The sequence below is a fragment of the Hydra vulgaris genome, chromosome 13, assembly GCF_038396675.1.
Source record: "Hydra vulgaris chromosome 13, alternate assembly HydraT2T_AEP".
Classification (NCBI taxonomy): domain Eukaryota; kingdom Metazoa; phylum Cnidaria; class Hydrozoa; order Anthoathecata; family Hydridae; genus Hydra; species Hydra vulgaris.
The window spans coordinates 36,656,343-36,728,431 of NC_088932.1; the positions used below are offsets into that span (position 1 = coordinate 36,656,343).

Here is a 72,089-nt window from a genome sequence, read left to right on the forward strand (position 1 = left end):
ATGCTGTTTGAAAAAACCAGAGTGATGATTCGATGGAAGAGTAAAATTGCTTTTTTCCTTATTAATAACGCTTGTTTGTCTGTACATTTCAACGGAATCGACCCTTCATTCTTCTTTTCAAATTGTGTTTTTTAGAGCCACCTACTTCAACCTAAATAAGAGACGCCCTTTAAGAATTTATGAATACCATTAAGAAACATAAATCATCAAATATACTATTGTACTTTTTAAATATTATAAACTTTTAAATTAGATGCAAATAAGTTATTACTTTGGAAAGACCCAGAAGCCCGAGTATTCACAAGTATTTTCATTAGCATTTGTACCAGGATGTAAATTCTCACTTAATTGATTTTTGCTTATAAATACAGAAATCTTTAAAGGTTGATTCGAAACCATCTCAATTAGGTTTTGTTGCTTGTTAAAGTGCAAATATCCTGTTTTAAGATAAATTAGACTAATATACACTCAAATATAGATAATAAATATATTGTCTTTAACTAGATTATGTGATAACAATAAAACTCCTAAAAGATAAAACATGCAAAAACAAAATTTACCAGAAATATTTGTGTCATTTTTTAAATTTTTTGAAGTTAAAGATAAATAACTAGAATTTCAATACAAGTATTTTCATTAACAGTTGTACCAGCATTAATATTTTTTCTCATTGTCTTTTTCGCTGAATATGTGAAAAAATTAGTAGTTGACTTTTAGTAGAATTAGTAAGATTATTTTAGTAGATTATAAGTAAGTAGAAGACTTATGGTAGTATCTTTTCAATTTATGTTTTGTTGCTTATTATAACCCACATATTCTGGTTTAAAAATATTATATATATATATATATATATATATATATATATATATATATATATATATATATATATATATATATATATATATATATATATATATATATATATATATATATATATATATATATATATATATATATATATATATATATATATATATATATATATATATATATATATATATATATATATATATATATATATATATATATATATATATATATACACACACACAAATAAAACAAAAAAAGTTCAACATGTGCCAATGCATATCACTAGCCATAGTCTGCTTGATAATAGACCCTTACCTTTTTCAGCAAAGAAAATATTATTTCTGCAATCAAATAGACTATGCAAGAAATTTTCTTGCTGGCTTCGGCTCATGCCATATTTTTTATACTGCTGACTCATTTTTGTATCTTCTAAAACAAAAAAAATTAATTTAACATTTACATAATAATTTTAAAATATAAACAATTGATTTACAGATAAGTAAAGTTACTTACGGACAGTATTTTGCAACAAAGTATTACTAGATTTTGCTGTCAATATTGGTAGAGAAAGTTTATTTGATGAAGCATAGGTAGTATATTGGTGCAGCCTCGTAGCTCGAATACAAATTTAAACATTCAGAAAAAAAATTTCCAGCTAAGACTGATTGATATTTTTTCATATATTCTTTCTACTATGTTGAACTTGTTCTTTTCATTTTTGTTAAATAATTATTATTAATAGGATATCCTATAGCATTTAGTACACACACATTTATATATGAACGACACTGGTATTTATCAAACATATAACAATAATAACAATACTAATAGCAATAACAATAACATTATTAACACAAAAAATGTATTATATATATATATATATATATATATATATATATATATATATATATATATATATATATATATATATATTCATCACAGAAATACACACACATATACAGATACAAATACACACACATATACATATGCCGAAATACACACACATATGTGTGTATATGTGTATATATTAAGTATACATAATACATACACATATACATTTATTTATAAGTGTATGTATGTTTATGTATATGTATATGTATATATATATATATATATATATATATATATATATATATATATATATATATATATATATATATATATATATATATATATACTTATACATACATAATATATAGACTAATACATACACACATATATACATATGAATACATAAATAAACACATACATATTTTATATATGTATGTATTATACATACATATATAAAATATATATTGTATATATTATATAGATACACAAGTGTGTATATATATAGATACACATGTGTATATATGTGTATATATATGCATATATATATATATATATATATATATATATATATATATATATATATATACACACACAAACACACACAAATATTTCCTGAATGTTCTTGTTACACACTTTAAAACCTTCCGAATAATAAAAATGTTTATATTTAATATATTTAATAAATCGCGTGCTTTTAGTATATTTAATATATTTATATATTTAAAAATATATTTAAATATATTTAAAAAATCGCGTGCTTTTAGTAATGGTTTCGCATTTGTTGCGAAAACTTCTTATAATTTAATACTCCATTTTTGTAACGGAAAAACCATCACTAAAAACTTAATATCCAAACTAGTTTTTAGGTAAAATATAGTAGTTACTTTCACGGAATGAAAAGCCTATTCTTGACACGTGTTATTCTTAAGGCCGTTCTCCATTCAGAATTTTTTTGCGCTTAGGCGGAAATTTACGCGCTATAGTTTGCTTTTGGCTGAAAACTATAGGCGGAATTTAATCTCCATTTACCGCGCTGAATTTTGTGTTGTTTTGTTTTTTTATAAAAAAAGAATGGTTTTAAATAAAAGAAATCTACTAAAAAAAGAAAATAACTTTGTTGCTTTTATTAAAAAAGTGTATTTTATTGAGAAATCGCAGGAAACATAATATGTGGATGCGTAGAATTTTTATGGAACGTTCACGAAAAGGTCTTTTTAATGTATTAGTAAAAGATTTAAAACTATTTGACAGTGTATACTTCTTTCAGAGTTTTCGCATGAGTTCACAAACTTTTGAAATATTACTATCATGGGTTGCTCCGTTTATATCTAAATCTTCTCTAAGACGGGCAGTTGCAACATACATAGTCTTTCTTCAGCAACTGCTGAAGAAAGACTATGTATAGCACTAAGATATCTTGTTACTGGCGATGCTCAGATAACAATCGCAATAAGTTTCAGAATGAGCCCTACAACTATAGGAAGAATTATCATAGAAACATGTAAAGTAATTTGGAATGTTATTTGTAAAAAAGGATATTTGTTAGCACCATCTTCACAAAAAGAATGGCTTGAAATATCTTCTGAGTTCTACGAAAGATGGAATTTTCCTCATTGTCTCGGGCAATAGATGGTAAACATGTAATTATTCAGTTGCCAGCCCGAAGTGGCTTTATGTATTTTAACTACAAAAAAACATTTAGCATTGTACTTTTAGCAACGTGTAATGCAAAATATGAATTCACTTTGGTTGATATATTGGTGGCTCCGGGCGTCAAAGTGACGGTGGTATTTAAAATAATAGCAAAGTTGGATCCGCTATTGAAAATAATCTGTTAAATTTTCCTGATCCATCATGTATAAGTGGTTATTCGAAATCCATAACATTTCTCTACACTTTTTTAGCCGACGAGGCGTTTGCATTAAAGCCGCATATGGTGAGGCCTTATCCAAGAAGAACTAATCTCGATAAAACAAAAATTGTGTTTAACTATCGCTTATCAAGAGGAAGAAGAGTAATTGAGAACACTTTTGGGGTATTGGCTAGCAGATTCCGAATATTTAGAAGACCGATAGTATTAAAAATTGAAAATGTGAAAATTGTTGTAAAAGCAACTGTGGCTCTGCACAACTTTCTAATAAAAATACAAATAAAAACAGATAATTTCTCATATTGCCCAAGTCATTATGTTGATCAAGAAACTTCACACGAGAATATTCCTGGTCAATGGAGATTGACCAGGAATAAATAATTATCAAGGACTTAAATCAATTCAATGGAGCCCATAATTTTATCAAAAAAGCAAAATCTATAAGAAATAATTATAAAGATTACTTTAATTCGGAGGAGGGCTTAGTTTTATGGCAAGATAGAATAGTTAACAGTACATCTAATCCTTTTGATGAAGAATAATATAAAATAGTAAATAATAATATTCGGACACAGTATACAAGGAATAAAAAAGAAAATAATTTAAAGTTTGACGTTTTTTATCATAAATATAAATAAATTTATATAATTTTTATATAAAAAGTTTTGTTTAAAAAGTTATTATTCTTCAAACTCTAAAGTAAATAAAACCTCTTCAATTCTTATTTTTGCCAAACGATTTTTCTTTTTTGGAAGCTCTTTTAACCTGCTAAACAAACTTCTACAATATAAATCATCAGAATCTTTTTGTATTGCGACTTGAGCAAGTTTTTGTGTTGAACTGCAAATCGGTGGAACTGCAACCGACTTGTTCAGCTAAACTTTTTGTGTATATAGTTGGTTCAACTTGAAACTCTATATTGACGTTTTCTTCAACTATTGAATCTAAGTTCGAATCTGTGTCTTGAGGACAGACTGTATCTGTCAAGAATTGTAGTTGTTTGAAATATTTGCATGTTGGCAGTATAGATGCTGCTGCCCCTGACCGTGTTGCTTTCTCTCGTCTGTCATTGCATCGTTTAAAATTTTCTTATAAACCTTTCCATAGCTTTTTTTCAGGGATTCAACTACAAAGTTAATTAAAACAGAGTAAGTTTTAATAACAAAAAATCAAGTATAACAAAAAAAATTAAAAAAAGCACTACTTAGAGTGCCATGATATATTAAAATAAGTATAATCAGTAACTATTAATTGATTAGAATTATAAATTAGATCTATAAGCATAAATCAGCCCAAAACACAAACTTTTCTCTATAGTTTCCCTTTGAATGCAAGAAATTTATTAACCTGTATAAGCACCATCAAGACTTTCATTAATCATTTCCCAAGCATTTTTTCTTTTATCATAATCTCTATGCGAAGATAATGCAGTATTCCATAAACACTGTTTATTAAAGTTTTAGTGTGTTAAAAAATACTCCTGTTTAAAACAGGAGTATTTTCTAACACACTCAATAAACTCTTCATTATCGATTTCGTCTATATCGTTGAAGTTAATTTTTCTTTTTAGAGTTGTATTTACATTTTTTTTAGTTAATTCTTTAGAACATATAAGTGAGGTTTCAATTGTTGGTTGCGACAAAAACAGTTGCTGTGAATTGTTTTGTTTTTGAAGCAAAGATAAAATATATGTTTGTTGTTCAGATGACATATTAATTCTAGCCAAATCACCATTGTTATTAATTTCCATTTTGCTTATCATAAAATAGCAAAATTGTTAATCCAAGTATACTTGTTTATTTTTCAAAGTTTGTTTAAAACAAAATATTATTTCTTGTATCATGTGATAGCTTTCTTGTTTTTTATTGGATAATACTATAGGAGCAAATAACTTCCCGATCAAAAGCTCAACGTTATTGAGCTTTTATTTCCTCCAACTTTTATTATAATTTTCCGCCAACTTTTTTTAATATTACAGTGTGCGCATGCGTGAAGTCACTTTCCGCGCGGAAAATTTAAAAAAAAGCTAAATGTAGAATAGCCTTTAGTGTTTTCGGGAGTTTTAAACGCGCAACAGAAACCACGCGTAGCTTTTTAACTAGTTTAACAACATTAGTTATTTTTTTAACTAGTTTAACAACATTATTTATATCGCCAATCAAACCTGTCGGATTATAATGAAGTAATTTAAATAAAATAATAAAGTAAAAATAAAAGAATTTATACACAAAATATTACATTATTCACATATTCTAATAATTCTGCTATTTAATTGTAAAGAAAAAATATAATAAATATCCCTACCAGATCTAGTCGCTAACTAATGCCGAGTTGAATGTTTGCGTCAACAAAGAGACAAAAACAACTTGGCAGAACTAAAATTGAATAAAACATTTATCATAAAATAAAGTTTTTTAATACTTAATAAACATTTACCATACAATAAAGTTTTTTAACTTCAAACATTTTTATGCAAACTAAAGCCGTTAAAAAAAAATAAAAAAAAGATAGTTCTAATTATCTTTTGTACATTAGTTATCTGATCTTATCCGATACACTGCTTATCTAAGTTTATCTAATATATTAGATAAATTTTATAATAATGATTATATTAGTTTCGATCTGTATTATATAACTAATGTATTAAAATACTAGTTATCTAATACACATCGAAACTAATATAATCATTATTATAAAATTTATCTAATATATTAGATAAATTTTATAATAATGATTGTATTAGTTTCGATGTGTATTAGATAACTAATGTTATCTAATACACATACATATCTAATACACATACACAACAATAGTTATCTGATGTACATCGAAACTAAAATATTTGTTGTAAACCAAATCAACATTAAAAATCAAACTGATTCACTTGACATACTTGTTATACTATTGCAAGTTATGCAAAGTAAGCAAAACAATTGGCAATAGCTAGAATAAGTATATGCATAAGTAATATATATTTAAATATATAAACAAAAAATATATGCATTTTAAAATGCATTATGATCCAGAGACGTAAAGACAGTATAGGCCTAGACTAAGACCAAGACATTTTGATTTAGGTGGAGGTGTAGATAATTCACGGGGTTAGGGGAGGGTGGCATATCTTATTTGATTTTAATTAAAAAACAACTATAATAAACCATCGTTTTATTCGCACGTGAATCAAGTACACCTCCGCCTTGATTTAATACCAAGACTAAGAACAAGACAGTTAAATGAGTCACGAGACCTCTCGGGACCAAGATTTTAGCCTCGAGACTAACATCTTTGTAATAATATCATATTATGATGCGTTATAAAATGCATACATTTATCATATTCTAGCTATTGCAAATATGTCTAGTTTGAATCATATTAAATGTGATGCATTATAAAAAACATTTAAGTTATAGTCTTATTAAATACAGAATAATAGAGGAATACAGAAAACATTGTTTACTCAAGTTAGAAATGATTGTAACTCTACGAATTACGACGGCGTCTTTAAAAGCGCATTCGTAAAACCCACGGTGCAACTTGAGCTATGAAAAAAAAAACCATAGTTCACCCATGGAAATTCAATGGAATTTCAATTTTCATGGAATTTCATAAAATTTACCCATGGAAATTTGATGAAATCTATTTTCCATGGGAAAACCATGGTTTACTTATAGAATTCCATGGGTTTTTCATGGAATACCGATAGAACATTTCCGTAAGGGTTGTTTCTCTAACATTAAGTCCATAATGCATATTAGATGCTTGACGAAGATTTATTGGATATTCATCTTTTGTGCCTTGTTAAAAATATATTTATGCTGTTCATCAAAAAATAAGTTATTATAAGAAGTTTTTATGTTAAACTTTATTCTCCGCTATAAACTTGATTTTGAAGCTTTATACTCTTGTGCAGGTTCTCGTTGCGATAAGCTCCCAGATTCGAGAGCCATCGCTGCGGCTTTAGTTGTATAAGTATCAGGCTTTAATTGATTTGTACCTTCTTGACTTTTGGAAAAAATATTACACATATTGCTATCTCCAATATTAAAAAATTCGTTGTGTCTAGCGCAACGGTACCGTTGCTTTAATTTTTTAAGTCACGGTATTAAAGTTTGATTGGTTTGTTTTAAGTCACGGCTGTAAATATTATTTAATGATTTTGAAAGTTTTATTTATACAAATTTAAACAGAATTGCAGCTTCACATTGCACGTTTAGCATTGTGGTATCTTATTGGTTCATATACCACGGTGATCCGAGTTCAAGGTTCTTATCCGGGTTCAAGTCCTTTGCTAAGAAAAATTTTTTTTAAATGTTTTTTAACTATTTTTTTATTGAAAGTTATTATTATTGTTGTATATTGAAAGTTACATTGATTTTTATTATTTACATACATCGACTGATATAGGGATAGGCGCAGTGAGTGTACACACATCGACTCATATAGGGATAGGCGCAGTGAGTGTACATACATCCACTGATTTAGGAATAGGCGCAGTGAGTGTACATACATTGACTGATTAAGGGGTAGGCGCAGTGGAGCGCACATACATTGATTAAGGGTTTTGGTTTGGGCATGCATTCTCCAAATAAAATAAAAGATAAATCAACCAATCAGAAATCACTACCGTGACTTTAAGAAAAAAATTAAAGCGACGGTACCGTTGCGCTAGACATAGCGTAAAAAATTATGCATTTTTTAATCAACCCAAAATCTAGATTAAGATCAAGAATAATGAATATAAAACAATGAAAATCATAATGAGATTAAACTTAAATAGAGTTATAGCAAAAACCTAAAAAAAAAATTTAAACTGAATTTAAAATATATCAAAGAATTTGTAAAGCACTAAACTTTTTTTTTTAGTCATTTTTTCAGTCAATTTCTTCAATATTTAAAAAATTATTGGGAGTCAAATGCCCCTGCTTCCCACCCGGTTGCTATGGGCCTGCACACACGCACACTGTTGTATGCATACTTTTTATTTTGTAATCAATTTTTTCTTTTATAAGTTTTTGTTTGGTGATATATTTATTGTATATCTTCGTCCATTTTAGTGTTTATAAAATAATTTTTTAATTATTGTAAGTACTGTTTGGGTGCATTGTCTGTCTTATTTATTTTTAAATATTCCTCTATTAATCTTTATATTTGTCTTGACAACCGTCAAAATATGCTTTGTTCAAAAAATAATTCTCCTTTATTCTAATGTATTTCATATTCTAATGTACTTCATTTCTTCCCTCAGGCGTTCACTGTTCGTGTGTGACCATTTGGCGAATTTATATGCCAATATTTTTAAATAACACAGCTATATATTTTTTACAAAAGATATTTCTTGTATTAAAATTGTATCAGGGGTATGTTAGCCTCAAATACAAGATTTTATTGATCCGCAAAATGTTCGAAGGTACTTTTTTAATCATAAAGCGTAGAACATAACCAAAACGTTCAACATAAGCTTTTTAATCTCATAAAATTAAAATTTATCAATAAATAATCCGTTTCTATTATGCTAATTATGTAAAAAATGCGTGTAAATAAAAAATAACGAGTTTTTTCACTTTCTGATAGAACATGAAAAAAAGAGGAAAGACGTTATCGTTTCGAAGTAAGTTTAGTTTTAATTTTTTTTATTAATGTAAACAATTTTTTTGTTTTGTAACCTCCTCAAACATATCGCAATATTTTGGAAACAATATAGTAAAAAAATCTTATTAAAAATTGTTGTGGAAACACAGAATCAAAAAAGTATTTGACGAAGTTAAGCTTGAACAAAGTTTAACAATTGCATTCAACAAACTGGACATTCACCGTGTCCTAATTCTGCTAATAAAGTTTATTGTAGGTTTAACATACCTTATTTTATATATATATTATGAACAGAAAACTATGTATATTTTAAAATACGCTTTATCATTTTGTATTTTTTATAATTTAGCTTACATAGTTAAAAAATGCGTCTTAAAACTTAAAATTTCAAAATAATAACTTTTAAATTTCTTTTTTTCAATGATTATGCTGACCTTTTAAAGCATAATGAGCGGTTATGCTTATAACGCATAATGAGTATTATGCTGACCTGTTAAAGTATAATGAGTTTTATGGTGACCTATTAAAACATAATGAGCATTGTGCTAACCTTATAAAGCATAATGAGAGTTATGATGACGTTTTAAAGCATAATGCGATCTTTTAAAGCATAATGAACATTATGAAGACCTTTTAAAGCATAATGTGACCTTTTAAAGCATAATGAGCATTATAGTGACCTTATAATGCATAGTGAGTAGCGTTTAAAATTTAACCAAATGGGTAAAATTAAAAAAAAAGCATGATATACAAAGAATATTCTATTAATATTAGGAGTATTCAAGAATTATTCATGTAAATCTGAACTATTTGAAAAATACCACATCTCTCCATTTAATCTTGTAAAGCAGTAACAATTGAGAATTTAATCTGCAGTTTTGCAATATGGTTATGGTTGTCAAAAATCATTGAGTGTTTTGAAGTATTTTAGGATGAAAAAGAGCTCAATATATATGTCAGTGAATGCGAGAGGTATTAAGTGCGCAAAAAAAACATAAAGCACCCCAGCAAACATTCTATAGCAGAATTTTAGTAGACCTATATACACATTTTGAGCGGACCATTGTATTTTTTTACCGGTTACTTAGTGGACCATTAGTGTCAGCCAATAAATGTGGCTAGCCATTATTAACATGTTGGAAAGTTATCGGCTTGCCAATTATAGAGACTGCTACAAATGGTTAATGAATCGCTAAAAAATATGTCCACTGCAAATCCACTAAAACAATATTTGCTGGTAGAGGTTTTCACAAGCTATTTAAAAGCTACATAAACAACAAAAAAATTTATTGACATAGTAGAAAAACTAAACTTCAAATATTTTTAAGGATTATGAGATTCTTATATAAAATTTAAAAATAAGGGAATCAGCTGAAATTTTTCTAAAATTACTAAAAGTTATTTAAACAACCTTAAAGAGTTTATTCAAATTAATGTATCCTGCACCAAAAAAGTTACTAGATGTATAAAATGTAGTGTTTCCCAAGGGTCCAATTGGAACCACTTTCTTTCTCATTTATGTTAATAGTCTCATTTATGTTAATGGCAGCAATGTTTGCTGATAAAAACAAACCTTTTTCTATTCAGTAATAATATCTTAAAATTTTTTCATGGCATAAACTTTGGAACATCCTAGATCAAGATGTCATTAATGCAACTTCTGTAAATGATTTTAAAAATAAACTAAAACGTTTTAATGAAAAACGGCTGTTATAGTCTAACATCTACTATCGTTAGACTCATTTTTCTTGGTAAAACAAGAAAACAGCATTTGATTTATATTATACTATATTAAACATAGAGCTAATTAAAAGTTCAAACTGGTTTAAGTCAAATAAACTGTTAACAAACATAGAAAAAACTAACTGAACTCCATTTCATCCAAAATCCCAAAAATTTAGATTATCGCGGAGCTTTTCTGTGGAACCAAATAGCTTTAAAAAAGTCAAATTTTTCTCAAAGTTTGAGTTTTTCTTCTTTCAAATATAAATAACTGAAAAAAGTTACTTTATTAATTGTTGATATATTTGAGTTCTTTAGAGCTTGTTATTGTTCTAAGTTGTTGCTAACTCTGGGTATGTAGCTAACAAGTTGTTGCTAACTAGTTCTCCAAGGTAACCCATTGTGAAAATGGATGACAGCAAAGAGAACATCGACTTCACTGTCAAATATGCTTTTTTTAATATTAATCCCGACGTGCCGAAAAAAGTTGTGTTCATATCTTGAATAAACCTTAGAAAGTGTGTTAAGAACAGGCACGCCGGAAAGGGATAGCCTAATATACCAACTGCTACTCCTTTCCTTTTGGTTAGGATGGCAGGGGTAGCATAAATGCGCTCTTTCTATGAAGCAGGTATGGTAAGTTTGAGTGCTTTAAATTTATTTCATTATCCGACATTTTATTAATAATATTTTATAATTAATATCTACCAACTGGAACTGGTAATAGGTGGGCATAGATTCATTTTTTTGAAATTTTTCACAAAGAAAACAGTTTAAAACAGATTTAAACGTAACTTTGAAAAATATTTTATTGAAGAGGAAAAAAAGGCCCAGAATCAAAAAGCAGCCGTGGCATAGCTCAGAAACAACTCAGATAAATAAACCGAGGTTAAAGGACTATTTGTAAATCGCAATTTGAAGTCACATTTATGACTAATATGTTACCAAAAATCAATTCGAAATTAAAATAAGGTATATCTTATATCAAAATTTTTTCTTCTTGCTATCGGCATACGTTACAATTTTTTAAATTATATTTTAACTCTTCCGACCAAACATTCTATGGTGGAATTTCAGTTTACCTAAAGGCATTTCGAGCGGTTCACTGTAGTTTTACTCAACGTTTACTTGGATTATATATATTCCATATGTTTTTTAGTGTGTGTTTTGAAAGAAAGAAGTGGTTTTTTAAACTTGTAATTTTAATTTCAAAAAAAAAGAAGGAAAAAGCAAACACGTTGTAAAGACAGTTTGTAAAGACAAATATTCAATTATAAAACAAATATAGTTTTTTGAGTTTTTTTATTTTTGATGATTATTTTTAGGAAGTGATTATTTTTGATGATAATTTGCGTACAAATTTATATCTTACACATTACATATTAGTACATTGATTTTAATAAACACAATTTTAGCCGTTCCAGAGGATTTTTTTTGTCAATATATTTATATATGATTAACATAGTTGTATAGAGCTTAAAAAGACCTGAAAAATGGGAGTCTTTCAACTTTAGAAGTTGATTGGATCTAAAGTTATTTTTTGTGCTGGAAAAACTGATGATTTTTTGACAAACCACCTTGACCTTAAGTATGGAATATTTGGTGTGAAATGGCACCAAAATGAAATGATGAAGAAATGAAGTGAAATGGCACTGCAATAACATAAAAAAAACATCAAAAATCAAGCGCAAAAATCAAAACAAACGCAATGGAACAAAAACACTATATACATAATATGTAAACAAATTTCCTAAGCACCATTTCTTCAAGAAAACATAAATAAATACTTACTTTGAATAGAGGAAAGGCTATACTTGCTTTTTTCGGAGGAAACCATTTTTTAAAAAGCTTTTTTTTTTTAATAAACCGACCTTAAAGTTTTTGAACGCTGAGAACTTAGAAATTATGTATAAATGTTAAAAATGGTTTCCCATTAGGGTACGTCATACTAAAAAATGAAAACTTGAAAATTAAATTTGGGGAGTGATTTTATTATGGGTTGGGGTAAGTTAAGCAATATTCAACCAGAAAAAAAATTTAATTTTTTTTTTTTTTTTGTAAAAATTAACTTGAAAAATGTAAAAAAGCGTATAAAAATGCGACTTACAAGCGTTAAAAAATACAACAAAAAATTAACAAAACCTTACTAATTTCTTCTAAATTTTTGATTATCCAATTTTTAATAAGTCCATTTGTTGTTGTAATCTATGAATTATAGAACACAGTTACTTAGTAGTTGTTATTTGCTTTGCGTTAGTAGTGAATTTCATAGTGTATATTTCAATATCAAAAAGTTGCAATATTTGTTGCATTTTATTTGTGGTTTTTCATTATAATTGTTTTCGTTTTACAGTAAAAAATAAATAAAATAGAATATTGTGTTATGGAGAGTTCAAAATTGAAACAAACTAGACATTATTCTACAACTAATTTAACTAAGTATCTTGGAGTTGGAAAAGATTGGTTGGAAACAGAAGTTCCTACACTGAGAGATGTACTAAGGAAAGGTCTACATATTCAGAAAAGTTTGCTTCTTTCTGATGATCTTGATAGGTGAGTTTTTTGAAACGATATTACAATATAATATAAACGATATAATAGAATTTTAAAGGGCACAGGATGTCTAATAACATCCATAGAACATCCATTAGACATCTTGACACCCGTGGGCGTGTTGGACATTCAAAGGACATCCAAGTATTAGACAGTTCATGCATTTCAAATGACAATGTTAAAACAGTTTAAATTTTATGTTTTTTTAGGAGATGTCATCTACCTATAAAAGAAATCTCAGTGGTATTGGCAGACTTGGTATTGAAACAATGGTCTCAATCCAATGCTTTGTTTAAGACCCCTGTTGTCATATCTCAAAAACGCTGTCAGATAAAATTTTAACTGCCTGGCATAAATTTAGAGACGTTTCCAATAAAAAAGAAACAAAAGAAAAAACTGTCAAATTGTGGGAAAGTAAGCTAGACAAATTGTTAGATATAACAAAATGTAGGTGTAACATTTTACTTTGTACAGATGAAATTTCTCCTTGTAAGGAGGTTAAAAATTGTTCTGCAGGAGTTTATATTTTATGCATTTGCTCAAAAGCTATCAAGTTGCCACAACTTGATTTACTATGGCTCAAATCTCAAAGAGATAAGGTTGGTGAAAAATCAGGCTACCAAATATTTCAACTAGACAAGGAAGAAACAGAAAGACAGGTTAAAGCAGTGAAACGTAAAATAATAGATATTGCATCCATAGAAAAAAGAAAAAATTTGATTAAAAACCTCACATTAATACACAGATTCAAATTGAAAACATCGAAGACAAAGCTTATGAATCAGTGGGGCATGACTTAGATCAAGAAACTTTACCTGAAAAAATAAAAGATGTAAATGTAGAATCCTTAGAAGATAACTCCAATAACATCAAACAAAAAACTTTCCCATTTATTACCATTAAACAAAACTATATGAATATCCTTAATACAGCACTAGCATCTCTTCGATTTGACATATCTCCTGCTGATACATCTGCAATTGTATATGCTTTTCTTCAAGATTTGATCAAATCAAATTACTTGACTCTAAAAATGGCTAGTTTAGCATGTGATCCTAAGAAGATTTGGAGAACCAGACAAGAGGTTATGGCTAAAACTAGAGTTTTGTCAGAAAAAATAATTATTGAAGCTCCTATCAAAGGCATATTTGTAGATGGAAAAAAAGATCTTACTCAAATTTTGATTGAAGATTCAATTACTAAAGCATTTTGTCGAAGAACAGAAAAGCAAGAGAACATAAGTGTTACTTCTGAACCAGATGGAAGCTATTTGACCCATTACACACCTTCAAAGGGTTCAAATAAACCAGCTAAAGAAGCTGCAATCGGTCTTTATAACTGGATGGTTCCTAGAGGAATTGATCAAGCTATAATTGTGATTGGATCAGATTCCACAAATTCAATGACTGGATCTAGTAACAACGGCGGATTTTTAACTCACCTGGAGAAACTTATTGGAAGAAAATGTTTTTGGTCAATTTGCATGTTACATACCAATGAGCTACCTTTAAGACAACTTATTGCAAATCTTGATGGACCTACAAACTCTAAAGATGGATTCAAAGGGCCTATACGCAAACTATTATCAAAAGTAAATCAACTAAAACGACTAGAAAAGTTTGAACCGATTAGCAGATTAAACCTTTAACTAAAATTCCGGATGATATTTTAAAGACTATGTCAGCCGATGCTTCACTAAGCTACAAGTTAGTTTCTTGTCTTGAATCAGTTATCTTGAATCATTCACTTGTCAACAGAAAATGTGGCAACCTTTGCCATAACAGGTGGCTCACAACCGGTCAAGCAATTCTTTGGCTTTACATTGGTGACCATGGCTTGAAAGGTGATATTTTAAAAAATCTAAAAGTTCTTTCTCAGTTTGTGGCTCAAGTATACTTTCATATGTGGTTTAGAATCAAGGTAAAGCACTCTATTGTTGATGGGCCCCATCATCTAATCAAACTTCTTTATTTATTAAGAGGTCAAACAGTCGAAGTTATGGATGCCGTTAGTAAGTCTGTTCAAAATGTTGCAAGTCATGCTCATTCTGAGTCTCTCCTTATTTCTCTTCTTGCAAGCTCATCAAATGAAAATAGAGCTTTTGCAGTCAAGATGATTATGAAAGTTAGGGGAGATTCAGAGAAAGGTGATGTAAGTGTAAGAAACCGAAAAAAACCTACACTTAACTTTGATGCTATGACTCTCCTTGAACTCATTGACTGGAATAATGAACAAATCTTGGAGCCAAGTTTTACATGTAATATGACGAAAAAAGATTTACAAAAAGTATTTGATTCTCCTATAGAAGTACCTTACTATCCTCTCCAAACCCAGTCTTGTGAAAGAGTTGTTAATCAAGTGACTGAAGCAGCAGCTGCTGTTTGTGGTTTTCAGAGACGTGATAGTTTTATTAGACCAAGAATAGAGCACAGAGATGTTGTTCCAAATCTGAAATCCAAGAAAGATTTAATCAAACTGCTTAGTTGATGTTCAAGCTTGATTTTAGTGAAAATTTTATTTTCCATAAAAATATGTGTTTTTTTTTTAACACTTTATGTAATGAAAATATATTTGGACAAATCCGTGTGCGTCCACAGAACATTTTGGTGTTTCACATATAACAGTTTCAGGAAATTTATCTGCAGGTTTTAAATTTCAAGAAGCACTTTTTTAGAGTTCAACATCTTCACTCATGAGGGCAAATGAAATAAAAAGCATGAGCAAATTATTTCGGTGTTTTTATTTCCAGACTTTTTTGGTGCCATTTTTTGCAAAACAATCTACATATATATACCTACCTCATAATAAAATCACTCCCCAAAATGTTTTTTTTTATATTTAAAATTTTTTAAAAGTATGACGTACCCTTTTCCCCATTCCATTAGATTCCTTATCCTATTTCTAATCTATATGGAAATTTTTAAATATATTTGATGTGTTTTGGTACTTAGGAAATCTTACCTTCAAATACTTGTCCCGCGGCAAGTTTTTTTTCTCAATAGTGGTCTTAAGACATGATAATATATAAACGAAGCCATTTTAAACATAGTACTTTCTATATATGATTGGAAAGAAGTTGAGTCAAACTAATTGATGCAAAAAACATCAATGTTTTAGCTTTATTATAAAAAAAGATATAAGAGTGCAAAGTTCATGATTTTTGAAGGTATTGGTTGCCTTAAACCTTTCGCACACCTTCCTCATTCCAGATTTTGTTGCTCCATTTCCCAACTTTTTGGCAATTTCCATGTATGAAAAACCTTCTCCACGTAATGTAACAGCTTTGCATCGCTTTGCAGGTGACCAATATCCTTTCGCCACACTAAATCTTCAAGAGCACGGTCGACTTTTCACCAGCAACTGTTTAAACTCAACTATATGACTACAAAACAATAATCTTGTATTTATAGCCTAAAAGATTTATGGATAAAAGTGTTAATTAATAACGTAATTAACTATTAGTCATTACAATAAATAGACTAATTTTCACAAAAGCACAAAAATAATGAGACATTCATCTTTTACTAGAGAAACCCATTAGCAGAGCAATAACTCATTTTTGACACCAATTAACAATAATATTCCGTAATTATATTTAAAATAGATATAAACAAACAAAAATTGCGATTTCCAATAAGCCAAATAATAGATGACGTGGTTTAAATATAAAAATAAATAATTAAATCCACCAAATGCATGATGTGTCAACTTTTCTAAGAAAAATGGTAAAAGTTACAGGGGTGTCCATTCCTATTGCCACTAGTGTATATATATATATATATATATATATATATATATATGTATTGTAGCTACTTTAGGTGCTCCCAGAAGTCCTTTCGGTCTTATCACAGAGCACTGCGGAAAAGCATTTAATAAGAGGTTTACGCCTCCTTCCGTACCAATGTCGCTTATTTGGCTGGAACTGGCATCGAACATCGGATCTCTGGGTTCTGAGCTAGAACACTGCGCCACGGCTGCTCTCTCTCTCTCTCTCTCTCTCTCTCTCTCTCTCTCTCTCTCTCTCTCTCTCTCTCTCTCTCTCTCTCTCTCTCTCTCTCTCTCTATATATATATATATATACATATATATATATATATACATATATATATATATATATATATATATATATATATATATATATATATATATACATAATATATATATATATATATATATATATATATATATATATATATATATAGATCTATATATATATATATATATATATATATATATATATATATATATATATATATATATATATATATATATATATATATACAGCGCCGTAACTAGCTTTTCTAGTGCCCTGTGCAAAATTTTATTTTTCGGCCCCCTAAGCCTAACTTTTTTTTGGAAAAATTGTAAATAAAAATTATATTTTAGTTTAATCTACGGGCCCTGTGCAAGTGCACCTGTTGCACCTGCCTAGTTACGGCACTGTATATATATATATATATATATATATATATATATATATATATATATATATATATATATATATATATATATATATATATATATATATATATATATATATATATATATATAAATATATGTATATATATATATATATATATACATATATTTGTATATTTATATATATCTATATATATATATAAATATATGTATATATATATATATATATATATATATATATATATATATATATATATATATATATATATATATATGTATATATATTTATTTATATATATATATATATATATATATATATATTTTTTTTTTTTTTAGGGCAAAAAAGAAAATAAATTCGTTAAAACGTAATTTTAATAACTAAAATGTATTTTTAATTGTCTGTAGTATTGCCTATAACCTAACAATTTTTTTTGATGAAAAAAAAGAAAAATAAATAAATAAACTTAAGTAATAAATAAAAAATAAATTTCAAATTTCACACAATTACATAATTATATAATTTCATCTTTAGTTTTGGCTTAAACATCTAAAATACAAAGTTGATATTTTTTTATATTGAGTAATGTTATTAAACCAAACAAATAATATTAGATAAGTTCTAATTAAAATTGTTGACAAAATCTGAAAAAGAACAACTACTAAATAAAACTTTTGTAAATCTTTTATAAAATAGTATAAATATATATATTATAAATAGTAAACTATTAAGCAGACTTCTAAGAGATTTTTAATACTTTTAATGCAGGTTCTTTGCCAGATCGTGGAGTGACAGTGGTACATAAATTTAAAAAAATGTTGCTCAATATTACACAATGATGCTTTTTCATATACAGAAAATAATAGCCTGATGTAATCATAAAAATACTACTTTAAGATTTTCTGCAAACACGATCTTTAATTTTTTGAAAAATTACAAAACAAAAAAATGTTCATTGGTACAAATTATCAGTCGGAATTTTTAATCCACCATGATCCAAAAGTTTAGAAAGTGACATTTTTTCTGATGATAAAACGTTTGATCCAAAAGTTCATAATCAGTATGTACTTTATCATTTCATGTAACATAACCAGCAATGTGAATAAATGACATTTTGACATCATCAGCAATAGAAGATTCCAGATCTTGCAAGTTATCAAGAATTTTGCAGCAGTCTTCAGACAATTTGTATTGATGCAAGTTTGATACATAAAGATGCATGTTTGATACATAATTCTTTAATAACTTGTTGAACACTATGAAAATATGTACCACCAGAACCTTGATGAAGTATACTATATTCTTTTTCCAGGTGATTTGATGTAAATTGAACAAGAAGTACATAGTTTTGCAGTATCTTCAGAAAGCTGTTTAATACGTTCACCTTTAGGACCTGCCATTTAAATTTAATAGTACAATTTGTTGATAAGTGCCTTATCACCAAATTGTACTATTAAATTTAAATGTTTGTCATCAGGATTATTGATAACAGTCTGCAAAGGATCATAATGCCATGTATCAGCACCAATGGCTTTGACATTTTCCACCAAATAATAAAATTTTTGGCAAATATAGCAATGTTGTTAACATCACTATGAATTATGCAGAAGAGCAGCGTAAATTTTTTCAGAAAATACTCGTAAAAACCATCAAAACACACTGTTGCTCAACAGGTTTAGGAGAAATAGAAGTTTCATTCAGGTCAGTACACTTTAGAAAGCTAGATTCTGCATTATAAAGCTGCTTTAAATGAGTTCATTTTGCAATCCTGGTTACTGCGTTATTGTCAAATATTAATTTCTGAGTTTTTTCAGTTAAACAAAGGTTACAAATATTTTTATGAGGTGTACAAAATCATAAAGTAAATACTTTCCATCTAATGTTAATCATGGTTTTCCCAGAACGAATGTGTGCATTTGAAAAAAAAAAGAAGCCTGGTTGCCACATAAAATACCTTTTACATTTGCACTGACTGAATCAATTATTTGATTGCTTAAATTAATCTGTTCAAACAAAAAATCAGATCGTAGTTTTGATATTGGTATCATTTTAGTTAACACCTTTGGACCCCCGTTTAAACAAAGAGCCATAATCCCTAGCAATGCTTTGGATAATTCTACTGGGTTATTCTCTGATCTACCAAAATAGTTCCACTATGGTAAAGTAAACTTTTTTTAACACATATTTCATCATGTAGTATGATACATAATTTCTGCTTATCCATGAAGAGAGTTAAAAGTTAGTTAAAATGCGATAGTAGTGTCGTGGTAGAGCACAATTAAGTAGCCTCCTCATCTGTAGTGGCCTACTCGGCCTTGAATTAACAAAAAAAAAAGTTGAATTAATAAATTTGTTTTTATTAATATTAGAAATTTTTAAAGTAATTCGAGTGAGTGTTAAAATAGGCGGAAGTTGATAATCATTTCTTAAACGATTATATAATGCCCTTGATGTTGAAAAATATACAAAAGAGCGTATAACTATCTCAGGTGTATAAAGTTTATCTCCAATTGTTTTTGATCCTATCACTGAAATATGTTGCATAGCTACTTTTTTATTGTCCATTTTCAAGGAGGTTAAAAAAAATGAATCTCATCAAACTTAGACCAGGTGTCAACATTTATGATAATCATAAATGTTGACACCTGGTCTAAGTTTGATGAGATTCATTTTTTTAACTTAACAGTGAATTGAATCATAATATGATTCAATTCACTGTTAAGTTAAAAATGTGACACTTAATCTCATAATGAAATATTTCGAAGGTAAGATTTTCATATTTTTCAAGTACAAAAAGAGGTATTCCATTAAAATATTGCAGAGATTGTACAACAACAGCGATCAACCATAAACAATATAACCAGATATTGGTGATCACTGCTATTGATAAACTTGTTTTTAATGTCACAAAAAATAGCGTTATCCCTTTTAAGAAATTTGTCTAGCTCATCATTTAATGTACTTCTAATGCCACTTAAAGATCTTTTGGTAGTTCTTTCAATTGGATTAACAGTTAGAATCTGAGATAATGCTATTCCCAGCCATACAGAAGGAGCATTTTTTGGTCAAAGTTTTCCTCCACTCACTATAACTGTATTAAAATTTGGAGGCCAGTGTAACTCACAGATAACAATATACCTGGTAACAACCAAATTAGAGTTGGGAATAGCCTTTATCCATTTTTCACACTCAACGTTATAATTTAAAAACTGATACACTAATATTTTATTAACTTCATTAGATATTTTGTTTTTTCACTTTGATAGTTGGTGTGACAAGCATACACACAACATTTATTTGACATGATGATTTAATCTAAATTTTGAAAATGAATTATTCTATTTATGTATTTATTTATATTTTCTATATTTATTTATATATTTATATATAATTTGGTATAATTGCAGTTATGATAATATAATTGTAGTAATAATATAAATACTTTCTCACCTGAAATGAACCAGTAGCAAAACTGACATACTATTAACAGTTTTTGTGCTGGTTAAATGTATTTATATAGTACAAAATTAATGATTCATTAGTAATTCACTCATGAAATTTACTCAGTAAATTGACAAAAATTCTTTATAACTTTTTACCACATATTTACAAAATGATAATGGTCATTGGTTTTTTTATTTCAAGTTTGCTTTCAAGGCTGGTTTTACTGAACTCCAAAAAACCACTTGAAATCTAATTTTTCAAGAATGAATTCATGTTTATTGCATTACACTATAGTCAGACTTCAGATTTGAAGTATAACTTGAAATTTCAAGCTCTCTTCTTGCATTCAATATATATATATATATATATATATATATATATATATATATATATATATATATATATATATATATATTTATATATATATATATATATATATATATATATATATATAAAGTATTGTAAGCCTAACTATTTTAGACAATTAGACTGGTAATCCTAGTGGTGAGCGGCCTATTTATTTTAATTTTTAGTTAAGATGTCTGTCTGTAGCTCTGTACTGCTCTTTAGACGATTTTTGTGTTTGTATAGCCAAAATGCAACGGGTGCAGAATGCTTATTCTTCATCATCAGAGCCTTTTTTTAAGATGAGAATCTTCAGTTCACCATTTTATAATACATTTTCTTGAGTTTAAACTCTTTGCTTGACATTGCACTTAATATTCTGAAACAAATGAAGTCAAAACCTACCAAAAAAACAACAAAAATTTTAAAAATGTGGTCTTGTTAAAATAATCATTATTTAAAAAAATGACGTTTTGAAAAAAATTGCATTATTATAATGCTATTTTTAATAATGCATTTTTTCACTATATTTAAAAATCTCACCTGGCAACCATAATTTCTTTTTAAAAAGAAGAGTGTTTATGTTTAATTAAATTTTATTTTTTTGTTAATTTTTATTTAACATTATAGACATATATTTTAAAGTCTCATTTGTTAGGTAGCAGCCTCTATAATTTAAACCAGAAACTCGACGCACAAAAGATTATTGCAAATGGTTATTTTGTTAAATCTCCACCAAATGATAAAATCAGAACTCAAGTTTCTAGATGGCAACACCGTTGGTTTGTTTTATATAATGCTACACCAGGTTTTGAGATTTACTACTATAAAAAAGTTAACCATCAAAAGGATGGCGAAGAACCTTTAGGTATTGATATGTTGTTTTGTTTTTCTTTTTAGTGGTTTTTGGCATGAAAGCCAAATACTTTCAAAATAGTTTACTATATATTTAAAACTTCACAGTTTAGGTAATTTTATGGTTTTTCAGACTTATTACATAAATATATGTTGTAATATGTATGAAACATCATTTAGTGATTATGTTTAATCACTAAATGTTATAATAACAAATATAACAAAGCCTGCTTTGTTACTTAAGTTCAGTGTATCTTTTTTTACAGTATGTGTCAATGAAATATCGACACTCACAGTATGTGTCGATATTTCATGATATAAATACTTGAAATTTCTAAATTTTTTAAGGTAAAATAAATCTGCACAATGCTAGCGTTACTTCTCTTGTGGGTCATTTTCGTTTTCGTTTTGTTATAACTCTTCATACAGATGAACGTGTATGGCATCTTTGCACTGATGAAAAGGAAACCTACAACACTTGGTTTGAAAAATTAAAAATTTGTTGTCCCTCAAGTCCTGTTTTTGTAAGTTTAAATTACCTTTTCAAAAAATTTATTTATTATTTAAATTAATTCAGCCTTTGTGTACCATTGAATAAATAATAAATCTAGTTAGGGGTTGTAAAACTTGACCTAACTTCTAAGATTTCTTACTTGGTTCGGTTTTCTTTATGTGTATCGTAGATAGATTAGCCTGCCTAATTTGTTTAATAAACTAGTCAAGTTGATTCATAAGAATTAAACTAGCAAACACGTTTAACCAGTTCGAAAAAGTTTAAACAGTTAAAAAGATATTTTCTTAAAATTGTGTAATATGAGGAAGCAGGCGAATGGAAACTTTTTAAACTCTTTTTAAATAAAATTAAATGCCTAAAGATTGCTTAAAGTTTTTCAAACAGTTGCCTACCCTTTATTTGCTCTTGGTATGGCATAAGCTGTAAAACATGGTCTAGCTTATAACAATATTAGGTCTCAAATAATGTTTTAAATAGTTATGAACCTTGTGCAAATAGCCCTTGTTTCACATTATCTAGCATAGTTCTCACATAGGCTACACATCACAAAGGTCATTTGATCTCAAACGATATGCAGGATGACTAAATCTATGCTAAGGCTAACCTTATTTACAAATAAGGTTAGCCTGTGCTAAACTTCATACAAGTATGAAGTTTAGCACAACACAAATACAAACAAAGATCATATTATTTAATGCCTTTCGCTGTCCGATTTGTGAATGTCAGTTGTGTTACGTATTGCGAAAAGGCCAATTTCATCATCTATGTGTCACATGTAATAATGCACTTTGCTTGATATAAATTACGTCACCATGGAACAGTGCTAGTGAGTTAGTTTTGACGAATTTTGCTCATTTACTTATTTTTGGTATTGGTAAGCCACAATACTCATAATTTTTATTGCTGCAGAACAGTGAGAACCTAACCATAGAATCTTTTGTCAACTCAGACAGGTTCTTGAAGTCTCCATTGATGTTTAATTGAAAGCTGAATATATTTATAACACTTAAGATTTTATTTTCATTGGGTTTTTTCACTTTATTTAACTCATTCAAATTTGTTATCTTGAGCCTTGAGCCTGTCAATAAATTTAATTGATTCGGTTACTAAGTTTTATTTTTATATATATATATATATATATATATATATATATATATATATATATATATATATATAAATATATATATATATATATATATATATATATATATATATATATATATTAGTATTAGTATTAGTAACTTAAGTTACCCACAAAAAAGTTTTATTGTCATTTTTTGTGTAAAGCATCTTATCTGTTGCAGGCAACAATGTTAAATGCCAAAGAATGAGAAAGCTATAGTAACTACGGGACTGTATTTTCATTTTGCAGTTTCGCTAGATTGTTAAGTTTAAATTTTGTTCATTTTATTTGTCCAAGCTATTTTTAAAAGAGTTTGTGCTTTGTTGCATGACAACATCATCTGGTAGTGTATTCCAAATCGAAGCAACGCTGTTATTAAATAAATGATACTGTTGAGCACAGTTCTTTATGATTTCTCTACGGTATTGTAATTGTTTGTCAGCTCGTTGAGAGACCTTCATAGGTTCTTTGTGCCAGATTACTTTTTTTTTTAAATTCTCTAGTTTGTTTTTTTGAGTTAGATCTCCTTGTTAGCGTCTCTTTTCTACTGATAAGCATTTAATTGCTGAACAGCGAATAGAGTAATTAAGGTTATGAAGATTGTGTCATATCTTGGAAGCACGTTTTTGAATTTACTCTAAAATTTTAATATCTTTTTTAAATAAGGCGACCATATTGACACTGCATACTCTAAATGTGGTCGCACATAAACTTTATAAAGTTTACTCCATATAGTAACATTTCTAGATATAAATGGATTTTTTTAGAATTCCAAGCATTCAATTAGCTTTATATGATGCTTTTGTGACTTGATCATGAAATTTAAGATCAGATGACAAAACTATACCTAAATCTTGTTCAGTTGTTGTTACTTCAAACTTAATTCTCTGGTGTGTGCTAAGGTCATTTATATAGTAATCAAATTTTAGTAAATTAGAACTCCCTAGAATATGCATTACTTTACACTTACTTTTGTTGAGTTGCATTTGCCACATTCTTGTCCATTCTGTAATCCAATTAATATCACTCTGCCTTCGTTCACAGTCTTTTTTGCTTTCAATTATGGCAAGTATCTTTGTGTCATCAGCGTACATTTTACAAACGCTGTTTATCTTATCAGGCAGATCATTAATGTATATAATAAACAAAGTAGGTCCTAAAACATAACCCTGAGGAATTGTTTCTCCTAAAACAACATCTTGTCGACGATTTGAAAGGAAAGAGTTTATCCAAGAAGAAAGTTTACCAACAATCCCATATTTTTCCAGTTTAAATAATAATGGTTTATGCGGTACTTTATCGAAAGCTAATATAACAACTGTCGATTTTTTATTTGATTTTGCAAAGGTTATAAAATCCATAGTTTCCAAAAGATTTGTGACACTTGATTTATTTGTGACAAATTCATGTTGACAGCTAGATATAAGATTATTATGAAATAAATGTTCTGTGATTTTATCTCTAATTATTTTCTCAAGAATTTTACAAGTAACAGAAGTGAGGGAGACTGGTCGATAATTTGCTGGATCTGTTTTGCAGCCTTTCTTATATAATGGAGTAACATTAACTTCTAACCAGGACTCAGATAATTCAGATTAATCAATTGAATGTTGAAATATAAGCGATAATGGTTTGGCTAATGATTTTACACACTTTTGTAGAACTGATGAACTTACGCAGTCAGTGCCAAATGATTTGTTTGGATCTAACTTGAGTAAATGTGATTCTACTAGAGATTGATCTATTTTTAATGAACTGATTGTGTTTGATGTTCTGTTTAGGAAATGCGGTAGTGTGTGTACATTTCCCGTTGTGAAAACGGATTGAAATTGCAAATTTAGTACATTTGCTATATCCACTTTCTTTATGCTAATATCTAATTCAGTGATCAATGCATTAATAGGGCTTGATGACGCACGTTTAGAATTAATATAGTTGAAAAGCCTTTTTGGATTGCATTTATTGTTTGCTAAATCTTCTTCAAACATTCTAATTGCTGAACAAGTATACTTTTTGATTTGATTAGGAACTGTGTAATAAAGATTGACTAGATATGGAACTTTCCACTTTGTATTTCTATTTTTGTACCATAGTTGTTTTTTTGTTTTACTTAACTTAATAATGTCAATTGTGATCCAAGGTTGATGCTTTTTTTGTGTGTGTTTTGATATAGGAGGTATGAATTTAACACATAGTTTATAATATATCTGTCCATTTTTTGTAGGAATCATTGATACTTAAATTTTTAAATATAGCAATCCAATCATAACTATTAAAAGCTTCATTTAGTTTTGCATAGTTACCTTTTTTATATCATAATTTTGAGAAAATAAATGAGGTTGAGTAATTTGATTTTTCAATGATGAGATTCCATTTGAGCAGTAAGTGACCTTGTATTGTACATCCAAGAGGCAGATCAAAGGCTATTTTAATTATTTTGTCTGGAGAGTCTGTTATAACAAGATCCAATGTGTTAATGCATTTATCTTTCTTAAGCATAAATGTTGGTGAGCGTATGCATTGATACAAAAACGAATTATTGTGTGTGTCAATAAATTTGCTATAATTGGTTTGCTTGGTCCTTTGAAGTTTGTTGAATAGTCATCATTCCAAACAATGTTATGTTAAAATCGCCTGTGAGTAATAGTCCCAAAAAACGGTTACTATCAATAGATTTTTTTAGCTAAAGTTATACAATTATTAATTTCTTTAGCAGTTTTCTCCATCATTTTTGGTGGGTCAGCAACTTGTTACTTTTACTGATTGGAAGTGAAAGTCATAGTTATTCAGAATTTTCAAAAGTAAAGCAAGAATGAATTTGAGAAAAACTTAATTCAATTACGCTTAGGCAAGTTCTTGAATAAATAGCAACTCCTCCATGACCATTTCATTCATGTCTGAAAAGATCATAACTTTTTATACTCGGAGATGATATTTCATTAAACCATGTTTTGGTAATAAATATAATGTCTATAGATGTTGAGAGAGCAATATCAGATAGTTCAAGTAACTTTTCTTTGATTAAAGATGTAGAATTGGTATAAAGATATTTAAGTCTGAGCAAGTGATTATCATTTAGGAAGTTATTATTATTATTGATAGAATTTATAAAAGGTTGCTTTTTATTGTTTACTGTAGAATTTTTGCTAAAAGTTTTGTAGTTGTTGAGGTTTTCGAGCATTAGCTGCTGTTTTGGTATCAATGAATGGATGTTTTTCTTTACATTAAATAAATGGGTCTGTGAGACATCAACGCAGTGGACCTGGTCACCGCAAATGACAAATCTAAAGGGCTGATCAAGAATACCATTTTTGTGTAGATCTTTCAGCTATAGTTCTTTCAGGTCGAATGTGGATGTTTTTAAATATACCTTTTCAAAGGCATTTAGCAATTACTTGGTTGCGTGCATCGTTATTTTCAAATTCAACTATAACTGTTATTTGCAGCTGTGTTTTTACATTTCTTTTTCGGTTTGAACTAAATACTTTGGCATTGGCATTGAGACTTAGTGAATGCAAAGTATCTTGAACTGTCTTAGTTTCTTCTTCTTTTTTTTCAAGTAGATTACTTTTGTTTGACGAGATGCCAATAAATATGGCTTTTTTGGACTTATTTTCACTAATTTTTGAGTTTTCTGATACTGCTTTATAATTGCAAGATTTTGGGGGGAACCAGGTTTGTTAAATGATGAGGCAATATCTAGATATAAAGGTTGTGTTGATTGAGTGGTACATTTTGCTGTTAAATTTTCTAGTTTGGAAGTTTTATCATTTAGTTCGCTTATAATATTATCCTTCGTTGCATTTTCACTACGTAGACATTCAACTTCAGATTTAAGTTCAACCACACATTGTTTTAATTCAAACAACCATTCATCCAAAAGTTTGATGGAAACATTTTCCATGTTTCTGGCTGGATCAACTGATGGACCATTAACCATTTTTAGATCCACCATATATATTTTAAACACAGTATTTATATAAAATTTTTTGTTTTTTTTCAGTATATATATATATATATATATATATATATATATATATATATATATATATATATATTTTTATATATATATGTATATAAATTTTTATAAATATATGTATATATATTTTTATATATATATGAATATATATTTATATATATATATATATATATATGTATATATATTTATATACGTGTCACATGATAGAGCGGAAAATATTTATCCACGAAAATATCACCAAAATATTTCACAACAGAAAAATTTAGAACCGAAAAGTATACTTTCATTGCAGGATCGAATTACAAAATCCTTTCTTGCGCCGAAAGTTTTAGAACCGAATTTTAAAACCGAAAAAGTTTAGATCGAATTACAAAATCCTTTCTTTTTTTATTTTAATTTAATTTAAAAACTTTATTTCAAAAGATTGAGGTCGACAATAATTTGCTGGCCTCATTTTTCCTGATTCGTCTAACTACCATCCCATTAGTCTTCTTCCTATCGTAAGCTAGGTTTTTGAATCTTTAATTAACAAACACTTAATCTCTCATTTTGGATCTAATAACTTACTTTCTGATAATCAATATGGATTCTAATTTTCTCATTCTACAGCTGATTTGCTAACACTAATAACCTATAGATTTTATTGTACATTAGATAGAGGTGGAGAGGTTAAGGTTATCACTCTCGACACTTCTAAAGCTTTTGATAAAGTTTGTCATACTGGTCTTCTCCATTAGCTTTCTTCTTATGGTGTATCAGGTATAATCTATAAGATTATTGAGTCCTTCCTTTCCAATTGCAGTATAAAAGTTGTCCTTGGTAGACAGCATTCTTCTTCATATCCTCTAAATTCAAGTGTTCCTCAAGATTCTATCCTTAGCCCTGTACTCTCTTCAGTTTACATTAACGATCTTCCAGATATTCTTACATCTAAGGTGTCATTGTTCGCTGATGATGCTACCATTAATTCTTAGTTTGCCAATGAAAGGCTTTTTTCTTCTTTAGTTTTTGTCAAGTTTAAGCATAAACAAAGATTTTTTTTTTTATTAGTTTTCACTCTTTAATAATGTCACAAACAAGTTTTTATGTTTTATTTTAGGCAGAACCAAAGTATAGCTTTTTGCCATACGATTGGTATGTAAAGGAATTTTTTGTACTTTTTTTTTGTTAGCATAAATTATATCATAAATTATTTTATTGTAAATTATGTTATTGACTATTAACAGACATTAAGTAGGAAAAGTACAAGGAAAGTACTTTTCAAGCTGAAAATATTTAGCCATTTTAGCATATTTTTACAAAATAACATGCTAGAATGGTTATTTGTGTCAGCTAACTGGCTTAATTCATTTAAACTTTTATGCAATGCCATACTAATGGAATAGCTTTGGAGGATGCACAGATAGAGGATTGTATCAGAGGTCCTCCCATATACTTTTTAAAAGTTTTTTTTAACCTTATAAATATCAATAGTTTAGATTTTCATTTTATTGTATATTAGCATGGTTTTATGACTCATCAAAATACACAAAATGTTTTAGTGTTTTGTCATTTAAGATCTACACCAAGAAGTTTGTTTTTCAGAAGAGCGTTTAAACTCAGATTTTTGAAGCATTTTTGAAAAAAAAGCAACAGTGTTTGCAATTGTTCAATCATGGTGTGTTTATTGTTCAATCATGATTGCTCTAAAAAAAAAACTCCTGCTATAGCAATATATGGTGCAATATAAATTTTTTCTTTAAGCATACATTGTACTTCTGCTCTGATTCTTATCCAAAGTTCAAACAAATGATCTTATTTGATATATTGATGAGATTTTAAGACAATAAGTTTACAGTTAGACAACGTATTGCCAATTAAGCTAGGTGGAGATTTTATCTCGCAAACTTGAGAATTATATATATTTTTTTAAATCAAGACCTCGCCTAATATCTAGCGTAAGCCTTTTATAATGATAAGTTTAACTTGTTTGGTAGTTGTTGACTTTAATATGGTAGTTGCTGATTTAATCAAAACTGAAATTTCACATTTAGAAGTAATATTTATTTAATTACACTTTTGCCAATAAAAAATTTACAGTTGTAACTTGTAAAAAATAATTTCATGACCGGAGCTAGGAGAAGACAAATTTAGTCTAATCACCATGCCCCAAAATAGTATGTAAAAAAAAACAAATAGTATTTCATTTCAGGCCTCAAACAAGAATGATAATTAAGTTCTTAATAAGTAAGTTTTCTTATCTAAGTAACCTTATTAAATTCCCATGATATTTCTATCTATTGCTTTTTCATTCAATGTATTTTTTAATAAAAGTTAGTATTCACTTTTTTTATTCAATAAAATAAAGTGAATGAAAAAAATGTGTCTAAATAATAGAATCTTTTACAATCTAATACTTTTTTTGATTTTTGATTTAAGTTTTGTCAAGTAATACACAATACTAAACTTTTTCGGTAACAAGTCAGCGTTTTTTATGGCCATTTTACGTAAACCACACCCAATTGGAGTATTATGAATAACATGGTTAGATAATGAAACTGAACCTAATGTTGTTTGTTGATGAATTCGCGTGGCCTCTTTATGTTGCGCACTGCTTAAGTGCGATGCCAGTAAATCTTTTTTTATTGATACTGTTCCTGGTTTGATCCTGGTCATGGAAAACAATTTTGTTTGACTTATCCGTTTTTCAAATAGTTTACATAAACTGCATCTTAATCTTAAAACTTCATTTCCATTTAAATCATATTCTAACTCGCAATTAAAATGTTTTTCCCACTTTTTAACTGTAGATAATCTGCATCTGTGGTCCTTATTTGCATCCTTTTATTGCTATTAATTTGAAATTAGCAAGTATACTAACAAACTTTGAAGTTTTTTTTTAATAACTATTTAGAGTCTATATTGCCTTTCACTATTCTTTGCAAAATAAACTTATAAAAATATCATTAAATTTTTCCATAATGAATGAGCTAAATCAGAATAAAGCCCTTGAGAATTCGAGTTAATAAAGTGACTTTTCAATCAATTAACTTTTATTTCTTTTTTCAATCAAAATCTTTTATTTCTTGATTCAAATAGGTATTTAATCGTTTATTTTTTATAAATTTTTTCTTCCTTAAACAATCAGTCTTTTTCCTGCATTTGAACATTTTTGCTAGTTGATTTTCTAAATCTTTTATTTTTCTTTCTTTTACTTTATGCTCCGCTTTTAAAAAAAAATTATCGTTGCAGAAGTCACTGCAGAAAAAACTAATCGCGAAGGTGCGAAAAGTAATCGCGATCGCGATACGCTTAATTTGAGCGCTGTACAGTTTTTGTTGTTGTTATTGTTGCTATTTTACTTTTACTACGGGTAAAAACCATTACCTTCCCCAATATAAGATCAGTTTAATGTTATGACACGGACATATTTTATACATATTTCTATATTAAAAGTATATATATATATATTATTTGATTTAGGTCTATGTTATGACTTGAATTTTTTTTTCTAGTAATGAAGCATCAGAAATGAAAAATATTTTAGATGAAACATCCTTACCACCAAAAGAAACTACTTTTCGAATGTCTTCTTTTGTTTCTTCATCATCAAGTTTTGATAGCAATGATCTTGTTGATCCACCTTTACCTTCAACTCCTAAAGATCCTTCGTTTATCGATCAGTCTATTGAATTATCGTCAATATTTAAAGAAAATGCTCAAAATTACCAAGGTATTAATTTCTTCTCTTTGACTATAATAAAATTTGTTAATAGTTGTTTTTAATCAACTCAAATTATTTGATTAATTTAAGAAATAACTTTAGTTAGGCAAGCTTTTTTTTGATCAAGTTTTTAATTATGTTGATATATTGTCACACCTCAATAACTTCGAAACAAAATCTTGAAAATATTGCGAATAATCTGTTCAAACAAAAAATCAGATCGTAGTTTTGATATTGGTATCATTTTAGTTAACACCTTTGGACCCCCGTTTAAACAAAGAGCCATAATCCCTAGCAATGCTTTGGATAATTCTACTGGGTTATTCTCTGATCTACCAAAATAGTTCCACTATGGTAAAGTAAACTTTTTTTAACACATATTTCATCATGTAGTATGATACATAATTTCTGCTTATCCATGAAGAGAGTTAAAAGTTAGTTAAAATGCGATAGTAGTGTCGTGGTAGAGCACAATTAAGTAGCCTCCTCATCTGTAGTGGCCTACTCGGCCTTGAATTAACAAAAAAAAAAGTTGAATTAATAAATTTGTTTTTATTAATATTAGAAATTTTTAAAGTAATTCGAGTGAGTGTTAAAATAGGCGGAAGTTGATAATCATTTCTTAAACGATTATATAATGCCCTTGATGTTGAAAAATATACAAAAGAGCGTATAACTATCTCAGGTGTATAAAGTTTATCTCCAATTGTTTTTGATCCTATCACTGAAATATGTTGCATAGCTACTTTTTTATTGTCCATTTTCAAGGAGGTTAAAAAAAATGAATCTCATCAAACTTAGACCAGGTGTCAACATTTATGATAATCATAAATGTTGACACCTGGTCTAAGTTTGATGAGATTCATTTTTTTAACTTAACAGTGAATTGAATCATAATATGATTCAATTCACTGTTAAGTTAAAAATGTGACACTTAATCTCATAATGAAATATTTCGAAGGTAAGATTTTCATATTTTTCAAGTACAAAAAGAGGTATTCCATTAAAATATTGCAGAGATTGTACAACAACAGCGATCAACCATAAACAATATAACCAGATATTGGTGATCACTGCTATTGATAAACTTGTTTTTAATGTCACAAAAAATAGCGTTATCCCTTTTAAGAAATTTGTCTAGCTCATCATTTAATGTACTTCTAATGCCACTTAAAGATCTTTTGGTAGTTCTTTCAATTGGATTAACAGTTAGAATCTGAGATAATGCTATTCCCAGCCATACAGAAGGAGCATTTTTTGGTCAAAGTTTTCCTCCACTCACTATAACTGTATTAAAATTTGGAGGCCAGTGTAACTCACAGATAACAATATACCTGGTAACAACCAAATTAGAGTTGGGAATAGCCTTTATCCATTTTTCACACTCAACGTTATAATTTAAAAACTGATACACTAATATTTTATTAACTTCATTAGATATTTTGTTTTTTCACTTTGATAGTTGGTGTGACAAGCATACACACAACATTTATTTGACATGATGATTTAATCTAAATTTTGAAAATGTTTAAATTGTATAAATTTATTAACATTATATTATATTTCATTATGTAAATATATATCATAAACGACATGACATTTTATCTGGTCTGAACGCAAAGAAATAGTTTTTTTTTGCTATGAAAAAGTAGACCTCCACAAAAAAATTTATGTCAGTGTAATCTACAAAGAGAGTGCTTAATATTCTTAAAGAACACAGCAGTAATAAATTAGTAAAATCATTTATCTGATATTATCTTTGACAGGCTGTTTTTCTTTCTGTAGGTTCATCATCATCTTTCTCATGAACTTGTTAAATAAATGAACAGTGTTAAATAAGATAAATTTTTTGTTAAGTGATTTTCTTCTTATTTATATGTATATATATATATATATATATATATATATATATATATATATATATATATATATATATATATATATATATATATATATATATATATATATATATATACATTTATATACATATGTATATATATATATATATATGTAAATTATGTTAGTGTATTTTACAAATAGAGTGCTCAATGTTCTTAAAGAACAGAGCAATAATTAATTAGTAAAAAACACTTATCTAACTTTTATCTTCAACTCGGAGTTTCACCATTGCTGGATCATCAGTAACTCTTCCTGATGATCCAGCAATGGTGAAACTCCGAGTTGAAGATAAAAGTTAGATAAGTGTTTTTTACTAATTATATATATATATATATGTATGTATGTATATAAATATGTATATATATATGTATATATATATATATATATATATATATATAAATATATATATATATATATAAATATATGTATATAAATATGTATATATATATATATATATATATATATATATATATATATATATATATATATATATATATATATATATATATATAAACAGTATTGTGAAAAAGTTAAGAACCACAAAAAAAACAAATCATAATTTATTTTTATTTTTAAATTTTTTTTTAACCGAATATATTTTTCTGGTAAAAAGAATAATAATAGTAAATTTTAGAAAATAGACAAACAAAATAAAAAATAATAATAGTGATAAAAACTTTTAAACAAATATAAAAAATGTATTTAAAGTTTTATAGGTAATTTTTATTTTAAAAAAATTGTGAAAAAGTTAAGAACCACAGAATAAAAAACGATAATTTTTACCATCTAATACCGCATAATTCTACCATGAATTTTTAAGCACTCATTTATACGATTTGGCATTGAGTCTATTAAATTCTCTAAAATATGTTTGGGAACATTTCCAAGTATTGCTGGTAAAATATTGCGCAACTCCTCAAGGCTCCTAGGTGCTTTCTTGGCAATCTCTTTATCAAGCCAACTCCAAAGATTTTCAACGCAATTTAGATCTGGGCTATTTGGTGGCCAAGTTAGACGCTCAATATTTTTACTTTCGAACCATTCAGAGGCAATTTTAGCCCTGTGACATGGTGCATTGTCTTGCTGAAAAATGAACCGAACGCTTTGCTCAAGTGCATCAATTGACGGTAACAAGTTGTTATTTAAAATATCGACATAATAAGTAGAGTTGAGTCGACCATCAAATAATTTAAACATACCGAGACCATAATATGTCATGCAGCACCATATTCCAACTGACCCGCTACCTTGTTTTGTTCTTTGAACGATACAATCGTGATTATATTTTTCTGAAGGCTGCCTGCGAATCATAATTCGGTTTTTTTGGTTATCAACCTCGATATTCATCTCATCACTGAACATTACCGTCCTCCATTTTTGTTTAGACCATTCTTTGACGCTTTGGCAAAATTCTTTTCGCTTTTTTATATGTCGTTTGGTAAGTCGCGGTTTTAGAACAGCTTTTTTCCATAACATATTGTTAGCTAATAGTTTCCTACGCACAAGTGATGCCGAGGCTTGACGTCCATTTGAAAGCTTCCATTCCCTTCCTAATTCATGCAACGGCATGGTTCGATTTTTCTTTGCCAACCTGATTAAAAGGCGATCATCATTGGGTGTCGTCAAACGCGGTCTTCCAGAACGATGGCGATCAACGTAAGATTTCGTCTCTTTGAATCTTTTGATGATTGTTAGCACCGAACTATGTGATCGCTTTACTATTCTTCCAAATTTCGTGAGCGGATTTACCTTCCTGGTGAAAATGCACCACTTTTACACGATCTTCATAGGTAATAGCTTTTCTGCTCATTTTTTCAAAAGGAAAGAATTTGTTTTTGTTTGAAATTAAATACTTTTTTTAAAAGTATTTAAAAAAAGTAATTTTTTTCAAATGTTTTTATTGGTTCTTTGGTAATAACTCAGGTCATTAAAAGAATATTTTAAAAAAAAGGGAAAAATAAATTTAAAAAGACGTTTCCGCCGCATTTAGCACAAAAAATTCTTTGTGGTTCTTAACTTTTTCACAAAAAAAAATAAGAAAAAATTAACACATAATATTTAATCCTTATTTTTTATAGGTTCTATTAACTAACTTTAAAAAAAAAATTTTCTTCTTTTTTCTGGTGCTATATTTAATGTTTGAAAAAAAAAGACTTTCATTATCTATAGAATAAAAATTAATTAAATTTATTTGAAAAAAAAAAAAAAAGTTTTATTTAGTGGTTCTTAACTTTTTCACAATACTGTATATATATATATATATATATATATATATATATATATATATATATATATATATATATATATATATATATATATATATATATATATATATACAGGGTGTTAGCCAGCAAAAAAATTCATACAGCGTTTTAGCGAAATTGGGAATTTAGGTGCTGCCAAAAAAGAAAAAAGAGCTCATTACATTCTGACATTTAAAAAAGTAGATACAATTTTTTAGAAACAATTAAGTTTCAATAAAAATTTTCTATTTTTCCTAGGTTATTCATAGGAATATTTTTCTATTTTATATTTCAGGAATATTTTTATATTTTAAAAATGTTTAATTCTAATTATTCAACTTGTTTCATTTTGAGCAATCTTCGTCAGTTTTCATTTTTAAATCGCTTATCGCCTTTGTTTAATACTGTAGAGAGAAAACAAGAACAAAAGACAATTGTTTGCAATTTTTTCAATGAATGAATTAATAAATTTATTCATTGAAACTTTGATCTATTTTAATTGCGTACATCACTTTTAAATACAGTTTTAAAAGGTTTAAACGATTAGTTACATATATTGTCTTCTGTTATTTTTATTTTCATTTTTAAATTATAAATGTAAAAAAAATGCTAAATAGTATTTAATTTTTAACAAAACATTTTTGACGATTTCCAAGATCCTCTTGTAACTTTTTAACTTGCTAAAACAACTTTTTAATTAACGACACTCAATAAAAAACACTATACGTTATACGTAGGAATGCCAGAATTTTACGGCTTTTACGAAGGAAAACACTAAAAAAAAATTGTTACAGGTTTTTAAAATCCGTAAAATTTTAATTTTCGTAAAATCCAGACGTTGGCAACCCTAATTATATGGAAAGATTTTGAATGTTTCAGTTTTTAAATACTTTAGCATTTTATAACTAAAAATTTTGAAATACTTAAAAAAATTTTCTTAACTTTCTTACATAGGTAATCGTATTATTGTTCATCATATTTTATATTACAATTTTTATCATAGATACATTCAAAAGTTAAAAAACTTATTTGAGTCGATAGCTTTTAAATGAAAGTTAAATTAAAGTTTCCAAAATTTTAATAACTTTTAATTGAAAAACTTGGTTGGCTCACCAAATTATTATTGGTTGGCGATTTACAAATTATTCGAACTTATTTATTTGAAGTTAGCATGATTTTATAAGCGTATTATGTCCAAACAAAAGCTTTAGATGTTATATTTTTTTTCGCTTCAGGTTTTTTTAATATTTGAAGAAATTTTTCTCTTTTTTATATAATTTTCTAATCCTTTTTACTACCCATAATAATGAATTTAAAGAATACCATTTCGGAGACTTTAGATCACTTTCGCTCATCGACGTTAACTAAATTTATATAAAAATCTTTTGAAAAAGTGCCTTAATTTTCTATAGATCCTAGTTCTAATCGTTTCTGACCTATGTTAGCTTTATATAGTTGTCAAAATATAATATTTTGACAACTATATTTCTATCAATTTTTACAAAAAATACAAGAATTCCGACCAAAAAAGAACTTGCAATCAAGAACAAGCGCCAATAAACGATCGAAACAGATCAAATTTTTATCTATGATGTTCATTTTACTAAAAATCGTGTTTATTTAAAATCTTATTCGAATTTGGACAAGCGATTGGGATTAAAAAGATTTAAAAAAAAAAAGAATCTACAGTCTGGGTTTTTTCGCTTTAAACATTTATATTTTATGATAACGCAAAATTTATCATTTTATTTTTTTCGTCTTTTCATGATTCACAGACTTGATCATTTAACGAAAATATGTCGTAGTCAACAAAATATCATTGAGACGCTATAGTATTTTAAAATGAGGGCATCAACTAAATTTAATCAGCATATTTAAATATCTAGTAAATTAGGTATTTAAGTAAAAAAATATGTTTAAATACAGAAACTAATTTTTTTTTTTTTTTTTCCAATTTACAGATATGCATTAAATATCTACTTAAATTTTGTATTTGTAAATTTAAAAAAAAAAAAAAAATTTGTAATTATCGTAAATATTGTTAATAATTAATAATATTATAATATTATTTAATTATCTTCGTTTATGTTTTACGCAAATATAAAATATATAATACGCTTCATTGCATGTTTTATTTTTGATTTTTTTGTTGTTATTTTCGGTTTACTTTACCAGCTAACTTATTTTACCGAAATTATTAATAAATCTTTTAATATAAAAACGTTATTAACTTATTTTAAATTATAATATTTATTAATATGCAAATTTTATTTGTAACTTTCCTAACTTAAGATAAACAGCAAGAATGTAAATAAAGATTTTTTGAATAATAAAAATAAATTAATGAATTAATTTATTAAACGTATTGAACAATTTTAACTGGAGAATAACTGACGTCATTAAAAATTAAAAATAATTTTTTTTTCAACTTTTGAAAGAATGATCTTGCTTGTTAATGACGACACGTTTTTTCACATTAAAAAATTGATCTTAATTCTTAATTCATTAACTTAATTCATTTCCTTATCCTGCATACTGATTGTGTTTTTTACTCGTCTAGCGCAACACTTTAAATCTGAAACTGATTTAATTTTTTTTTTTACCATGATCTTAAGAACCTTTGGGAATTTTAAACCAAGTGGGAAACCGCGTTATATGCGGTGCCATCAGGCTGGCTAACACCCTGATATATATACATATATATATATATATATATATATATATATATATATATATATATATATATATATATATATATATATATATATATATATATGTATATATATATATATATATATATATATATATATATATATATATATATATATATATATATATATATATATATATATATATATATATATATATATATATATATATATGTAAGTATGTATGTATTTATCTATATTTTCTATATTTATTTATATATTTATATATAATTTGGTATAATTATAGTTATAATAATATAATTGTAGTAATAATATAAATACTTTCTTACCTGAAATGAACCAGTAGCAAAAGTGACATACTATTGACAGTTGTTGTACTGGTGAAATGTATTTATAAAGTACAAAATTAATAATTCATTAGTAATTCACTCATGAAATTCACTCAGTAAATTGACAAAAATTCTTTATAACTTTTTACCACATATTTACAAAATGATAATGGCTATAGGTTTTTTTATTTCAAGTTTGCTTTCAAGGCTGGTTTTACTGAACTCCAAAAAACAACTTGAAATCTGATTTTTCAAGAATGAATACATGTTTCTTGCATTACACTTTAGTCAGACTTCAGATTTGAAGTATAACTTGATATTTCAAGCTCTCTTCTTGCATTCGGAAAAGATTTTTGCTTTTGCAAGAAGGCTTTTTAAATCTAATATGAAAACGACCGGTTTTCAAGTTAGACTTGAGTTCGGGTTTGCTCTTTGCATTTGCTCAAATTTCAGATTTGAAGTATTACTTCAAATTTCAAGTTCGCTTCTTGCATTCCACCCTTAGTCACATTTTGTTTTAAGTCAAAAGTGTCATTTGAAAGCTGAAAGGCTGAAATAAAAGTGATAATGCAGCAAAAAAGTTGTATTTTAATAACAAATTAAAAAAGGGAAAACCCATGATTGTGTGTAAATTAATTACACCATTAATTAAACAAACCAAATATATATATATATATTTATATATATATATATATATATATATATATATATATATATATATATATATATATAAAGTATTGTAAGCCTAACTATGTTAGACTATTAGACAGGTAATCCTACTGGTAAGCGGCCTATTTATTTTGTTTTTTAGTTAAGATGTCTGACTGTACCTCTGTACTGCTCTTTAGACGATTTTTGTGTTTGTATAGCCAAAATGCAACGGGTGCAGAATGCTTATTCTTCATCATCAGAGCCTTTTTTTAAGCCGAGAATGTTCAGTTCACCATTTTGTGATACATTTTCTTGAGTTTAAACTCTTTGCTTGACATTGCGCTTAATAATCTGAAACAAATGAAATCAAAACCTACAAAAAAAAACCAATTTTTTAAAAATGTAGTCTTGTTAAAATAATCATTATTTTAACAAAATGGCGTTTTGAAAAAATGGCATTATTGTAATGCCATTTTTAATAATGCATTTTTTTACTAAATTTAAAAATCTCACCTAGCAACCTTAATTTCTTTTTAAAAAGAAGAGTGTTTATGTTTAATAAAATTTTGTTTTTGTGTTAATTTTTATTTAATATTATAGACATATATTTTAAAGTCTCATTTGTTAGGTAGCAGCCTCTATAATTTAAACCAGAAACTCGACGCACAAAAGATTATTGCAAATGGTTATTTTGTTAAATCTCCACCAAATGATAAAATCAGAACTCAAGTTTCTAGATGGCAACACCGTTGGTTTGTTTTATATAATGCTACACCAGGTTTTGAGATTTACTACTATAAAAAAGTTAACCATCAAGAGGATGGCGAAGAACCTTTAGGTATTGATATGTTGTTTTGTTTTTCTTTTTAGTGGCTTTTGGCATGAAAGCTAAATACTTTCAAAATAGTTTACTATATATTTAATACTTCACAGTTTAGTTAATCATATGGTATTTCATACATGTTACATAAATATATTTTGTAATATGTATGAAACATCATACCACATTTATGTTCAATCACTAAATCTTATAACAAAGCCTGCAGTGTTACTTAAGTTCAGTGTATCTTTTTTTACAGTATGTGTCAATGAAATATCGACACTCACAGTATGTGTCGATATTTCATGATATAAATGCTTGAAATTTCTAAATTTTTTAAGGTAAAATAAAGCTGCACAATGCTAGCGTTACTTCTCTTGTGGGTCATTTTCGTTTTCGTTTTGTTATAACTCTTCATACAGATGAACGTGTATGGCATCTTTGCACTGATGAAAAGGAAACCTACAACACTTGGTTTGAAAAATTAAAAATTTGTTGTCCCTCAAGTCCTGTTTTTGTAAGTTTAAATTACCTTTTCAAAAAATTTATTTATTATTTAAATTAATTCAGCCTTTGTGTACCATTGAATAAATAATAAATCTAGTTAGGGGTTGTAAAACTTGACCTAACTTCTAAGATTTCTTACTTGGTTCGGTTTTCTTTATGTGTATCGTAGATAGATTAGCCTGCCTAATTTGTTTAATAAACTAGTCAAGTTGATTCATAAGAATTAAACTAGCAAACACGTTTAACCAGTTCGAAAAAGTTTAAACAGTTAAAAAGATATTTTCTTAAAATTGTGTAATATGAGGAAGCAGGCAAATGGAAACTTTTTAAACTCTTTTTAAATAAAATTAAATGCCTAAAGATTGCTTAAAGTTTTTCAAACAGTTGCCTACCCTTTATTTGCTCTTGGTATGGCATAAGCTGTAAAACATGGTCTAGCTTATAACAATATTAGGTCTCAAATAATGTTTTAAAGAGTTATGAACCTTAAGCTAATAGCCCTTGTTTCACATTATCTAGCATAGTTCTCACATACGCTACACAATATAAAGGTCATTTGATCTCAAACAATATGCAGGATGACTAAATCTATGCTAAAGCTAACCTCATTTGTATGAAGTTTAGCACAACACAAATACAAACAAAGATCATATTATTTAATGCCTTTCGCTGTCCGATTTGTGGATGTCAGTTGTGTTTTGTATTGCGAAAAGGCCAATTTCATCATCTATGTGTCACATGTAATAATGCACTTTGCTTGATATAATTTACGTCACCATGGAACAGTGCTAGTGAGTTATTTGTGACGAATGGTGCTCATTTACTTATTGTTGGTATTGGTAAGCAACAATACTCATAATTGTTATTGCTGCAGAATAGTGAGAACTTAACCATAGCATCTTTTGTCAACTCAGACAAGTTCTTGAAGTCTCCATTGATGTTTAATTTAAAAGCTGAATATATTTATAACACTTAAGATTATTTTTTGATTGGGTTTTGTTTATATTCAAGGGCATTATCTTTTTAATTCACTTTATTTTACTCATTCATATTTGTTATCTTGAGCCTTAAGCCTGTCAATAAATTTGATTGATTGATTTGGTCACTAAGTTTTATATAAAGACATATATATAATATATATACATAGATATATGGTCATATTATAATAATATGGTTTAACTCCCCGTACAGAAAAAGCTTTTAATGTAAGGGGGGGGGGGGTTAAACCATATAATAATAATATGGTTTAACCCCCCATACAGTAAAAGCGTTTCTACCAATGTTGGACATATCTTTCTAAACTTAGTAGACAAACACTTTCCAACATCTCACCCCCTAAGTAAACTATTAATCGAAACACCATCGAATTGAGTTACATTTGCACCAATAATATCGAAAGGATAATAAAAAGCCATAACAAGAAAATTTGTTCAGAAAAACCAAAAGAATACCCACCCTGCAATTGCATAAAGAAAGAAAACTGCCCTATAATAGGAAAATGTAGAGCCTCTAATGTTATTTATAAATGTATAGTATCCCCCCTAACACCCCAGAAAAAGTATATATTGGCCTAGCAGAAGGTGAATGGAAGAAAAGATGGGCTAACCACAAACACTCATTCACAAATAAAAAGATGAAAAATTCAACCACCCTTTCAAAGTATATATGGCAGATAAAATAACATCAAAATTAACTTGGTCAATAATTAAATAAGTCCCCGCCTACAGCAACGTAACAAAAAAAGCTTGCTTTGCCTTCATGAAAAACTTTGTATAATATCATACAAAGGTACGCAAAAATTATTTAATAAAAAAACAGAAATTATCAATTTTCACGAAATGTCATGAAAACAAGTTCTTGCTTGACAACCACAAGCCCAAAGATTAAAAACCAAACCACGCTCGCAAATAGTTATAGTTTTATAACTGTTTTTGAACGCCACGATGTTTATTGAGTATATTTTTTAGCGAAAAAAACAATGTATTTTTTACCTGATGATTGCTAAACCCATGTAACTTTTAATAGTAAAAATCATGTAGTTATTTTTATTTAATCTTTTCAAAAAGTCAATTATATACCTCTGATATCATTCATCAAACACTCTTGCTGAATATATGCTCACAGCAAAATTAAACTTACTTATTTATATAAATATATATATATATATATATATATATATATATATATATATATATATATATATATATATATATATATATATATAAATATGTATATATATTTTTATATGTATATATATTTTTAAATATATGTATATATATTTTTAAATATATGTATATATATTTTTATATATAAATGTATATATATTTTTATATATACAGTCTTGGCCATAAGTTTGGAACCGATTAGGTTTTTTGATATAATTACACTTTTTATACCCAAAATATCAACAAAAACTTTTGAAATCATTTTTATTTTAAATATTATATACAAGTAAATATTCTGTCATGTAAAAAATGGTATCAGTATTTTGAATAATGTCCTTTGGCACCCAGTACTGCTGCTATTCTCGCTGGCATTGAATCGGACAATTTCGCGCAGTATTCTGGGGTTATGGCAGTTGTCCATACACGCTTGATGGCATCAATCAGAGACTTCTCTGACGTTGGATTTGTGGCAGCAACCTTCTGCTTAATCATTGTCCACATGTTTTCTATTGGGTTTAGGTCAGGACTTGAGCCAGGCCATGGACCCAAGACTTCGATATGTTTCTGTCTTAGCCAGTTGGTTACAACTGCTGCTCTGTGGCAGGGTGCACCATCATGCTGAAATACCTTACATTTCAGAATGTTCATGTGAGTGTTCAACTTTTCCTTTAATATCCCAAGGTAAACTTGAGCATTGATGGTTGTATTCTTTGGCATGAACCATATGCCACCTCGACCTGATGCCGAGAAACTTGCCCACACCATAACGGTAGGCGCCTGCTTCACAGTGGGAACAACATACCTGATGTTGTATCTTTGTTTTGCAGGTCTCCTGACATGTCTGATATATGAGGCAAACTGAGAAAAAGTTGACTCATCTGAAAACATAGTTTTTTTCCAGTCTTGTGCAGTCCAGTCTTTGTATTTGCGACAGAATGTCAAGCGGTCACGGATATTCTTTTTACTTAACATGGCTTTCTTTGCTGGATGACATGATGGCAGCTTGAATTCCTTCAAAAGGCGTCTTCTGATTGTTCTTGTACTGGCAGGAAGTGATGAATTTACTGCTATCTGGAGAGATGACCATGTTGGATTTGCAGCAGCAAGCCGATGTATCACCCTATCCGTTGTGGCAGAAGTTATGCGAGGTTGTCCAGACCTCTTTCTGGATTCCAGAGTGCCCAACTGCTTTGCTCTTGCAATGCCTTTGGTGACAGCAGACTTAGATATGTGCAGTATACCAGCTATTTTACTGTGAGAATAATTCTGCTGGTGTAGGATCATCATCTGTGCCCTTTTCTCCTTCGACAATTCAATACTTCTAGTCATTTTACGCACTGTACATGTTAATGTAGAATACTTACTGCTAATAATATAAATAATTATAAATTAATAGATCTATTTTTATGAATAGTATATATTAATGAATGATAATTTGCAAACATTTATACAAATAAAGCGATTTATTTGCATATTTTTACTTCTTATATAACAATAAAAGGATAAATTAATTAATTTTATACTTATAAGAAGTTAAGCCTTACCTTTCGCACTGATATGCAGTTAATATATATGTAAATCAGCTAATTAATTGATTAAAATATAATGTATAGTTTGTTAATATAAGTAAGTATATTTCAACATTAGTTCAACCGAATATTAGTTCAGGTAAACATTAGTTCAAGGGAACGATAGTTTAGGCATTGAACAGTGTATAATGCAGCTTAATGAGGGTCATATTGTTCACGATGCTCTGCTGCGGTGTAAAGTTACACGATTCACATTTTGCAACGATTAAGAAGTCGCGAAGGCATTTAACTATGCAACTGATGCTGCATAAACACGATGCTGCAGCAGTTAAATGCCGTACGCGTCATTGAAACGTTCCTATGAGAAAAAAATTCATCGGTTCCAAACTTATGGCCAAGACTGTATATATAAAACTTAGTGACAAATAATTTATATATATTTTATACACACACATATATATATATATATATATATCTATATATATATATATATATATATATATATATATATCTATATATATATATATATATATATATATATATATATATATATATATATATAGATATATATATATATATATATATATATATATATATATATATATATATATATATATATATATATATATATATATAGATATATATATATATATATATATATATAGATACATAGATATAGATATATACATATATAGCATTAGAATTAGGTTCGGCATTTGGCAATGCCAACCTAACTGCCAACCTCAAAGTGTTTGAGGTCGGAAAAAATTGCTGACCTGGTTTCAATCTTTTATGATAAGACCTTTGTTTCAAATTTTTTTTGCCGACCTCTAAAAGATTGAGGTCGACAATAATTTGCTGACCTCATTTTTCCTGATTCGTCTAACTACCATCCCATTAGTCTTTTTTCTATCATAGGCTAGATTTTTGATTTTTTTAATTAAAAAACACTTAATCTCTCATCTTGAATCTAATAAATCACTTTCTGATAATCAATATGGATTCTAATTTTCTCATTCTACAGCTGATTTGCTAACACTAGTTACCTATAGGTTTTATTGTACATTAGATAGAGGTGGAGAGGTTAAGGTTATCACTCTCGATGATTCTAAAGCTCTTAATAAAGTTTGTCATGCTGGTCTTCTCCATTAGCTTTCTTCTTATGTTGTATCAGGTATAATCTTTAAGATTATTGAATCCTTTCTTTCTAATTTTAGTATAAAAGTTGTCCTTCATAGACAGCACTCTTCTTCATATCCTCTAAATTCAAGTGTTCCTCAAGGTTCTATCCTCAGCTCTGTACTCTCTTTAGTTTACATTAACGATCTTCCAGATATTCTTACATCTAAGGTGGCATTGTTCGCTGATGATGCTACCATTTATTCTTGACTTGATAGGAAGCCAACACTTTTTGATTACTCGGAGTGGGCATTTGAGCTTGAAAAAGATCTCATCTCTGCTACAGCATGGGGATCTCAGTGGCTGGTGAACTTAAATTCAGATAAAACCCAATTTTTTTCAGCCAATCGTTATCGCAATAATATTGATCTTCCTATATTTATGAAAAGTGATGTACTCTCCAAGTCATCTATCCTTCATCTTCTAGGATTAACTCTTACTTCCAATCTTTCTTGGATACCATATATCAAATCGATAGTAAAATTAGCATCTGCTAAGTTTCATCTCCTTATTGTGCCTAACACTTTCTTACTCTGGATTCTATTCTTTATCTCTATAAATCTCAAATCTGTCCTTGTATGGAATACTGTAACCATATCTAGGGCATATCTTCCAGTGATGCCCTTTCTATTAGACAAAGTGCAAAATCGCATTATAAACAAGGTTGGATCTGCTCTTGCAGCCAAACTCAAACCATTATCACATTGTTATAATGTTGCTTCTCTTTCTCTTTTCTTCAAATACTATAGCGGACACTGCTCTAAAGAGCTAGCGTCTCTTGTGCCATCTACTTAAAATTCCTTCTCGTGTTATATGTCATTCAATTAAGCTCATCATTTTTCTGTGATTATTCCTAAGTACTCCAAAAACGCTTATTCGTCTAGTTTTTTTCCTTGAACATCAGTTCTTTGGAATTTGTTTGGAATTCTTGCTTTCCTGATTCATATAGTTTTCAATCTTTTAAGTTGTCTGTTAATCATTATCTTGCTTTATAAACTTCATCTTTTCTCTTCCAGAAACTTCAAATTCTAATAGTGGTTGCTTGCAACCTTGTTAGAAGCAAAGATGGTAAAAAATGGTTTAAGTCCACATTTAACATGAACTCAACCTACTCATGTTGGATTAGTGTTGAAGAGTTATATCCTACCAACCTTAGTTTGCCAATCAAAGGCTTTTTTCTTCTTTAGTTTTTGTCAAGTTAAAGCATAAACAAAGATTTTTTTTTATTTATTAGTTTTCACTCTTTTATAATGTCACAAACAAGTTTTTATGTTTTATTCTAGGCAGAACCAAAGTATGGCTTTTTGACATGCGATTGGTATGTAAAGGAATTTTTTGTACTTTTTTTTTGTTAGCATAAATTATATCATAAATTATTTTATTGTAAATTATGTTATTGACTATTAACAGACATTAAGTAGGAAAAGTACAAGGAAAGTACTTTTCAAGCTGAAAATATTTAGCCATTTTAGCATATTTTTACAAAATAACATGCTAGAATGGTTATTTGTGTCAGCTAACTGGCTTAATTCATTTAAACTTTTATGCAATGCCATACTAATGGAATAGCTTTGGAGGATGCACAGATAGAGGATTGTATCAGAGGTCCTCCCATATACTTTTTAAAAGTTTTTTTTAACCTTATAAATATCAATAGTTTAGATTTTCATTTTATTGTATATTAGCATGGTTTTATGACTCATCAAAATACACAAAATGTTTTAGTGTTTTGTCATTTAGGATCTACACCAAGAAGTTTGTTTTTCAGAAGAGCGTTTAAACTCAGATTTTTGAAGCATTTTTGAAAAAAAAGCAACAGTGTTTGCAATTGTTCAATCATGGTGTGTTTATTGTTCAATCATGATTGCTCTAAAAAAAAAACTCCTGCTATAGCAATATATGGTGCAATATAAATTTTTTCTTTAAGCATACATTGTACTTCTGCTCTGATTCTTATCCAAAGTTCAAACAAATGATCTTATTTGATATATTGATGAGATTTTAAGACAATAAGTTTACAGTTAGACAACGTATTGCCAATTAAGCTAGGTGGAGATTTTATCTCGCAAACTTGAGAATTATATATATTTTTTTAAATCAAGACCTCGCCTAATATCTAGCGTAAGCCTTTTATAATGATAAGTTTAACTTGTTTGGTAGTTGTTGACTTTAATATGGTAGTTGCTGATTTAATCAAAACTGAAATTTCACATTTAGAAGTAATATTTATTTAATTACACTTTTGCCAATAAAAAATTTACAGTTGTAACTTGTAAAAAATAATTTCATGACCGGAGCTAGGAGAAGACAAATTTAGTCTAATCACCATGCCCCAAAAATAGTATGTAAAAAAAAACAAATAGTATTTCATTTCAGGCCTCAATTTTAAACAAATTCTACTTCAAGGTTGCATTCAATATAGATTATCTTGAGGGCTAAATTTGATTTTTGGGAAATTTGAATTTTGGCGGGCTACTCCATTTTACTTTTTTATCCCAAGGCCATTGCTTGCGCATGATTTTTTTTCTTCATAAAACTAAAATCTTGATGCTTTAAAAAATATATTACTATACATTTTTTAAATATAAATAAATATATAGTATTATAAAAAATTTTTCAAATGTTTAAAAAAAAATTTGCTTTTTAATGCCCAAAAACAGTGTTTTTTTATTATTTTTTTTTTTAACCATAGTTTCTTGAGAATTAAAAGTGTAATCATGTTGATTTTACCAAGAGGGTTAAAATTCAGTTAGTTTTAGTTGCAAAACACTTTTTAAAAAATATGTTCAAATATGTAATTTTTTTATATATACTATAAATGCTTTATATTCTTCGCTTCTCAAAGTAGCAAATTTTAACAGATATCAAGTTTTGTTTAAAATATCTGGAAATGATGATAATTTTAAGAAATTACATTCCAGATTTTTTTTTTTGTCTGGATTTTTCAGACAACTGTTGTGCATGTTTTTTAGCATAAGTTTTTAAGTATGAGTTTTTTTAGAATTTAAATTAAACTAAATAAAAGTTCCAATTGCTATTTTAATAATTCTATTCTTTTATTTTTATTCTAACATCATATCATTGTATATCATTTATAAGACTAAGCCTAAGTTTTAATCTAAATCTAAGTTTCGTAGTCTTTTTGTTATTATTATTATTGTTATTATTGTTGTTATTATTTTCTATTATTCCATGCTTGCTTGATTTGAATAAAAGTCCATACTGTCATTTTCATATTTAAATATTACATTATGGAAGAGTTGGAACAATTTTTTAAAACCTGATGCTTTCCTGGCATTGACTGTTTTGCAGATCAGGGCTTAGTATTTTTATTGTGATGCAACCACTAAGAGGACTATCATGTATAATTCAAGTATACAAGAGGATTATTATGCATGATCTATGACATCCTCCTTGCTATGAGCTCCTCCTACCCTTACCCATAAATAAATAAATATAGGTTATTGTTATATTGCAGTTATTTTTGTTGTTGTTGTTGCTATTCTGCTTTTACAACGGGTAAAAACCATTACCTTCCCCAATATAAGATCAGTTTAATGTTATGGAATGGACATATTTTCTATATATTTCTATATTAAAAGTATATATATATGTTATTTGATTTAGGTCTATGTTATGACTTTAATTTTTTTTTCTAGTAATGAAGCATCAGAAATAAAGAATATTTTAGAGGAAACATCCTTATCACCAAAAGAAACTACTTTTCGAATGTCTTCTTTTGTTTCTTCATCAAGTTTTGATAGCAATGATCTTGTTGATCCACCTTCACCTTCAACTCCTAAAGATTTTTCGGTTATCGATCAGTCTATTGAATTATCGCCAATATTTAAGGAAAATACTCAAAGTTACCAAGGTATTAATTTCTTTTCTTTGACTATAATAAAATTTGTTAATAGTTGTTTTTAATCAACTCAAATTATTTGATTAATTTAAGAAATAACTTTAGTTAGGCAAGCTTTTTTTTGTTCAAGTTTTTATTTATGTTGATGTATTGTCACACCTCTATAACTTTGAAACAAAATCTTGAAAAGATTGCGAATGGAAAGATGAAGGGTTGGGTTTGATTGTAAAAATAGGTGAAAATGTATAAATATTTGATCAATTGGCAATCTTTATTAAATACAGCCTTTAGGGTTTTTAGTACTAACTTCCTTTGAATTAATAGTTAAAACTATTGTGTATGTAATGAAAGGCTAGGGTGATTCCTATCTCAGATAATTATGAAGTGCCAGTAGTTGGCAGTACATTTTGACCACACTTCTACAATCATTGACAATATCTTTTTGAATGTAATCAATAACCAAATGATTTCAGGGAACCTAACTGCTTCTTTTTCTGATCACCTACCTCAGTTTCTTATTTTTCATAATTTATACCGCAAGAACTTATAATAAAAATTATAATAAAGAATCATTTAAATCTAAATTATTAGAAGTTACTGAAATGAAGTTATAAATAAAAACAATATCAATTCCAGCTTTCAAAGCATTAATTTCTCAAACAGCGTTGTTGTTGGGTTGTCATGGGCAAAAAGATTAGTAATAAGAACTATTGCTTCAATTTGTGCCATAGATCACTAAAGGAATAAAATCAATTCAAATTCAAAATCTTATTTAAATAAAAATGTTATGAACAAAAAATCCAACTAATATAATAATATGCTATAAATACACCATAATTATTATAATGAGTTTGAATAAAAATTTCATTTTATAAAAATCTTCTCAGAAAATGTAAAAAAAATTTGGAAAAATTTGTAAAGGTAAAAGTCTAATAAATCTCAAAAATGTCAAAAGTTTTAAATTGCATACAAGTAACCGAAACATACATAACTAAACCAACTTTTATCTTCGAAGATTATAGTATCTTTTTTACAAATGTTGCTCATAAGCTTAAATCCAATATTAAACAATCTTATATTAACTTTTATGTTTGCAACCGCTACTGCCTACAATTTTAATATTATTTAAAGATTTAAATTTCTCATTTTCGACGAAAATCAAAACTTTTTGTTACATAGCTATACAGGGTACAAGGGTTATTAAACATATTTTAACAAAATAGTAAAATACATTGATCACAATACTTTTCATAACAAAGTTTTTTTTAAAGTTGGATAGATAAGACAGTCGTCGTTTCGATGTATAATCAAATGAAACTATTTCCACGTCACGCAACTGTTTCCTATTGTTATTTTAAAAAATTCTTTGCTTTCAAACAATGCATTAAACGTCCAGCTATTAATACATTCTTGGTGCAACACAACCTCAGAGCAGACTTCAAAAAGCGTGGTACAGAATTTTAGCAAAAAAGTTTGCTTCCGTAAATGTGATTTCCACATACCTATTTTAGTATAAGTACTTTATGCAATGAGACTCTAGTTGGCAATTCTGAATGAGCGTTCTGCATTTATAATTACAACTTTATTCCCGAAAAAAATTATTTATTTTCTTAATTTCATCACATTTTACCCCTAACGAGATTTAAGTTTTTTATTACTGTGAGTTTCACATTTTCCAGAAAAATTTCAAGTTTTAATGTATTCATTAATAATTTTTTTTGGAGGCATTATATAGCCGTTGCGAGTATATTTAGAGGTGTTTTTTATTCTTTTTGTGAAAACCAAATTTTGGCTAATTAAACAACCCCACCCTTCCATCTTTACTTAGTCAGTTACACGGATACTACTTCAAAATTTTTAAAAACGAAGAATTTTCTGTTTGATAACTTTTTTTTTTTAATGTTTTGTTACAAAACAAGTAATCAAATCAGCAGTTTATTAATAACTCTGCTATTTCTTCATTTCACACAAAAATCTTTCGTCTTTCATTCAAGATCAAAAGATTGTATTTTGTATGCCAACTTTTTTTCGAAAGGATCTCGAAAAGAAATTTGAAACCCGTGTCGTTGGCCCTGTTAGTGGATGTCTAGAGGGGTGATATCAAAAGTTTGCTGCACTGAATGACATTAATCTTCAGCGACGCCACTGAGTCTGTCGAATTAGTAGATTGTTTTAACTTATTAAATTTTTGAAGTATATTTTAATTTTATTCATAAAAATTATAATTTAAAAAAAAAATTATGTTTAGACTCGATGTTAGACGTTCGATATGATAGAAGTAATTTTCATTTGCCACTGCGTTATTCGTCATTTACAAGCAACATTATTCACGACGATATATTCGGAAATGACGCTTTTCAAGGACCAAGGTTGCAAAAGAAAATAAATAGCAAAATGTCCATTAATAGATCCTGCGAGAATCTTCTAGATGCAATCTAGAAGATTATCGCAGATGCAATCTAGAAGATTATCGCAGATGCAATCTAGAAGATTATCGCAGGAAACTCCAAAACTAATATAAAAGTCTTAATATAAAAGTAATAACACTTTTTAGTTTTAGAGTTTCAATATATAGTAAAAAAGAATTTAAAGAATACAATGTAAAGGAAAAACAAGACTGTTATTATTAAAATGATTAACATAAAAATTTAAACGTGATATTTAAAATATTCGCTTTATTAAAAGTAATGTTGTGCAAATGTAATTTGCGCAACATTTTTTCAAATTATTTTTAAAATATTTTTTTTATTAGAATAAATTTTTTTCAAATATTTTTTTTATTAGAATAAATTTTTTTCAAATATTTTTTTTATTAGAATAAATTTTTTTCAAATATTTGTTTTATTAGAATAAATGTTGTTACATTTGTGCAAATGTAGTTTTTCTAATGAAATTTTTACTTGAAATAATTGTAAATTATTTTTTATACTTTACGCGCAATAATCTTTTATAACGCGCTCATTTGTTTTTTACCTCACTTCTCAATTTTTTCTCGCTTCTCGTTTTTAAATCTCGTTTTTATCTCGCTTCTCATTTTTTTCTCGCTTCTTAAAGAACACGTTTTATACATTTTAAGTAGACACCTTTATCTTTAATTCAATTTATTTTTTTTAATTTAATTTTTAAATAAATGAATTAAAGTTCGTTTTTTTATTGGTTATTTATTTGAATAATCAACATACACGCTTACGCTGATAGCCACCTTTTTTTTTAAATTTATTTTGCTTCCACGTATAAAATGAATTACAATAAAATCTTTAAGAAAATGAAATTAAAGTACAAATATATAGACACTAAACTGATAGGGGCTAAATGAAGATAAGGGTGTCAATATCTCCACCGTAATCTTTTTTTGTTTTGTTTTTGAGTTTCTGCAAACCATAAAATCCAAATATAATCTTTTAAAGTGATTATCCTTTAAAAATATTTTGATCACATTTTAAAATAAATTGTCAATTTATTTTAAAATCTGATCAAAATATTTATTTTTATCTGATTAAAATATTTATTTAAAATAAATTTTAATATTTATTACAAATTTACTTTATGGTTTTGATGAAGTGTTGGACATGCAATATTTGATTTACCAATTCAAAATAAAAACATTACGAATGTTGCCTTAGCTTTTCTGTTCATAAACTAGACATTAAATACTTGTCTAATTCACTTAACAGAGTGAACTAAAGTGGAGGTAAGCCACAGGGTTTAATACTCCATCTGTAATTTGAAATCATTCATAGCGAAGGAGTGCCGGGCTGCTATATGTGTGTGTGTGTATATGTATATATATTTATATATATATATATATATATATATATATATATATATATATATATATATATATATATATATATTAGGGCGACAAAAAAAAATCAAAGTGTGCAAAATATTATTAGGATATTTTCATATCTAGAGGTTGCTCAATGAGCTTGATATTATCAGATTTAAGGGTCAACGTAAAGTAAAAATGAATATACTTTTTTATTTTTTTCATTACTACAAAATTTTAATTATTTTATTCAAGTTTAGTGTTATTTATATGATTTTAATCAATGTTTGATTCAGGTTGCTCACTTCTTTTTATTAATGCGTTAACAATTGTAGACTTTCACATATCTGGAATTTGACGTCGATGTTCTTCCACAATTTGTAAAATATATTGCAATTGAGTTTCATCTTTTGTCAAGATTTTTTGTGTAATCTGAAACCAGTTTCACTGCTCGTTCAGCTGTGTCATTCACAACTTTCATAGAATTAACAATTTTATGTGCATCCTGGTATTCTGTTATTGTACTCCACTTGTCTGGGCAATGTTCCTTCATAAATGCCCATTTTATTCCAAGCAATTCAAATAGATATTTTGATCTATTTATTACAAAGTCATCTAAGTTCATGCTTACAATTTTATCCATTAATCCTTTACCTTCAACCCTTTTTATCTGGGTTTTATTGGCTGGCTTTTCAAGCGCAATCAACATTTTTTCTTTAGTTTGGTTATCAACATCATTACTGAAAAAAGAGAGACTCACAAGGTCTTCAGTTAAATACCATAAATGTCCTGCAATGGCTTTTATGGCAGATTCAGCTACTTCTTTGTCAAATATTTTGAATTTATTCAATTTCCTAATCAGTGTCAGGTCATTGTGAGGAGCAGATGAAGAAATGGGAGCCCGAAACCAATGTTCCATGTAAATCAATATTGAAAAAATCGAAAATCGTAGAAGATTTTTCTCTTCATTTTTGTGAAATAAAATTGATGTCGAAACAAGTAGATTTTAATAGAGTACAGTGCTTTTGCCATCCATCGTGCTTGGTGCATAGCACCAGGAGAACGAAAAGTTATTCCCTTTTGGCCTGGAGGAGTTTTTCCTAAAAAAATTATTGCTAGTTGCAAAAACTCATTGTAATCGTTGCGAGGTTGTTTTGATCCTTGCATCATAATTACAGCAAATTCTATAGCTGATGGTACAAGTGAGCCATATACTTTGAGATCTGCATCAGTTAAGAGCCATGATTTAGAATTAAGTTTACTCCACTGATCGCGAAATCGTTGAAACAACTTAACCTCTAAACCAGAAAATGTTCCAAAACAAGTTTTGTTAACATGGGATAAAATCACTTCATGAATATGGTGTCGACAGGCTGTGTATAATAAAGACTTTCCAATTAATTTTTCCAGCAAGGTACAAGCACCTGAATGTATACCTGTGTTGCTTGAAGTAGTATCAAAACAGAGCGCCACAATTCTGTCATATGAAATGTTCCAATCTTTTAAAGCTTGTTCTGTTGCATAACTCATTTGTTCACCAGTGCCTCTATCCAGTTTTGGGACTGACAACAGTTTTTCTACATCATATCCTGTCACTAATATGGGCAGTTGATCCACTTCATTTCTGCTTGTCAAATCGGATAACAATTTTCCATCCCAATGTACATTTAATGGAATCTGTGGTTTGAACTCTAAAATAATTTTTTTTGCAACTTCTTTACGATTTTCAATACGTGCACATCGAAGAGATTCATATGATGTAGATAAATGTTCAATATTGGCACCTAACCCTTGACAAACTGTAGACAAAACCAAGGAACCAGAACGATTAGGAATTTTCAAACGATCAAGAGCTGAACAAAATGCTGGAGTAATCACTTTCTTTTTTTCTGTTTTTTTACTCTTTTTTAGTTTCTTTGCTGATGATGGAATAAAGTCATCTACTTCATTATCTGTACCCTGAGAGGAGTCTGATTCTGTCAAAACTAGGTCTGTGACTGTTGAACACATTCCTTCTTTTTTTCTTTTTAACTCTTTTGTTTCTCTTTCTTCATTTGCTTTTTTTCTGTTTAAAATACGCTGTTCTTGTTTGAATAATTCACAATCAACTGAACTCATATAGCCTTTTCTTCCTTCTCTTTGTAGTATAAGAAAGGTCTTGTCTTCTTCTATTGTCATTAATTTTAAAGCATCTTCATAAGCAATATCAAATAGTTCTTCAATTTCTTGAGAAAAAATTTCTACATTTCTTTGCTGAGTTTCTGTTTTTCTGCCTTAATTCTTTTTCAGCTTTCTGTATTTCTCAACAAGTTTTTCAACATGTGTTATAACATGATAACGTTGTTTTGTTGGAATTCTAGCTCTTTGCCAAAAGTCTAGAACCTGATCTGTCACAAGGCCTGCACTTTCTTTTACATTGTTGTTATTTTTGAAGAAAAAATAAGATTTCAAAACTTGTCTTTTAGATGGCAACTTGTGCCCTGTGATCACATGTAGCTTGACCAATACACCATAGTTCATTTTGACTTCTTGTCTCCATTTACAATAAATCAATTTTGAAAATATCTCTATAATAATGTGTTTTAAAAATGTATTTTGTATTTACAGGATAATGCAATAGTTTTAGCAGTAGTGCAATACTGATGCAGTAACTTAACTGGATGATGAAATATTACAATGGGTGTTTTAAATGCCAGCCAACTTATTTTATTTTTACTTATTAATTTTCTAAAAAAAACAATGTGTATTATGCATGACTCATTAGATTAACAAATAATAAAATATTGATAGCATTATCAATTTAATTAGTAAAATAGAAAAGATAAATGATAAAGTATGAAAAATGTGGGTTCGAGCAGCTTTGTAAAAATAAAATATTGGATAGAGCAACCCCTAAACTTTAACAAATTGTGTCCAAAATTTCCCAGTATCATTTTTTCATTAAATGGAACCAAATAAAAGGTTGAGAGCATAAAAAAAAAAAAAAAAAATTTTTTCAATAAATTTATTTGTCACCCTAATATATATATATATATATATATATATATATATATATATATATATATATATATATATATATATATATATATATATATAAATCAAAAATGTTAGCACTAATATAGGAAAAAGCTTTCTAACCTTGATCAACAAACTCCACAAAAATTGAAACACGATAAAAATAAGTTATAGCTGATTGCCGAATATGAAGTCTTTTTTAAACGCACACAATCAACAAATTATGAACAACAAAGAAACTCCACCTAAAACCAACTGCAATTGCCTTAACAAAAATACCTGCCCTTTATCAAACCAATGCTTAACAAAAAACATTGTATACCAAGCCAATATAAGTTCCAATAATCCTACTGACACTCCTATCAATAAATCCTACATCGGTATAAGTGAAACACCATTCAAAATTAGATATGCCAACCATATAAAATCATTTAACATTCTGAAATACAAAAACGATACCGAATTATCAAAAGAATTTTGGAAATTAAAAGATGCCAACTTAAACACAGTTGTTAAGTGGAAAATAATTAAGCAATGCAATGCTTACAACCCAACCACGAAGTCCTGCAAACTATGCACAAACGAAAAATATGAAATTCAATTTTCCAAAAATAAAAATCTGCTAAACAAAAAAAGTGAAAAGCTATCCAAGTGCAGGCATCGAAACAAATTTCTTCTCGCCCTATTCGATACGGGTGATTGATCAATTTTCTAATTAATTAAAAATTGTTTGTTTTGACGTCAGAACTCATTACATTGCTTTGTTATGTTTTTTCTGTCAATGTCTGTATTTTGTATTTTTTAACGGTTTTTTCTTAATTTAAAGAATACAATATGGCTGATAATTGCCGAACTTTAAGTTCCATCACAAAGTTGTATTTTTTCAAATAATCAAACTCTTTATATATATATATATATATATATATATATATATATATATATATATATATATATATATATATATATATATATATATATATATATATATATATATATGTATATATATATATATATATATATATATATATATATATATATATATATATATATATATCCGAGCTTGAGATTAAAGTCCATTGAGACTTGCGATTTAACTCAAAACTTGCTAATTTAAGCAAAGCGACTATAAATTTATTTTTTTCAATCTCTTCAAAAATGGAGCAATTTTTCTACTTTAATTTAGTTCTTTTTAACTGTTTACTATTTTCGAATGTTTTTTTCTTTTAACTCTCCTTAACTACACTGAGTCTCTTTCTTTTCTCCTTTTTCTTCTTTTGTTTTGATTTGGTTTTAAATTTTTTGTTTATCTTTTTTTATTTCTTCATCTTTTTTTAACACTCTTCATTTTGATTCTATTTATTTTTATTAAAAACTTCCATTAACCTTTTAAAACTTTCTTTTATTATTATTTTTTTTTAATGCAATTTAATGATAAAATTCGTATTAAAAACGCGTCTGCCATTCCGGAAGTTCACTATTGTTCTAATTGTAAGTACTCTAAAGCGTGTTTGCTACTTTGATACTACGTTTGATTTTGGCAATGACATTGCATTTATTATTTGTAGTTGCTTTGGGAGAGAGTTCTACTACGACATATGGCCGCACCCAGCCAAGCAACAAAAAGTTTTGGGAGCCGTTGTGAAACATCTAGTAGTTAGTGCATCACTACCCGTGTCTATTGTAGAAAGTGTACATTTTAGGCAATACAATAATGTTCTTGATCCTCAGTGTTTAACTATTAGCCGTTTTGCCGTAAAAACCTATTTTGAGAAAACGAACATGTATGCAAAGGAAAACTTAACTGAAAATTTATGTTAGGCTGAAAACATTTTCTTAACACTTAATACTTGGTCAGATAGAAAAATGAGGGATTACCTAGGTGTAACAGCGCATTACAGACATAACTTTGAATGTTAGACGCGACTGTTAACATGCGATAGGTTCTTAGGTGCTTATACTGGTATAACATGGCAAAATTTTTTGAATCCATTTGTTAAGATATAAAATACTTGACAAAGTTGTATGTTGTGACAGACAATACCTCAAACATGCGTAAAGCATTCACTACAAATTTTCCATAAGAACCCAAACATGGAAGTCATACACCTTCAGAGGAACTTCACGACGACGTAGAAAATCAAGACCTGTGGGAAGACATCATGGCAGCGGACGAAATAATCCAAAATATCAATCAGCTTAACCCAAGACGAGATGTTACCAGTCTAAGTTGTTTTGCTCACACCCTATTGACGATGGTCTCAAAAAGCAAAAGTTACTCAGCTCAAGCTTAAGCATCAAAATATGCTTCATACTAATACAACATTTAAATAGGATTTTGATAAAACGTATTCTTCGAGTAAACGCAACAAGATAGAATTTCACATTCTGTCACATACGTTGGACGAGAATAAAATGAAAAACCGGCATGTTTTGTTTTGATTTTTTATTTCGCCGTTTAATAAATTTTACAATTTAAAAGTTTATAAATAAAAGCACTGGCGGGGCAAGTAGAAGATATTACTTTGTCTTATCACCGAGCCCCAATACTTTACAAACTATTTATTGAAAATTATAAATGTAAAATAAAATAACAATTAGTTTAAGAAAAACCTCAAAAACAATATTCATGTTAAGAGTAATAATTAAGTAAACAAGAATAACTGAAAGAAAAGTAAAAAACAAAAACAAAAAATAAATAAATTAATTATAGAGCACGTATTTACAAGAGCCACATTATATACGTATATTATACAAAGTATTTATTGAAAAATATGAAAATAAAATGTATAACAATTTGTAATAAAGTAATATTTAAACAAAGAACTTATTACTATTTAGAACAAAAAATTAAAAACTAAAGAGTACTTAATTTACAAAAACCATAATATTTATGTATATTTTAAAGCCAATTTGAATAAAAGTAAAATAAATAACAATTCATTAATAGTTAAAAAAAATATATATTCAAGAACTCAGATTAGATTTCAACAATAACTTTTAAGATTAGAGAAAACATCATAACTGAAAGAATGAAAAAAAAAAAGTTGATAAATTCTGAGACATATTTTATATAATTGAATTTTAGTTTAAAAGAAGTATTTAAAATCCGATATGTTAAAATCCATATGTAATAACACCTGTTGCGATTCATTTTTAAACTGTCGTACACTAACTTTTTTCGTATTCGCAATATTAGGAAACTTTTTCCACAAATAAGATCCATGATATTGAATTGAATATGTAATTTGTTTTGAATTATATTTATTGAATTATATTACATTGCAGTTATTATCTAAATATTTATCGGGTATTTATGCACTACTTTTACAAAATATTTTAAGAGAACTGAAAAAAATATTTTAGGAGACTGAAAAATTTTAGGAGAGTCCCATCCCAGTAAACATTGAATAGTTGGTAAATAGTTGGCCCGATCCTAATAACCAACTACTAGCTACAGTTGGGCCAACAGTCGACTATTTAGTTGGTATCGTGAAAAAAACGTAACGCTTTTACTAACACTTAGCCAACTGTTTTATAAACTGTTGGTACCATTAACGGCTCAACAGTTAAGTTCTTTTCAAAATCTGTCACAACACAGGTACCAGAAAATGGAAGTTAAGTAAAGCCTGCAAAAACCTAAAAAAAGAAATGAAAAAAAATATATAATTTTTAATTAAAAAAGTATTATTTGCATTTTATTGTTAGTAGAATTAGGATAATAATATAACAGAAAATATAAAGAATAAAAAAATAACAGCCTTGGTCTATAACAGCCTTGGTCTATCAACACAAAACACAGCATCAATACCGTATAGCATAAAATATTTGTAAGCACACATTACTGTGTCTCCAGAGTAATTAAAAAAGAAAAGATTATAAAAAGGCTAGACAACACAATGTAGTAACACCGGCATATAACACCACAACTTAATGAGATATTTTAACTAAGTCTTTTTAGTTCAAGTATTACCTAAAATACTTGAACTAAAAAGATTTTATTTATTACAATATTTGAACAATCGAGGGACAATTATTGTTAAACGTTTTGAACAATTATACTATAAAATAGTAAGCAACTCATAAAATATTCCTTATAAATGGTCATTATCGATTGTGGTATTAAGAACTACATATGAGTTCGGTAATTAAAAAAGTTTTATTAATTCTCCCTCTCATCTAAGAAAGAGCGGGAGAGAAAGAAAGTGTTTCCAAAGCAGCATATTAAAAAAAGTAAAAAAACACACAATAAATAGTAGTAACTGGTTTTATTATGTAACCAGTAAACAAAATTATTTTTACTTTGTTTTAATTTCCAGCATTTTTTAATTAAGCTCCAGCTTCTCTCTATCTGTTGACTGATGATTAATAGAGTAAATTTCACATCATATTAAACTTACAAAATTAAAACCATGTTTCAACAGTAAGCAAACTAATCAAGTGATGACAAAGGCAACTAAAAAAAAAAAAAGAACATAATTATGTTAGAAATTGTACAAAAATTTAAAATCATTTAAATTCAAAACTGTTATTAATTGTTACTATAAATAGTAAAATTCATACTTTGCTTTGTTCTAAATTGTCTAAAGTAAAATCAAATTAACAGACATTAACACTGCTGACGCTTAATTCTGGAAAGTAAGTTTTCTGCTCGCAGAGCAGCATTTCTTACATTTCAACAACGATTAATTTCATCTTGCCTAGATGTATCTCTTTTACTTGACAACAACTATTTTCAAGTTGCCTATTAATATTTACATTAATAACTTATTTGAGCCTAATATTATCCACTTCAATTTCACTATTATCATTAAACATATTGCAAAAATTAAAATCTGTCATTAAATTTATACATATTACAAAAATTAAAATCTGTCAATAAATTCAAATTAAGTTTTAGATGGTAAAGTTGAAAATTTTACTACATTAGTGCCCTCACGTATGGGCAGGGGAGGGTAAGCGTTTTAGGGCTCCGCCATCCCGATATTTTGCAAGGCCTCCTTATTTGGGTTTTTGAGTTAGGAGTTTGCACGATGTAAGAAAGTGTCCTATCTGGAACATCAAAAAGTTCTGAGGGCGCCCATACATGTGTGTGCATAGAGGAAAACTATACCCTCTACTCCATATACCATACATCTTTTTATGTTGGCAAACTAGAATCATTAGTCAGAATGTAACTTTTCCATTGATTAGCTGGTTAATTGTGATAAATTAGAAAATTGAAGTACGTACTTTTAAATTGAACCCTCCTTCCCCCCCCCCCATACGCTTTCGTACGCTTTCGTACGCTTTCGTACGCTTTTTGTAGACCTCCCCCTCCCCCTTATGAGCGTACGTACTTTATGGACGACCCCTATCTAGTCGGTTAATGGTTGGTCACGGAATGCCAACAGTTAGCCAACTATAGCCAATACTGGCCCGTCAGTTGGACCAACTAAAGCGTGTTTAAGATCCCAATCTTAATTTTTTACATAAACATTAAAACTTGGTGTAAATTGATTTTGTAAACGTTTAATGCGCTTAGTATACGCAGAAGAGGCTTACATGGTACAATTTTATCAGCTCCAAATAATATTCTGTACGTATGTTTTTGCTTACTGTACAATTTTTTTAATTTTGTATGATTTGTACTTGCCCATGCAATATTACAATAAACCAAATAATAATGAATGAAAAAGAAATATGAACTTTTTAAAGATTTATTATTTAGAAATGGTTTAGCCCTATATATCATGGCAATATTTTTTGATAATTTTTTCTCAATTCTTTTTATATGATCACTCCAACGTAAATGTTCATCTAATATTACGCCCTAAAAGTTAACTGAAGTTTCTCCTTTAATGTTAGCGTTATTGATTATTAGATTTGGCAGCTTAATGGGAATATTTTCTAATTTATTTACTTTATGAAATAAAATAAATTTGGTTTTATCTACATTTAGAGTTTTTACAGTTTATTACTTATAAACCATTCATTAACCTTACCCTACTCTTCGTTAGCTGTTTCAAAAAGTGTTTTAATATCTCTATGGGAATAAAAAAGATTGGATTCATCTGCAAAAAGAATACAGTTTAAGATGTGTGTTGCTAAATTTAAATCATTTATATATACTAAGAATAATAAGGTTCCTAAAATAGAGCCCTGGGGGGCACCACAAGTTACAGCATATGGAATTGTTTGTTTTTGCTCATATTGGATGAATTGTTTTCTATTGGTCAAATAGCTTTTGAACCAAAGTAAGTTATTATTTTTTACTCCATAATATTCAAGTTTTTTTATTAGTATGTTATGGTTTACAGTATCAAAAGCCTTTGACAGATCAATGAAAACTCCTAATGTAAAGTAGTTAGTACATAATGCGTTTGTTATTTGATTGACTATTTCAAGCACTGCATGTTCAGTGGAATATTTTTTGAAACCAAACTGTTTTGAGTACAACATATTGTTTTCTGATAAATAATTAAGTAGCCTGTTGTACATTATTCTTTCAAGCAAATTTGAGAAACACGGTAATATAGATATAGGATTATAATTAGAAATAATAGTAAAAACCGGTGTGATTTGGGCAGTTTTTAATTTTTCAGGAACAATACCTGTTTTAAAAGAAAGATTAAAGATGTGAAACTAAAGAGGTTCAATTATATTATAAACAGATTTTACAACATTAGCGTTAATTTTATCAAATCCGGCACTTACATCAGTTTTAAGATAAATAATTTAAGATAATAAAAATGAATCAAAACAGGCATTCTTACTTATGGATTTTAATATATCCGATTTTAAATGCTTTTTTTAATTAAAACTCAAATACATAAAATAATTAATACAAAAATATGTCACTGAGTGTATCAACATTTTTTTCTTTTTTTTATTATCTTAATTATGCTATTACCTCTATGACGTTTGCTAATTTATTTACGTTATTTCTATGAAGTTGACTAATTTATTTTTGTTATTTCTATGGTGTATATTAATTTATTTACTTTTTATTTTTAAATCTTACTTTAAGTTTTTTATTTTTAAATAAATGATATCTTGTTTATTTTTTCTTGTTCTGAAAAAATGATCTTACTCTTTCCTTAAAGTTTTATTCTTTAAGTTTTTCTTTAAATGACAAGGAATTGTTATCTACTTTACTTTTTTATTTTTATTTTTTTTTATAAATAGTTTGTTAACTATAGATATTTAAATATTACGGTTTTTGTAAATACGTGAGAAGAGGTGATAAGGCTAAATTAGTCTTCTTCTTGCCCTGCCAATATTTATTTTTATTTATGTGCTTCGAAACTGTATGTATTATTTAACGGCAAAAAAAAAAAAAAAAAAAAAAAAAAAAGATGATAAAAGGCGGTTCGCAATTCAATTAATTTAAGATTAGGTTCATCCATAACTTTAACGTAATTTTTTAAATAAGACTCAAATGAATTTGAATTCAGAGGAATTTTTGATGCCAAATTTGGACCAGCATTACTAAAAAAATTGTTTATTTTTTCAGCAATAATTGATTTATCATAAATATTTTTTCCATCAACTGTTCTTTTTTTTTGGCACAGCGTTTCTCGCATAATTATTTTTGCCAATTATTTCTTTAATTACATTCCAAGACTTTTTTGTGTTTGCTTTGTCTAATAGCTTTGCATAATAAAGCTTTTTAGAGTTTCTTTTTGTTTTTTCGAATATATTTTTGTAGTTTTTATGTCATTTCGTTTTTATAAGTTTGTTATTTATAAGTATTTATCATATAATTTTTGTTTTCTTTTTGAGGATTTTAGTAACCCTTTAGACATCCATGCAGTCATAACTGTTTTCACAATCTTTTTTCACTGTGTTCACAATCTTTTTTTTTCTTCAGGAAACGCTGTTTCATATTGCTTGCAGAATTGACTTAGAAATAGATCATATGAGTTGTTTGCATCATTTGATTGCAATACCAGATTCCAATCAACGTTGTATCTTTAAAGGTTTTGAAACTGTTTTACAGAGTTTTCATTGATCTGTCGCCTAAATACGGTAGTTCTAGAAGGAATGTTGTTATTTATTATGTTAACACCTTATAAATAAGATTTTGGACAAAATTTAAAAATTAATATTTTAAGAACTAATAAGTTTTATAATTTAATATTTTAACTGTTAATATGTTAGTATACGTAGTTTATAAATATATTAAAATAATTATTTCAAATACCATATTTAGCAATATTATAAAGTTTTTTTGAAAGATGTTTCATTTGAGTAAGGAAAATTTCTTTATTCATCTTTGAATAACAATATCTAATTCTTGCTTCAAGCTCTTCCAATTTCTCAGCTCTCCAATTATTCTCGAACACTAGCCGTTTTAAATCACCCCAAAAGTTTTCAATTGGTCTTGCTTCTGGAACGTTAGCTGGGTTTATACCTTTGGGTACAGCTTTGATTTTTTTCAACTTTAAAAAGTCGATGACCGACTTTGCGTAATGTGATTGAGCTAGATCAGGCCAGAAGATAAACCCATTGTCTTTTCTATAATATTCTGGTACTAGAGGAAGTAAAGTTTTTTCTAGTATCTCTTTATAAGTGTACTGGTTGATTGCCTGCTTACTGTGATGAATATAAAGAGAGCTTATTTTACGGGGGCTGATGCAACAAGAAACTAAGAGCTTGTCCTCGTACTTTTTACGCAAATTGTATCTTACTTGGTCAGAACATTGAGAAGGATTAGCGGCATAAAACCTATCATTACCAGCTAATGTGCTATTGTTTAAGGTAAAATAGCTTTATCATCCATAACAAAATTCAAATTTCTATAATTTTCGTACAATTTACGACATTTAGGACGCATAGCTTTCTTCTGCTGATGGCTACGATCTGGACGATTTGTTTTTTTAAAAGTTCGAATGTTAGTCATTGTTTTTAATACTTGGGAAATTCGAGTTTGACTACAGTTAAAAGCTTGAGCTACATTCTTTTGGGAGCACCCTGACTTATTTTCAAAAAATGCAGCAATTTTTGGAATATTTTTTTTAGTAGCTACCTTAGCGATTCGACCATTTCCAACTTTTCTTTTTAGAGATCCATTCTCCAATTTTGCGATTTTATTGTAAGCAGTTGATCTGGGTAAACCACATTCCATAAACTGCTTAGCAACAAATGCTTTACCTTTTTCTCGATTTTTTTGGAAAAAAATTTTCATAATTATTTCGAGGTCCTTTACTTTGACCATTTTTATTTTAAATAATATTTTCAACTTAATTAAATTAAATTTAAATAGATTATAAAATAATCTTTCATATAAGTATAAAGGTTTTTTGCGTGCATTAAATAAATTACATAATAAACGCAATTAAAATTTGTCCGAAATTTCACTTAAAGGGTGTTATTAGTAACTAAGAATTTTGGAAATGATCAGATAAGTCAGTTTTGATTATACCTGTGTTAAGACGGTTATTATGAAAGTTATTAGTTATCATATTATCAAGAAGTGTAGAAGAGTTGTTAGCCACTCTAGTTGGCTTGTTTATTGTTGGAATTATGTTATTTTGAAGAAGAGCGTTTATAAATTTTTTACATTATTATTTGAAGCATGTTTTTTTAGGTCAATGTTTAGATCACTACCCAAAAAGACATGATCTCGCGTTTTATTGATAAATGATTTACAATGAGTTTTAAATTTTTTTAAATTACCTGATGGTGGTCTATATGTCGCGTTTACAATTATGTTTTTGTGCTTTTTTAATTCAATGCATAATGACTCCAATCTATTTCATTCACTCAGAGATCGTTACGTAAACTATAATTAATTGAGTTGTGAATAAAAATACTTACGCCCCCACCAATACCAAAATTACGTGGTTGGTGAACTGATTTGTAATTAATTAATTCAAATTGTGCATTTGTTTCACCACACTTACACCGAGTTTCTGTAAGACAAATAATTTCAAAGTCATTTTTCAATTCATCCAAAAAAACTTTTTCAAAAAAAATTTTCAAACTTCGAATTTTAATGTTTAAAATTGAAAAAAAAGTTTCCATTTTTTGTAAATATTGGAAAGTTTTGAAAACTGTATAGTATTGAATTTCAAATATTTGTTGATTAAAATTATCAAGGTCATTTTCGTCCCTGAGAATGATAATTTCATCAAAAAATTTAATTATTAGGTTTTCCTCCATTTTTTTGTTTATTTGTTTTTGTTTTAAAAAAATAAAATAAAATAATAATAATAGAAAACAAAAAGGATATTTGTATAAACACAAAATTGCAAATAAAACAATAAAACTCTTGCTTTCTTTGCACGGTTTTTTTGATACCCAATCGCGTACAATTAGCTTATCATACGATATATATGCAAATTTTCCCAGCTGCCTTTCAGTTTTTATTCTTTCTATCATGTCTTTTCTTATTACCTTAGTTTCATAGCAAAAATCTTCATTAATGAAAATACTCTCACCCTTTAAGTTAAAAGAATTTTTTATCTTTGTAATCTAAAAGTTTTATCATGATTGTACGTGGCTTTTTTGCATCTCTGCGTCCGCAGCGATGCACTCGTTCAATTTTAACATTTTTTACCCCTAAAGCCTGTTCAAACAGTTTGATCACTTTTGTTTCACTTTCCTTTTGTTTCAGCCCATCGATCCTGAGATTATTTCTTCGCGACCAATCTTCAATTTCTCTTTGTTTTTTTTAAGGACGGTAAACTCAATATTTTTATGTGCTACACTTTTAGAAAATCCTTGTTTACCAATAGATTCAATACTATTTTAAATCTTTTTTTCAATGAGTTCTTCGTGAAAATTTAAGTATTCTTTTATTTGAACACATCCTTTTAGAATCTTTTAATTTTTTCCATACTGTCAATAATATTTCATTCTGCTTTTTGTTTTTCTGTCACTTGTTATCTTTGTATTTGCACTAATGAGTTTAAGAACATTTTCTTCTTGTTGTTCTATTAGTAACTCTATGTCTTTCTTGTATTCAGCGAACATTTCCCTTAACATATTTCTTATTTCGCTAATGGTAACTGCCATATTTAACAATTAAATTGATAACAAATGTTAACTTACAAAATTTGTTTTAAAATTTTGATGATTTAAGTTTTCGCAATCTAATACTAAATAAAAGAGAATACATGCAACTTAGAACGTAGAATACGAGCAACAATTTTTGAAGCCACCGATATGATTTAAGGTAAAAATAATGTGACAGTTTCATCAATAGTGCCATCTATTGTTGGGTTGTATAAACACTTAAAACAATTTAATGCAACTTTTCTGTCCAGTATAAAATAGGCATCGCGAAATAGTCTTCAAAAAAGATTTTCTGGCATATTTACAAATGTTGACCTTCTGGCATATTTTCTTTCTGGCATATTTACAAATGTTGACCTCAATAGATGAGAACTTACCATTTGATCACTTGATGTATGTTATCGCCACATTTTTGGATCACTTTTACACTGAGAAGCTATGTCATGTCAATCCAGATTACACAGACAACTTAAAGACAAATATTCTTTCAAAAATTCCTCAGTTCTGCAACAAGCAGTTTAGCCATACTCATGCATATTAAATTAACAATCAACAAGTTTTCCAAGCATTCATCGAACCTTATAACTCCTGATTCTGACTGTGCTTCAACCACTGCGCCAAGGCTGATTAAATATGGCTCGTATTTACACAAAATACATACCGGAAAGGCATAGTTATAAAATTGAAAATACAGTAGGTTGACCTGGAGTTTTATTGAGGATTGGAAAATTAGTAGTACATGTTTTGATTAGGTGTAAATATAAAAATCAAAAATTATCGCTTGAAAATCAAAAACGTCATAGTCTACGATTTATAAAATTTTAAAATTAGGTTGAGTTATAGACCACCTAATCTAAAAGTTATGCTAAAAATAATCGAGTTTAATACTATTTTGATGGTTATCTGATTTCTGTCGTTGTTGCGCACTCGGTTTAGAATGTTTAACGGGGGTGTGGTAAAATAGCTGTAAAACTCTGAATTTCCTTAATTATTTATTAAAAATTTCCTTATATTTATATTAATTAATTATCATTTATTAATTAATAACTAATATAATTATATTAATATATTCCTTAATAAATATAAATTTCATAAATATTAAATAATTTTAACACTTAATTATTTTAAAAAATTTAGTTTATTTATATAAAATTAGAATTTTTAATTATGTTCATATTAAAAACATACTTTTTAAACCCCTTTACTGTTTAAAAAAAATAAAGGTCGCCGCGTGGCAAGTTCAGATTATCATCTTGCTTTTTTTTTTATTTTTGTTATTTACAATACAAAACAAAACAACTTTATAGTGCTTAAGATTTTATATTCTATATATAAACATGTTTCACACTCATTTTCCTTGCACAAACTCAACTTAGTTGTAAAAAAAACTTGAAATGTAAAACTAAAATAGCATAAGTATCTCAATCATGACACATACGCAACAAGTTTCCCCCCGTTTGTTGATGTTTTTAGGATTTTTACCTTTCTTAAAAATTTTTTAGTTCGTTAAAGTGTATAATACCGTTACATATGTTTGTATATAATCACTATAAAACTTCACAAGTATGCTGTATTTTAATAAAATCTAAAAAGATTAATAAAAAATCTCATGCGGTAGAACTCGAACAATGGCTTTTTTTGTTCAGAAGCTCTGCGCGCTAACCACTCGGCCTTGCTCGCACTTTGATAAACAAAATTTCAAAACTATATAATAACTTTTATTAACGGAAATAAATGCTATAGATCAAAATTAAAAAGAGGTTGACGCAATGCGATTTTCGAGATAAAGTCAAACGGTAAAGCTTGATATATATTTAAGTATGTTTTAACATTACATAATTTGAAGTTCATGTACGTTAGATATTTGCATACACTTTCGTCCACATTGTCTTATAAAACACTCTTTCTCGCTATAACCTCGGTTGCAATGGCTGCCAAGAGTTTTGTGTCAAACACACTCGAAAGGGCACTAATTCTACAACTACTATTAAGTTCAGCAATATATATATATCAATAATAAAGTATAAATTTATAACTATTATCATGCCTATGCTGTATTTTATAATTGCAACTTGACTGCTTGAATGTAGCTACCAGAGTCATGGCTAGGTTCCCCAACACACCCCAATGTGGGAGGCATCTATATATATATATATATATAAATACGTAGTCATGCTGTTTTGTGTATATGCTATCACGGAAGTGCTCGGTGAACTAAGTCAGAGCTATAATATAGTAGAAAATAAAACTACGTGATTTTCACGACTTTAAGTTTCATACTGTTGCAATCATCACGTGAAATACAAATATTTGTATTTCACCTGATGATAGCAACAGCATGAAACTTTAAGTTGTGAAAATCACGTAGTATTATTTTCTACTAAATATATATATATACATATATATATATATATATATATATATATATATATATATATATATATATATATATATATATATATATATATATATATATATATATATATATATATATATATATATATATATTAGCCTTTTTCAAGTCATTAATAAGATAAACATAAAAACTGTTAAAATATCATAAGTGAATCGCATCAGCAATGAATAAGAATGGTGAGTGCAGTTTTGTTCTAGAACAAATCTCAAACCCGGGTGGATTTGTTTTCTACAAAAACATCTTTTGCACTATGCAGAAGTATGGCTATCTAGCGGGCTTTGTGGAAAGCATCAGATTTCTTTAAATACCAGTTAAAATATTCAACAGACCTAATTGCCAAAGATATTTGCCCTGTTTACTTTTTTGAACTATATCAAAAACTGGTTTATCTGCACAAATGCTGCCAATGCACCAATTAACAATTTAATCTTAATTTTTATTTGATTTAGTTCTTATCGCAGAACAACGTCGAAGAGCATTTAACAAGCAAGTCTGCGCGTCCTTCTTTATCAATGTTGCTGATCTGGTCAGACTGATCATTGAATCTCGTACCTCTCAGCTCTGGGCAAAAACTCTAACCAGCGTCTTGGCTCTTTTGAATTTATTTAATCTGATTAAATATCTCACAGTTTTATAAAAAAAACTTGACAAAAAGGTTAGTAAAAAGGCTTTGGCTACCATTGGAAGACATATTTAGTACTTTATTGGTCAAGTGATACCACTTACCTTGTACTTTACTGCAAAAATACCACTTGCACTTTTTTCATTCCAAACAAAACTTAAAGACAAAATTTGCCATGGCTCAAAAACTTTAACATTTCACCGGTATCTTGGACAATTTGCAAGCTTTGAAAACTCATGATTTGGCTAACACAATCACAAAATCCTTGGAAAATTTTTTTTTGGTATTAAAAGATTTTGTTTAAAACCATCTCTGAATAAATAACACAGCAGCAAGAAAAAAATGCCATGAAAATGAATAACGATAATGGATTGTTGCATGTTGTAGAACATAATGCAACATAATGCATGTTGTAGAACAACATCGAAATTTGTGTGGTGGTTTATAAGGCCAACGCGAAGGAGGGGTGTATAATAGCTCCTCCCTTCCCCGTGCCCCCCCCCCCTCACCTCCACACACATACACACACGCACAAACACACACACGCTATCAATGTATTTTTTTTTCATTTAGTAGGCAAATATAGACCATTTAGACAAGTCAGTCAACAAATTTTTTTAGTTTATATTACAAAAATTTTGGAAATTTGTGTATAAAGGAAAAGCTGCGGTTTAATTTTTTATTATTTCTACATAATAGTTTATTTAATCAAGACTCTTCAGAATGATATATATACACCAAAATTTTTTTGTAGAATGAAAGTTTGAGTTTGTTTTAATGTTTTAAAAGCTACTAGATTATTTTTGTAATGCATTATTTAAACTGTATTTAGTGTCACATGAGATATAAAGTACTTTTTTGCTTTTCCTTGATATTTCTCCAAAATAACCCCCTAGTAATATTTCAGGGTAATCTTTTTATTGGTGTCATGGGGGATTATTTAAAGTATTCCCGAGGACACCAATTGAAATATTTCGTTTGAACTGCCTTCCTATAAAAACAACCGAAGTTTTTTTCTTTGGTAACTATGAATTATTTAATGTTTAATTTTTTGTGTTTTCACTTTTAGTTATAAAGGGATTGTTTTTGGCCTGCTTACTTTTGAACTATTTTTAATGAAAAATGTCAAATATGAAGAATCGGAAAGATATTGTGAAAAACTCTGATACCTGGGAGGAAAAATTGGACAGCATACCACAAATGTGTCAATATATGGAAAACGTTATCAACATTTGGACAGCATACCACAACTGTGCCAATATAAAGAAAAAGTTGTAAACATTGGAACTAGAATGCTAGAATTAATATCATAATGAAATGAAATAAAATAAAAACTTTGCGACAATATTTAAATTTTCAACTCAAACAGATCAGTCAATAGTGTGAAGAATTAAAGCTTTAATTAAAAATTATGGTAACTTTTTGAAATACCAAAAGTAATAAGCTTAAATCATATTTAAAATGTTTTTAGTATTTCAAAAAAAATGATAAATTAAAAATAACAAAAACAATTGGCATCAAGTTGGCAACTAAGGAACTTGAAAACAATTTTATAAAATGCAGATTAAATCACAAGGAGAATTAGGGGTAGTAGTAAAAGAAGGTTAAATCACAAGGAGAAGTAGGGTATGTTACATAAATACATGTAAAAGTACATCCAT

General features: G+C 27.9%; 1 protein-coding gene and 1 long non-coding RNA gene across 2 annotated transcripts; one reads left to right on the forward strand and one right to left on the reverse strand.

Annotated features, from left to right (window-relative positions):
• Positions 1 to 4,112: 4,112 nt before the first annotated feature.
• On the reverse strand, positions 4,113 to 6,057 carry LOC136089436 (uncharacterized). Its single transcript, XR_010643051.1, has 2 exons — positions 5,816 to 6,057; positions 4,113 to 4,637 (listed from the first exon to the last, which is right to left on the reverse strand). It is a non-coding gene; the product is annotated as an uncharacterized LOC136089436 (long non-coding RNA).
• Positions 6,058 to 8,984: 2,927 nt separating this feature from the next.
• Positions 8,985 to 52,565, forward strand: LOC136089213 (uncharacterized). Its single transcript, XM_065814963.1, has 10 exons — positions 8,985 to 9,119; positions 22,240 to 22,449; positions 22,785 to 22,960; positions 29,152 to 29,186; positions 31,547 to 31,764; positions 40,175 to 40,384; positions 40,708 to 40,883; positions 47,030 to 47,064; positions 49,406 to 49,620; positions 51,857 to 52,565. Exons 1-10 carry the CDS (start codon positions 9,086 to 9,088, stop codon positions 52,045 to 52,047), a joined length of 1,500 nt encoding a protein of 499 aa, XP_065671035.1. The 5' UTR covers positions 8,985 to 9,085; the 3' UTR covers positions 52,048 to 52,565.
• The last annotated feature ends 19,524 nt before the right edge of the window (positions 52,566 to 72,089 follow it).

What these genes read in the sequence shown, in the direction of transcription:
- LOC136089213 (XM_065814963.1), top strand. Translation starts at nt 9,086, where the DNA reads ATGAAAAAAAGAGGAAAGACGTTATCGTTTCGAA. An exon ending in GTCCCTCAAGTCCTGTTTTT is followed by an intron (nt 22,961 to 29,151) that starts GTAAGTTTAAAT and finishes GTTTTATTTTAG; the next exon opens with GCAGAACCAAAGTATAGCTT. An exon ending in AGCTTTTTGCCATACGATTG is followed by an intron (nt 29,187 to 31,546) that starts GTATGTAAAGGA and finishes TTTTTTTTCTAG; the next exon opens with TAATGAAGCATCAGAAATGA.